Source organism: Argentina anserina, chromosome 1, assembly GCF_933775445.1.
Source record: "Argentina anserina chromosome 1, drPotAnse1.1, whole genome shotgun sequence".
NCBI lineage: Eukaryota > Viridiplantae > Streptophyta > Magnoliopsida > Rosales > Rosaceae > Argentina > Argentina anserina.
Genome location: NC_065872.1, coordinates 16284123 through 16337668, shown reverse-complemented (window position 1 = coordinate 16337668; position 53546 = coordinate 16284123). Strand labels below are relative to the sequence as shown.

At 40.3% G+C, this 53546-nt stretch overlaps 2 protein-coding genes across 8 annotated transcripts; both read right to left on the bottom strand.

Annotated features, from left to right (window-relative positions):
- Positions 1–7795: 7795 nt before the first annotated feature.
- LOC126799224 (argininosuccinate synthase, chloroplastic-like) lies at positions 7796–20871 on the bottom strand. The gene is made up of 7 exons (XM_050526420.1): positions 20766–20871; positions 20331–20383; positions 9476–9648; positions 9261–9335; positions 8991–9176; positions 8445–8533; positions 7796–8348 (listed from the first exon to the last, which is right to left on the bottom strand). The coding sequence occupies exons 1-7, from the start codon at positions 20867–20869 to the stop codon at positions 7796–7798; spliced, it is 1233 nt and encodes a 410-aa protein (XP_050382377.1). The 5' UTR covers positions 20870–20871.
- Positions 20872–22627: 1756 nt separating this feature from the next.
- On the bottom strand, positions 22628–28299 carry LOC126799317 (uncharacterized). 7 transcript variants are annotated; one of them, XM_050526606.1, is made up of 5 exons: positions 28215–28299; positions 27731–27802; positions 26579–27563; positions 25101–25175; positions 22628–22796 (listed from the first exon to the last, which is right to left on the bottom strand). In XM_050526606.1, exons 3-5 carry the CDS (start codon positions 27464–27466, stop codon positions 22680–22682), a joined length of 1080 nt encoding a protein of 359 aa, XP_050382563.1. In that variant the 5' UTR covers positions 27467–27563; positions 27731–27802; positions 28215–28299; the 3' UTR covers positions 22628–22679. The 7 variants fall into 7 exon arrangements, with proteins under 7 accessions (XP_050382563.1, XP_050382710.1, XP_050382788.1 ...); XM_050526753.1 differs by having other exon boundaries at positions 27654–27802; positions 28215–28280; XM_050526831.1 differs by having other exon boundaries at positions 27736–27802; positions 28215–28274.
- Positions 28300–53546: the final 25247 nt, after the last annotated feature.

Below are 53546 nucleotides of genomic sequence, written 5' to 3'. Positions count from 1 at the left end.
ATGTAATAACCTGAATTTTTAGAAACTAAATGTCGAATATTTTCAAAGTGTTAAACTTGTGAAATTAACTCAAGACGACAATTGGAGGTTTGCGACATTTCGAAACGAAAACGGAAACGTTCTCGGATCGTTTAATTAGAAAACGTAACGTTACCGCAACGTATAGATCGACTTTTATTCCGTCGCTTGGTTGCGAAAACTTCCTTCACGAAAGTCGTAGAGCTCATCGATACGAATTCGTGGACATGTCATGCGTTCGAATCGGACGTCGGACGCGAAAGTTATTAACGTCAGAAGTTCGTTTCCGATTTTGGAAATAGTATAAAAGGAAGGAGAGGAGATTAAAAATCAGAAAATCAGATTTTTCTAAAAATTAGCTCGGGTACTGTTCACCCGACCCAAAAACCTTCTCCGGCCGATTTCTCCACCATCCGACGTCGCCTCGTGTCGTGCCACCTATCAAACTGACGGGCTCGACGAGCTCCATCTTTTGGGCTACGCCTTGCACTCCGGCGACAACCACACGCGGTGTAGCAACCGCCGGAAGTTACTGCTGTGGCGGCGCCGCCTCCTCCGGCCACCATGGCTCGAGATTCTTGGGGGGTTTTGCTTGTCTCAGTCCCAGCAACATTCCCACAAAAGGAATCGAGCCAAATCAAAGTGTAAGTACCCGAATCAAAATTTCAATTTCTAGGGTTTGTGAATAGTGCCGATTTCATGTTCTTCGTTGTTTGGACTGTTTAGACTCGGATTTAGACCTTGGTGTCAACTAGGAAGTTGTTGGAAATGTTGTTTAGGTTGTGGTGGTGAAATTTGGTGATGATTGGTGGCGGTCGGTGAACAGTAATGCCGAATGAATAGTAACTGTGAATAGTAACTCCGCATGAATAGTGATCTGTAACAGTAAATGTGAACAGTGTCACGGTAAAACAGTAACTTTGAACAGTGTTTTGGTAAAACAGTAACTGTGAACAGTGGTTTAGTAAAAACAGTGATTAGTAATCATGAACAGTGTTCCGTGAACAATGTTTTATGAACAACATTTAGCTGTGCTGAACTCGTCACCTGATATTTTAAGTATCATTTTCTAAGCATTTATCGTGCTATTAGGTGACTGACGAAACGAGTGAGGAAATTACCTTCAGGGTCGTGGAAGTTGCACGCAGGAAAGAATGTGAGTAAAATCTCACTTATTTACGAATCTACCCTTGCGGTGATTCCAAGATTTTTGCAAGAGTTTTTAATATTGAATTACGACACGTATACAATATAGTGGATTACGTATATATCGTATAAATGGTAATAAGTACATATATATATAGTTTGCTATATTATATACTGTTATGAATTCATTGGAATTGGTCATTTCGAATGACGAGAATTAAATGTTGAGCATGTGATGTGATTTTTGTACAATATGAGGTGTGATTATTGTACGTGGTTTTAACATGAGTTTGTTAAAATGTTTTGTCTTCGGACGAGTTTTGTCTTCGGACGAGTTTTTGTCTTCGGACGTGTTTATGAAATATGACATGTATACGATATAATGGATTATATATATATATATATTGTATAAATGGTAAATATGTACATATATATATAGTTTGCTATATAATATACTGTTATGATTTTATCGTGATTTATGTCATTTCGATGACGAGATTTAAATATCGAGCATGTGATTTTGATTTGTACAATATGATGTGAGATTATTGTACGTGATTTTAACATTGAGTTTGTTAAAATGTTGATTTGTCTTCGGACATGATTTTTGGTACAATATGATGTGAGATTATTGTACGTGATTTTAACATTGAGATTGTTAAAATGTTGATTTGTCTTCGGACATGATTTTTGGTACAATATGATGTGAGATTATTGTACGTGATTTTTAACATTAAGATTGTTAAAATGTTGATTTGTCTTCGGACGTGATTGGTACAATATGATGTGAGATTATTGTACGTGTTTGGCAAGTCGGAACCTAGCCTTTGGCCGGGTGAAAGTTACGATACAGTTAGAGCTCTAGTCTGTTTGCCTTAGTACTGCATGTGAGGTAACGGGTGGTTATCTGCTCATGGGTACTCAGATTGTTTTGGATGTTGGGTAGCGGGTGGCTATCCAATATCGGCGGTGTATTACGAGAGGGGTAACAGATGTGTACCAGCGTTCTTGGTACCCGTAATATAAATGCATTTGGGTAACCAGAAGGGTTACTTAATTTCTCATGAGCGTTTTATTTTATATTTCTTTGGGACGACCAGATGGGCCGTCCATTGACTCATGAGTGCATTTATATTTGTTGATTTCTGGATTTCCGTATATATTGATATGCGAGTTATGTTTTTATTTTACTCATACGAGCTGTAAAGCTTACCGGGTTTGTGTTTACAATCCCGGTGCACCAATTCGATGGTGTAGTGGATAACTCCGCAGGTGTGGATTAGCGGGAATTGACGGACCGCTCAGAGGACTTGAAGTTATTTATCTTTGCACTTGGGGCAATGACGAGTTAATGAGGATTTTGTGTGACTATCTTGTGAGGTTGTTGTGAGGATTATACATTTCCATTTGATATAACGTTGAATTATAATTTGGTTTGTAATAATCGGTTTGACTGAGTTGTATTTTGAACTCAGAGATGATCCGCTGTGGCATTTTAAATGATTTCGATTTCATTGAGATTATTTTGTGTTTAACGACTTTAAAATTTTGAGTTTTTAAGCTCGAAATTTTAGGGTCGTTACAGGGTAGGAGCTGGAAGCCGTGCGGTGCCTTTGGGACCGGCAGTGAGGGCCACGGTGGCCAGAGCTGAGGGGATCAACGGAGGAAATTTTGAAAGGGAGAATCGGGGTCGAGAGGGAGAGAGAGACTGCGGGGGTGGGGGGGGGGGGGTGGGGAGAGTGTTTCCGTTTTTGGAAACTAGGGTTTCCCAAAAACCCATTTTTATACATTTTTCAAATTCGGAAACCAACTTCCGCCGACAATAACTTTCACACACGACATCCGATTAAGGTGCGTGACGTGTCCACGAACTCGTATCGACGAGCTCTACAACTTTTGTGAATGAATTTTTCGGAGAGAGTGACGAAATAAAAGTCGACTCTCGAGTCAAAGAAAACGTAACATTTTTCAATTTAAATTTCCGAAGTCGGTTTCGTTTGGTTTGACATCGACGAGAAAAACGAAAAATGCGATTTTATTCAATTTTCAAGTTAAATGGCTTAAAGAATCTATATAAAGCAAGCCCGAAAATTCGGGTATTACAACTTGGTACCTCGTACTGGAAACAAGCATTGCCCCCGATGGGTTAACCGATACGGCACACGCAGGAACTTTGTCTAGCAACGGCCAGTCCTAGACGGTGAGGTCACCAAGTTGCCCTAACTCGAGGCCTCTCCCAAATTTTCCACGGTTCCAACTTAGTACGTGCCCCCAACTCGGGTCACAAGCTCACGTTACTGAGCTCGGCAAACTAAGTCTCAACGTTTAGCTATATTAAGAATGTGAGATTAAAAATTATTTTTAGATGTGGGATTTTTTTTTTCAAAGGAGAAACTTATAATTAGGATATATAGACGAAGTCTTTGTCTTATGTAATTAGGATGAGCAGTTTATATTAGAAAAAGAAGAATATTAGGTAGGATGAACAATCGATGAGTTTTGCATAGAAGGGAAGTAGATAACGTTTGAGCTGAAACTTCCATATCTCATGAACTTCAGATTCATTAATTATGAGGCTGAGAAAGTATTTTTCGCCACAGAGCTTGTAACTGGCTATACTTGGGAGATTGAAGAATTAAGTTATTTTCATTTGAAATAAAAAAAAATCATGTTTCGAAAGTTGATGGGCACTTGTATGCTTATGGCACACTAGGATGTTGAGTGGAGATTGATTATATCATATCTCATTAGGCTCATGTCTAGCTACCTGTGTTCAAATGTTGAAACAAAGCGTTTCTAGGTAGTGAATTGAGGTCTCATAAGCTTATCTCTTAGAATATTCTACTATTTGATTATGCCACTGTAATGGGAAATTTGGAACTTTGTTGCCACTACTGTTTTATACAATTCCCTCTGAGGAAGTCGGAAGCACTTTAATAGACTTCCCTGCACCATTCCCTGTAATAACCCTTAGGAATCGTCGCAATTGTGTATTTGTTCCGTACTGAATGTGCAGCTTCAAAAGCTTCATGCATGGCTACGTACGTTGATATACAGCCCATGCAAATCAACTGTCATCGATCACAATGATCACACCCATCTTTTATGCCCTTATCCTTGTTTTTGGCTATGACGCTCGATCTCCTGATCGGCCTGCCTTCACGTCCGCTACTCGTGCCAATTTTACCTTGGGCTGCTCGTATAGGTAACTTGTATATGCCCGTGATCCGTTTGAATACGCGGTCGCAGATTTCTCATGGTAGGACTTGACTTCACTGAACCCCCAAGCTGCTTTATATTACTTGTACAAGCATCATATTCAGCTCCCTTGGCAATATCAGACTCGGATCCCATAGATTCTTGCGATTTCTTGGCACTATTCTTCCAAGAATCCATAGTTCTTGGTTCTTAATTCTGACGATTTCTCTTGGAGTTGTTAAACAAAGATTCCATCACGTACCATCGGGGAAAGATTGCTACTCGTACTCCTATGAGTTTGAGGAGGACCAACAAGAACCTCGGCATAGTTCTTGCGGGTGTGTTCTGAAGAGCACTGTCCCTTTCTTGATCTTCCTAATTCGAGCAAGGCATCCAAGGCCTTCTCGATCAACCTCGTAACCACACTGAGCTAAAGAAGTTCTTTAATAACACCCAATGTCACGACCCCGAAATTTTGAGTATGAAACTCGAAAATCAAAGCCATGAAAACTTAAAAATAATCTCAAGAATTCGAAATCATCTTATCGTCACAGCGTATCACTACTGAGTTCATAATACAACTCAGTCAAATTGATTATTACAAAACCAATTTAAAAATTCAAGCATTATTTCAAATGGAAATGTAAAATCCTCACAATCCTCACCACAAGATAAAATGAAACAACTTCGAAGTCTTCAAAGTTGTCCGCCGATTCTGGTAATCCACACCTGCAGAACTATCCCCTACACCATCGAATAGGTGCACCGGGATTGTAAACACAAACCCGATAAGCTTTGCAGCTCGTATGAGTAAAACAATATTATAGCTCGTAAATAAATACAAAAGTGAAATCACGAAATTATTTAATTAGAAATGTACTCATGAATCATTGGACATTCCCTCTGGTTGTCCAATAATATCTGAAAATATAAGTGCTCATGAGAAATCGGGCAACCCATATGTTTACCCAAATACATTTGTAATACGGGTATTCATGAGTGCTGGTACTCATTTGTTACCCCTCATGCTAGTACGCCGCCTGACATTGGGCAACCACTTGCTACCAAATATCCAAAAATATGGGTACTCATAAGCCGGTAACCCCTCTGTTACCTCTCATGCCAGTACACAGGTAGACAGACTAGAGCTCTAACTGTATCGTAACTGTCGCCCGGCCAAGGCTAGGTTCCGACATGCCAACACGTCCGAAGACCACAAAAACGTTTTAACATAACTCAAGTTAAAACCACGTACAAAACAATCATCACATGTTATTGTACAAATCCAAGTGGCATGCTCAAATAAATAAATATCAACGCTATAAATGAACTCATTCGCAAACGGAAATTATGACAGTATATATTATAGCAAACTATATATATGTACCTATTTTACCAATTATACACATACATAATCCACTATATCATATACATATCATACTTCATTCTTTTTAATTAAGTATAATTATGAATCTCCGCAAGGGTAGATTCGTCACTGTGAGATTTTACTCACCTTATAATCCTAAGCGTAATTCCCACAATTCCACAAGCGAATCGTTTACTTGTTGTGTCGGTTACCTAGAATAGATAAGAAGTGAATTTAGAAGCGTTGCATAAAACCTTAAATGCCGAAACAGTAATAATATTTTACTGTTCAGCAATTTCTGGTTTTTACGAAATTACTGTTCATGTAATTACTATTCACGTATCACTATTCAAATACGTATTGTCTATGTAGTACTTTTCATATACATACTGTTTACATATTCATGTACTCTGATGTACTATTCATAGTAAATACTATCAGTAAATACAAATCACTTATTTACCGTTAAGAAATTACTTTTACAATTTACCGTACGTAAATTACTTTTACATTTACTTTTTACAATTACCATACAGAAATCACTTTTTACAAAAATACTGTTTGAAAATCACTGTTCACGCGCTGTCACACGTGGCGGCGCGTGGGTTCACACGCCACCTCCGGCGGCCGCGCGTGGCACTCACGTGCCTGCCTACAGTGGTAGCGCGTGGAGCCCAAGCGCCGCTCAAACCGGCGCGCGTGGCTTGCCCACCGCCGCCCAAAACCTTGTCTTCCTTCCTTCTCTACCCTTCTACGGCCTCTGGCCACCTCCCTGGCCCCTCCAAGCCTCCTCACGCGCCACCCTAGGCGGCGGTACCTCCCTCATCTCCTCCTCCTTCGATATTCTCCCAAATCGAATCAAAACAACCCCAATCAACCACAATAATCCTATTATGCTAATCCTCACCTTGATTTGAACGTGAAACCGTTGGATTATCGCCGGAGAGCTCGAGATGCCGACGGTGTCGAATTTGAGCAGAGGCGAGGCGACACGCGATTTTGATCACCAATCTCATCGCAGGTGGAACCGGGGGTGAGGAGAGGTGGAGACGAGCTATCCTCCGAGCGCTTGCATCGCTGGAGGTGAGAATTGGACGGCGTCGAGTTGCAGATCGACGAAGGAGCTTCGGGGTGGCGAACGGAGGCGAGGGAGGACACGTCCTACTCAAGGTTTGCTGCGGTCGGGCTTGCGGAGGTCGTGGGAGTGGCGGTGAGAGCCATGGAGGCCGGAGGTGGTGGATTGCCAGAGGCGATTTGAGAGAGTGTGAGTCGGGGAGAGAGAGAGAGAGAAAAAAAGAAGAAGAGGGAGGCGGGTGAGGGGTTTCCAAAAATGGAAACTCTAATCCCAAATTTCCCTTTTTATACCCTATTCTAAAATCGGAAACTAACTTCTGTCATTAATAACTTTCACGTACGTCGTCCGATTAGAACGCATGACTTGTCCACGAACTCGTATCGACGAGCTCTACAACTTTCGTGAAGGAAGTTTTCGGAAATGAGCGACAGAGTAAAAGTCGATTCTCGCGTCGCGGTAACGTAACGTTTTTCCGATTTAAATTTCCGAATGCGGTTCCGTTTTGATTTGACATAGTCATGAAGCGAAAAATACACGATTTATGACTTAACAAGTTTTAAAAATATCCCGGAATCCCTACAAATTGACACTTTCAGATCTGATCTTTCCTGTTGCAGTATTACAAAGGGGATGTTAAAACGCCCATTAATTGTAGCTTTAATACTTGCTCACTAATCTAGAGAACGCCTATTATATTGTTCAATAAAAAAAATCTAGATGAGGTCTAGGTCAATCAAGCAGCTTTAACAGTGCTTAATTAGCTTGCCTGAGTTACCACCAACCATCGGTTTGGAGCGTTTACATGATCAGAAATAATTGTCATAACACAATATTGAAAGCCAAGTTAAAAGATAGAACGTAACATTGATTAGAAAAAATTGTCAGCACACACTAGTTTCTTCGATCCCAAAAAGCCAAGAAAAATATAGTAACATGGAAGCTAGAACATAGAAAATAGGACACAATCCTTGGTTATTCTAACAATAACAAATCTAGATACCCTCCTTAAGCATTGCCCGCACCCTCATGGGAAGACCATACAGCTTAATAAACCCAGCTGCATCAGCTTGATCATACACATCTCCACTCTCAAATGAGGCTATGTCTTTCCTGTACAGACTGTATGGACTCTTACGGCTAGTCACAGTGACTGAACCTTTGAATAATTTCAGAGTGACTGATCCTGTTGTTGTCTCAGAAATCTTCTCCATGAATGCATCCATAGACTCACGAAGTGGGTCGAACCACCTGCCTGCATAGACCATCTCAGCATATTTGAGGGCTACAGAGTCTTTAAATTGTATTGTTTCTCGATCCAAAGTCAAGGACTCCAGCTCCCTTGCAGCAGCAAATAGGATGGTGCCTCCAGGAGTTTCATATACTCCACGGCTCTTCATACCAACAAGACGGTTTTCAACCATGTCAATACGACCGATTCCATGCTTTCCACCAATCTCATTAAGCTTTTTAAGCAACGATGCTGGTGAAAGCTCTTGCCCATTGACTGAAACTGGAATTCCTTTCACGATTCCAATATCTATGTACCTATATGAAAATGGGAGCATGATTAAGAACAATGTACTTAGAAGATATATATATTAAGAGCTTAAAGTCCTTGAACAAAGTTGAACTGCAACGTACTCAGGTACATTCGGTGCATCTTCAGGATCGACAGTCATCATGAACATATCCTTATTTGGCTCATTTTCCGGATCTTCCAAAATATCACCCTATGATAAAAAAAATATATGTGAATTGTCAAACTGAAACAGCAAGTAATATGACCCAAAAGATCAACCCTATCAAACCAAGAACTGTTGCCATGGACTCAAACTTGTAACTTAGTTTACTTGTGCAGGCATCATAAAATCTAAACTCATCAAGCAAACATCTAAGAACTGTATTAACCAAATCTCATGTCCTCAATTTTCATGGAACTTCCAATGTCTGTACAAGCTAGACTGCTACCTTTTTCTAATCATCAGTTCAAAAGCAAGGGGAATTAGAACTTTAGATTGGTCATGTGGAAGACAAGCATACAGCTATCAACTTGGAGTTTCGAACTAGTACTGACACCAAAAATTCCAGTCACAAAACCAAAACATAACATCTTCCTCCAATCCAAGTCTAGCACCAAAATACCACGTAAGAATACGACAACAAAACTAATCAGAGATGTAAAATTACCTCATGACTAAGGTGCCATAAGTTTCCATCTCGGCTGTATATGGATTGCTTTGTCACTGGGACAGGCACATTGTGCTTCTTAGCATATTCAATAGCATCTTCTCGACCCGTAATGTCCCACTCCCTCCAAGGAACCACAACGTTCAGTTTGGGGTCAAGAGCAAAAAATGTCAGCTCAAAGCGAACCTAAACAGACAGTAAAGGTCGTGTAAGAACAGAAACACGAGAGATGGTATAACATTAAATGCTTAAATACTGCAATACATATACCTGATCATTTCCTTTCACTGTGCATCCATGAGCCACAGCATCAGCTCCAACAGCTTTGGCAACATCCACCATGGCCTGTTTTCATAACATAAAGTTCTGAAAATTAGCAACAAGAAATCCAAAAGGCTTCTTTTTATTTGATTCAATGGTGCAATTAGCAATCAACAAAGCAAAGAATATATAATGTAACCATCATAAATAGCACAGATTATCACCTTAGCAATAACAGGACGAGCCATTGATGTTCCCAGCAAGTATTTCCTCTCATAGATTGCACCAGCCCGCAAGCAAGGGAAAATATAGTCTTTTACAAACTCCTCCTGTAAATCCTTCACTACTAACTGACATGCCCCACTGGCCTTGGCCTTCTGTTCCAGACCATCCAATTCTTTTATTGTAATAACCCCAATTTTTACGAACAATATTAGTTTGATTCGAATTCCATAAAATGTCGAATTTTAATTAGAATGAATGCGTTTGGTTGCGATGTTATTAAACGAGAACGTTTAATAAGAAAACGTTACGATTTCCGAACGAATTTATCGACTTTTATTTCGTCGCTCGGTTGTGAAAACTTTCTTCACGGAAGTTGTAGAGCTCGTCGATACGAGTTTGTGGATATGTGACGCGTTCGAATCGGACGTCGGAGGTAAAAGTTATTAACGTCGGAAGTTAGTTTCCGATTTGGAAACTAGTATAAATAGGTAATTATAGGATTAGGGTTTCCTTAATCAGAAACCCTCATCTCACTTCTCTCTCTCAACCCGCCGCTCTCCCTTCTCTCTCACTCTCTCGACTTTTTCTTCCTCTCCCTCACCGATCGTTCTCTTCCTCTCCCTCTCACTGATCACTCTTCCATCCCCCTCGATCCGAACTCTATCTCTCTCTCTCTCCCTCGCACCCTCCCTCTCCTCACCAACGGCAACTGTGCTCTCCGCCAGCCTCAAGCACGCCGTGCCTCTGTCCGCCGCCAAGGAGCCACGACGAAGAGGGAGCACGAAGCTCTTCACCGATCCAAGAGTCCCCGACGGTTTTGGACTCCGAGCTAGGTAAGGAGACGTTAGATTCATGGTTGTGTTGTTTTGTGGTGTTTTTGGATGGATTGGGAGATTAGGGATTCGAATTGGAGAGATTGGGGAAGGAAATCGGGTGAAGGAGGGTGGGAGATACCGCCGCCTAGGGGCGGCGCGTGAGGAGGCTAGGATTGGCCTAGGTGTAATCGGAGACCGTAGGAAGGTAGAGGAGGAGGAGGGGGAGAGTTTGGGCACGGCGGTGGCGCAACACGCGCCGTGGTGGCGTCGGCGAGTGAGCCCCACGCGCCGCCTGCCGGCGGGTGGCGCGTGTGCCCCACGCGCCGCCACCTGCGGCGGTGTAAATAGTTTCGACAAGAAGGGTATTTTGGTAATTTACTGTGTAATGGTAAATGTAAAAGTAAATTTTATTTACTACGGTAAATGTAATTAATTTTTACCTTCGGTAAATGTAATTATAAATTACTTTCAGTAAATGTAAAAAGTAATTTGTAAAAGGGTAATTTAGTAAATTTTATTTACTGAGTTGTATTTATATTTAAATCGTACGTATACGTACAGAAATACGTATTAATATTTATACGTACAGAAATACGTATTAATATTTATACGTACAGAAATACGTATTAATATTTATACGTAACAGAAATACGTATTAATATTTATACGTACAGAAATACGTATTAATATTTATACGTACAGAAATACGTATTAATATTTATACGTACAGAAATACGTATATAATATTATTACGTACAGAAATACGTATATAGTATTTATACGTACAGAAGTACGTATTAATTGAGGATTGCACAGTAACCGTGAATAGTGAACCGTGAACAGTAATTTCGTAAAACCGAAAATTGCTGAACAGTAACCGTTTATTACTGTTTTGGCATTTAAAGGTTTACGAAACGATTCTAAATTCTTTTCTTATTCTTTTTAAGGTGATCGCTAAATCGAGGAAAGGGTTTATTATCGGAAATTGAGGAATTACGCCCAAGTCAATAAGGTGAGTAAAATCTCACTGAATTACGAATCTACCCTCGTGGTGATTCAACATTTTTACAAGTGTATTTATCATATGAATTACAACATGTATATAATTTTGTGGACTACATATATACAGTATAATGGTAATAAGTACATATATATATATAGTTCATTAAATTACGTACTGTTATTAATTCATTAAAAATAGTCATTTCGGTGACAGAAAAATTGTGCATGTGTGTGATTTAAATGGTACGATATGATGTGAGATTATCGTACGTAATTTTCAGGTGTTTATGAAATATGACATGTATAGGATATAGTGGACTATGTATATATTGTATAAATGGTAAATAAGTACGAATATATATAGTTTGCTATATAATATACTGTTATGATTTTTATTGTGGATATATCATGAAAGTTTTAAAACGTACAATATGATGTGTGATTATTGTACGTGATTTTATCACGGAAAATGTGAAATATTGTGATTTGTCTTCGGACGTGATGTGTGGTACAATATGATGTGAGATTATTGTACATGTGAGGCAAGTCGGAACCTAGCCTTTGGCCGGGCGAAAGTTACGATACAGTTAGAGCTCTAGTCTGTCTGCCATAGTACTGCATGGAGGTAACGGGTGGTTATCTGCTCATGGGTACTCAGCTTGTTTTGGATGTTGGGTGGCGGGTGGTTACCCAACATCAGCGGTATACTAAGTGTGGGGTAACGGATGTGTACCAGCGCTCATTAGTTACCATTTTGTGAAAGTATTAGAGTAACCAGATGGGTTGCTCGTTTTCTCATGATTTTCATTATACTGTGTTGATGTGGAGTTGTGTCTTTTATGAGACGAGAGTTATTTTAATATTTTACTCATACGAGCTGTAAAGCTTACCGGGTTTGTGTTGCAATCCCGGTGCACCAATTTCAATGGTGTAGGGGATACTTCCGCAGGTGCTGAGTAGTGGTGATTGAGTGACGACTCCGAAGACTCGAAGTCGATCGCATCCAGTCGTGGTGAGGTTCCAGCGTGGATTCTGTGTGTGATTTGGTGTGATTTTATTTGTGAGGTTGTTGTGAGGATTATACAATTCCATTTGTTATATGTTGAATTATCATTTGGTTTTGTAATAATCGGCTTGACTGAGTCATATTTTAAACTCAGATGTGATCCGCTGTTACGCTTTAATGATTTCGATTTATTTGAGATTATTTGGTGTTTAACGACTTTAGAATTTTGAGTTTTTAAGCTCGAAATTTTGGGGTCGTTACAGTTGGTATCAGAGCCTAAGTGCGTATTTGGCGATTATCAATATCATCCGGGAGCGATGATCCGACTGCAGGCGGGCCCCCATCACATGCTCCTCGGTATTGATATGTCGTCGGGTACACGAGAGTGTTTTAGGAGCCATACCTAATGGTTTGGTCCTCCGAGAAGTATCGTGATGATACTTCGATGATTCATCATATCCTGAAATTTCATGTTAATACCTATCGAATCTGTTTTAGTTGAATTCGAGATCTCACAAGTATTGACTAAGTGTTTCGTTGTTTGAAGGTGATGAACGCTGACAAGGGCCGAGGACGGGCGAGAGGCCGAGGTCGAGGTAGGACCACAGGCCGAGTCCGCAACGTGGAGAACCTTTATGAGGAGGCTGCTCCACAGGTAGAGCAGGTAGGCCGAGGTCGAGGTAGGGCCACAGGTCGAGTCCGCAACGTGGAGAACCTCTATGAGGAGGCTGCTCCGCAGGAGGAGCAGGATGAGCCAGCTCCTGCGGTTAGAGATGACGGTCGAGTGTTGAAGCTGATCAAGGATATTAGTGCACTGGCAGCTCCGACATTTCATGGGGGACTAGATCACATGGTAGCTGACCATTGGATCGAGGGTATGGAGGCTTATTTTGAGTTGATGGAGTGCACAGAGATTGAGAAGAGAAAGATAGCTACATTCTTTCTCAAGGGTGATGCTCTAGATTGGTGGAAGAGCATGAGACAGACTGTGGATGTGTCTACATTCACATGGGGAGATTTCACCACCATATTCCAAGAGAAGTATTTTCCAGCCTCAGTACAGGAGGACTTAGAGTTGGAGTTTCTGGCATTGGTGCAGGGAGACATGACCATTAGAGAGTATGATGCTCGATTCTCGCAACTGTATCGGTATGTCAGGCCTATGGGTGCGACTGCTTTAGCTCAAAAGTATCTACGTGGGCTGAAACAAGAGTACAAGACCATGATATCAGTCCTTTGCCTGACTTCACGGGAGCAGATATTTGAGAGTGCTATGAGTTTGGAGCAAGCAGAGAAGACTCGAGCAGGTGATGTGGGGAACAGAGATACGAAGGGGAAAGGCAAGGCAGTCTATACAGGCAGCGAGCACTCAGGACCGAAGGATAGGTCATGGAAGAGGCCAAGACCCCACTATCAGGCCCCGATAAGGGCACCACCCCTAGCTATCAGGGCAGCACCAGTCAGACCATTAGCAGCAGTGAGGTGTTATGGCTGCAATGAGATGGGACATTACGCCTCAGCATGTCCGAAACCGAGGAGAGGAGGGTGCCACCGTTGCGGGCAAGTGGGGCACATAGCTCGAGATTGTACCCGACCACTTCCGGGTAGACAGGAACGGCCGCAGAGACAGCTACCAGCAGGCCAAGCTAGAGTGTTCGCAGTGGGTCAGCGAGACACAGGAGTGGAAGGTACATTATCACTCTTTGACTACCTTGCTAGAGTGTTGTTTGATACGGGAGCATCGCATTCATTCATTGCTAGTTCGGTAGTGGAGATGCTAGGATTAATTCCTACACCTCTCGGGGACGCCTTATGTGTCACTTCACCCCTTGGAGTGTCACTTGAGTTAGAGACAATCTGCAAAGCTTGTCCTATATTGATTGGGAGTAGAGAGTTCTCTGCTTCGTTGATTGTGATTCCGGACCACACTTATGATGTGATCTTGGGGATTGATTGGTTGAGACCACAGCATGCTGTGATTGATTGTTTCGACATGGTAGTGTCCTTTCATAGACCTGGAGAGCCAGTGTTTCGTTATCGTTGCCTCAAGTCCGACAACGCCATGAGATCAGGAGTTTTGGCACATGTGGAGTCAGTGGATCAGGAAGTGACTATCACAGACATTGTGGTAGTATCGGAGTTTGGTGAAGTGTTCCAAGAGATACCGGGGCTACCTCCTCGAAGAGTGGTAGATTTCTGCATTGATGTAGTACCCGGTACAGCACCTGTGTCAAAGGCGCCATATAGAATGGGGCAGAATGAACTTAAGGAGCTGAAGGTGCAGATCGATGAGCTATTAGACCAAGGGTTCATTAGACCTAGTGTTTCACCTTGGGGAGCACCTGTTTTGTTCGTGAAGAAGAAAGATGGTTCTCTGCGGTTATGTGTGGACTACAGAGAACTGAACAAGGTGACCATCAAGAATAGGTATCCATTACCTAGGATTGATGACTTGTTCGATCAGCTCAAGGGTGCCACAGTGTTCTCTAAGATTGATTTGAGATCCGGTTATCATCAACTCAGAGTGAAGGAAGAAGATATATCGAAGACAGCCTTCAGGACCCGGTATGGACATTATGAGTTTATCGTCATGCCATTTGGTCTAACGAATGCACCAGCTGTCTTTATGAGTTTGATGAACCAAGTATTTAGCCCGTACTTGGATGAGTTTGTTGTGGTGTTTGTGGATGACATTCTGATATACTCCAAGACACAAGAAGAACATGTGGTGCATCTGAGAACAGTGTTGCAGACCTTGAAAGAGGCGAGACTGTATGCCAAGCTAGAGAAGTGTGAGTTCTGGAAAGAAGAGGTCAAATTCCTTGGTCATGTTGTCTCAAAAGATGGAGTACTAGTGGACCCAGCAAAGGTAGAGGCAGTGAAGAATTGGAGTCGTCCAAAGAACCCTACAGAGATACGTAGTTTCCTCGGGTTGGCAGGTTACTACAGGAGGTTTATCGAGGGGTTTTCTAGTATCGCATCTTCATTGACCAAGTTGACTAAGAAAGATACTCCGTTTGTGTGGACGGATGCATGTGAGGAAGCATTCAACAAACTAAAGACTAGACTGACCACAGCTCCAGTGTTGACGATTCCCTCTAATGGTGGTGGCTATGTCATTTACAGTGATGCTTCACTCCAGGGTTTGGGTTGTGTGTTGATGCAGCATGGAGGAGTCGTTGCATATGGCTCGAGACAGTTGAAGATTCATGAGAAGAATTATCCGACACACGACCTAGAGCTTGCGGCAGTTGTATTTGCCCTGAAGATTTGGAGACATTACTTGTATGGTGAGAAATTTCAACTCTTTTCGGATCATAAGAGTTTGAAGTACTTGTTCTCACAGAAGGAGCTGAATATGAGGCAGAGGAGGTGGATGGAACTCCTCAAGGACTATGACTTCACATTAGAGTACCACCCGGGGAAGGCAAATGTGGTGGCGGATGCCTTGAGCAGAAAACCGAGAGGCGTGGTAGCTTCGCTTATGGTCCAGGAATGGTTCATGCTAGAAGCTGCATCCGAGTTTGATTTGGTACCATCGGGAGGAGAACCAAGGGTCTTTCTTGGTAGTGTCACAGTGCAACCCACATTGATCACGAGGATCATACAGGGTCAGGCGCAGGATAGACACTCACGAGCTAAGTTGGCGGATCTTGTAGTTGATACGCTTGATGAGTGTCCTTCAGAGTGGAGAGTTGGACCCGATGGAGGGTTGAGGTTTGGGGCAAGGTTGTGTGTCCCAGATTGTGATGATCTTCGGGAGGAGGTTCTTCGTACGGCACATCGTTCACGCTATACCGTCCATCCAGGGAACACCAAGATGTACAAGGACCTATGCAGACAATTCTGGTGGAACGGTATGAAGAAAGATGTAGCAGAGTTTGTATCGAAGTGCCTTACATGTCAGCAAGTGAAAGCAGAACATCAACGACCAGCTGGCATGTTGAAACCACTGACTATTCCTCTTTGGAAGTGGGAGCAGATATCCATGGATTTTGTGACCGGGTTGCCTAGATCGAAGAAGGGTCACGATGCCATATGGGTGATTGTCGATCGGTTGACGAAGTCGGCTCATTTTCTCCCAGTGTCGATGAAGTACTCAGTGGACGTGCTTGGGAAACTATATGTGGATGAGGTAGTGAGACTCCATGGTGCTCCAGTTTCTATTGTTTCCGATAGAGATGCACGTTTCACTTCGAAGTTCTGGGGTGGTTTGCAGAAGGCGATGGGCACTACCTTGGATATGAGTACAGCTTTTCACCCTCAGACGGATGGACAGACGGAGAGGGTGAATCAGGTGATGGAAGACATGTTGAGAGCATGTGTGTTGGATTTCAAGGGTAGCTGGGAAGATCATTTGAGTTTGATTGAGTTTGCCTACAACAACAGCTACCATTCTAACATTGGCATGGCACCGTATGAGGCACTTTATGGTAGACCCTGTCGATCTCCGGTCTGTTGGGCCGAAGTTGGTGATGAGGCACTGATGGGCCCAGAGGTGGTTCAGGAAACCACTGAGAAGATCTCGATCATTCGGGATAGAATCCGGACCGCTCAGAGTAGACAGAAGAGCTATGCAGACCTGAAGAGGAGACATGTGGAGTTTGAGATTGGTGACCATGTGTTCTTAAAAGTTTCACCTATGAGAGGTGTAGTGAGATTCGGCAAGAAAGGAAAGTTGGCACCGAGGTACGTTGGGCCCTTTGAGATACTTGAGAAGGTGGGCGAACTAGCTTATCGACTAGCCTTGCCTACTAGCATGTCAGGTGTACACAACGTCTTCCACATTTCCATGCTGAGGAAGTATGTACCAGATGAGTCACATGTGATTGATCATAGCACCATTGAGGTGAAGGAAAATGCTACATTTGTTGTCGAACCGGTTCGTATTTTGGATAGATCTACAAAGAAGCTTCGGAGGAAAGACGTGGAGCTAGTCAAGGTATTGTGGAGTCACCATGATGAGGGTGATGCATCTTGGGAGCTAGAGTCAGATATGATGACCAGATACCCACAGTTGTTTGTTGAGTGAGCTTGAATTTCGGGACGAAATTCCTTTAAGGGGGGTAGATTGTAATAACCCCAATTTTTACGAACAATATTAGTTTGATTCAAATTCCATAAAATGTCGAATTTTAATTAGAATGAATGCGTTTGGTTGCGATGTTATTAAACGAGAACGTTTAATAAGAAAACGTTACGATTTCCGAACGAATTTATCGACTTTTATTTCGTCGCTCGGTTGTGAAAACTTTCTTCACGGAAGTTGTAGAGCTCGTCGATACGAGTTTGTGGATATGTGACGCGTTCGAATCGGACGTCGGAGGTAAAAGTTATTAACGTCGGAAGTTAGTTTCCGATTTGGAAACTAGTATAAATAGGTAATTATAGGATTAGGGTTTCCTTAATCAGAAACCCTCATCTCACTTCTCTCTCTCAACCCGCCGCTCTCCCTTCTCTCTCACTCTCTCGACTTTTTCTTCCTCTCCCTCACCGATCGTTCTCTTCCTCTCCCTCTCACTGATCACTCTTCCATCCCCCTCGATCCGAACTCTATCTCTCTCTCTCTCCCTCGCACCCTCCCTCTCCTCACCAACGGCAACTGTGCTCTCCGCCAGCCTCAAGCACGCCGTGCCTCTGTCCGCCGCCAAGGAGCCACGACGAAGAGGGAGCACGAAGCTCTTCACCGATCCAAGAGTCCCCGACGGTTTTGGACTCCGAGCTAGGTAAGGAGACGTTAGATTCATGGTTGTGTTGTTTTGTGGTGTTTTTGGATGGATTGGGAGATTAGGGATTCGAATTGGAGAGATTGGGGAAGGAAATCGGGTGAAGGAGGGTGGGAGATACCGCCGCCTAGGGGCGGCCCGTGAGGAGGCTAGGATTGGCCTAGGTGTAATCGGAGACCGTAGGAAGGTAGAGGAGGAGGAGGGGGAGAGTTTGGGCACGGCGGTGGCGCAACACGCGCCGTGGTGGCGTCGGCGAGTGAGCCCCACGCGCCGCCACCTGCGGCGGTGTAAATAGTTTCGACAAGAAGGGTATTTTGGTAATTTACTGTGTAATGGTAAATGTAAAAGTAAATTTTATTTACTACGGTAAATGTAATTAATTTTTACCTTCGGTAAATGTAATTATAAATTACTTTCAGTAAATGTAAAAAGTAATTTGTAAAAGGGTAATTTAGTAAATTTTATTTACTGAGTTGTATTTACATTTAAATCGTACGTATACGTACAGAAATACGTATTAATATTTATACGTACAGAAATACGTATTAATATTTATACGTACAGAAATACGTATTAATATTTATACGTAACAGAAATACGTATTAATATTTATACGTACAGAAATACGTATTAATATTTATACGTACAGAAATACGTATATAATATTATTACGTACAGAAATACGTATATAGTATTTATACGTACAGAAGTACGTATTAATTGAGGATTGCACAGTAACCGTGAATAGTGAACCGTGAACAGTAATTTCGTAAAACCGAAAATTGCTGAACAGTAACCGTTTATTACTGTTTTGGCATTTAAAGGTTTACGAAACGATTCTAAATTCTTTTCTTATTCTTTTTAAGGTGATCGCTAAATCGAGGAAAGGGTTTATTATCGGAAATTGAGGAATTACGCCCAAGTCAATAAGGTGAGTAAAATCTCACTGAATTACGAATCTACCCTCGTGGTGATTCAACATTTTTACAAGTGTATTTATCATATGAATTACAACATGTATATAATTTTGTGGACTACATATATACAGTATAATGGTAATAAGTACATATATATATATAGTTCATTAAATTACGTACTGTTATTAATTCATTAAAAATAGTCATTTCGGTGACAGAAAAATTGTGCATGTGTGTGATTTAAATGGTACGATATGATGTGAGATTATCGTACGTAATTTTCAGGTGTTTATGAAATATGACATGTATAGGATATAGTGGACTATGTATATATTGTATAAATGGTAAATAAGTACGAATATATATAGTTTGCTATATAATATACTGTTATGATTTTTATTGTGGATATATCATGAAAGTTTTAAAACGTACAATATGATGTGTGATTATTGTACGTGATTTTATCACGGAAAATGTGAAATATTGTGATTTGTCTTCGGACGTGATGTGTGGTACAATATGATGTGAGATTATTGTACATGTGAGGCAAGTCGGAACCTAGCCTTTGGCCGGGCGAAAGTTACGATACAGTTAGAGCTCTAGTCTGTCTGCCATAGTACTGCATGGAGGTAACGGGTGGTTATCTGCTCATGGGTACTCAGCTTGTTTTGGATGTTGGGTGGCGGGTGGTTACCCAACATCAGCGGTATACTAAGTGAGGGGTAACGGATGTGTACCAGCGCTCATTAGTTACCATTTTGTGAAAGTATTAGAGTAACCAGATGGGTTGCTCGTTTTCTCATGATTTTCATTATACTGTGTTGATGTGGAGTTGTGTCTTTTATGAGACGAGAGTTATTTTAATATTTTACTCATACGAGCTGTAAAGCTTACCGGGTTTGTGTTGCAATCCCGGTGCACCAATTTCAATGGTGTAGGGGATACTTCCGCAGGTGCTGAGTAGTGGTGATTGAGTGACGACTCCGAAGACTCGAAGTCGATCGCATCCAGTCGTGGTGAGGTTCCAGCGTGGATTCTGTGTGTGATTTGGTGTGATTTTATTTGTGAGGTTGTTGTGAGGATTATACAATTCCATTTGTTATATGTTGAATTATCATTTGGTTTTGTAATAATCGGCTTGACTGAGTCATATTTTAAACTCAGATGTGATCCGCTGTTACGCTTTAATGATTTCGATTTATTTGAGATTATTTGGTGTTTAACGACTTTAGAATTTTGAGTTTTTAAGCTCGAAATTTTGGGGTCGTTACATTTATACCCTAGAATTTTTAGAAAAAGGGAGTACATCAAAGTCAGAACCACGATTAACGCCTTAAATTTGTTGCTCGAAATAGTATGAGATAAATTTGAAAATAGTTGTTGACAACTTACTTGACCCACATCAGCAGTGAAGCAAACAACTTCACAACCGTAGTTCTCCCTGCAAATAATAAGTAATTGAACAGATCAATAATTGCATACAAAAGAATTGACTCGTATAATGTATATGAATTAGAAACCATGTGAAACAACATATGCAATATGAAACAACATATTCATTCACATAAACTTGGTGTAAATTACAATAAACCTAGTATTGTTGGTAATTTGGTATTACTACTCTATTGCCGTGCTAATGCGCTGGTGGCATGCCTATTATATACATGAGCTAGATCGTTGTCAATCCCCACTCGTATGCTTCATTTAGGATCATATAACATGCAAGAACTTATCAAATATATTGCATAGTGAAACAGAAATGAAATTGATTGTTGAAGATCGATTTTGAACACACAACAAGCTTAGAGAAACAGAGATCATACCTGAGCCATGGGACGATGACTGATGTGTCTAAACCACCACTATAGGCCAAAACAACCTTGTTCAATTTGCCACGCAATCCGTTTCCGTTTGTAGATCCAGCCATAGTGATAGAGTTTCAGTACGTGTCTTATACAGAGTAGAGAGAGAATAGATATATATGTATGTATATATATATATATATATATATATATATATATATATATATGAGAGAGCTAGGGTTTTATATAGGGGTTTTTTGTCTTGCGAACAAAGAAATATACTAGAGAATAAGGAAAGAGAATCCCTTTAGATTTATGTCTAGAATCTAGATTATTGCTAAGATAATCCCTCTAGATTGTATCTTGTTAGGAAAGAGAATCCCTAATCTACAACATATATTCTCTGTTATTTTTCTTCCAAATATTGTTCCGTTAGGCAGATCTTACGGCGAGAAGAATATCTAATCATCTCTTCTATATATTGGCACGAGAATATAACATAATTTTCTTTCTCAAGTTCTGATGATAGTTTCTTGACGATAACGTTTTTAAATCTCTGTAGTTACTTGTGTAATCCCAGTGTCTAACAGGTGTTCTTAAACAGACAGAAAAAGTTTTGAGTATTCCAGGACTCCTGGTGTTGAAACGTGTAGTCGAGTGTTGGTAAATTTTAGTTTTTAATAGTTGTTAGTGGCAACAGTTTTGGTAAACTCAAAACTAGCTTGTGTTGTAGGCAGATCTATTCATGAAAGATTATTTTGACCAACAACTCTAATCAGTCTAATGTCCATTTGTCACTGGAATGACCCGTACTTCTTGAACTGGCTTGAAACTACTTGCAGAAATATGTGAGATTTACTTCAATCCTATCTCATAGCTCAACCTACTCTTATCTTTTTGCTGCAGCTCATATATGCCGTCGGAAATTCAAATCCATCCACCTCAACTGCCACGAAATCTTTCCTTCAAACAGAAACATCCTATCCATCCCCAGATCAATTTTGAATTTGGGGGTTCAGGAACATAACTCTACAGCCGTCCATCCTGTGATTCGTCACAATGGCAGAAAATTTGGGATGATCTGAAATCCTTGCTGCTGGCCCCAAGCTCTTTAAGATGGTCTACATCTACTTTAATTCACAAGCATTTCCCAACATCACTGCTCAAAAGCTGTAGGATGGTTGCACCATAAAAGATATAAAGAATCAAAGTGCTTGCCTCCATAACTAGATCATGCACTGAAAACCTTCCGCACAGACGCTATTGGAAATACGGGCACTCTGCTTCTCTGAGTCAGGGGTCTGGTCTTTGCTCCAGCATTTTATCCTCATCAGTTCAGTTTTGATTGTTCTATGGATTTTTTACTCTTCAAAGCTAAAAACATAAATACGTCAAACATCCAGAAAACACAAGAAATCTCCACTCAACTCTTTATCAGCAGTAGTTTTAGTTGAAGATTAAACGAAACAACAAATACCATAGCTGTAAATTGTGGAGGACAAGGAACTGTCCTAACTTAGAAACCACTAGAAGGGAAATCTTTATGAAAATTCATGTAATTATGATCTCAAAACCACATACCGCTGCTCTTTCCCATCAACGTACAGTTTTCGCACAAATAAAATGTATTCAAACAAATCATATATATTCCTTTATCTTCCAACTAGGATAAGTGTCAACAACCATTCGTATATTCGAAAGAATCATGAGCAGATGCAGCCATTCGTATGTTTAGGTCATTGCTGATCTCACCCTTCAAGAAGGGCCAACTTATATTTGTATCACTTTGTAGAGTAAACAATTGCCTGTCCATACCTCATCTACACATTTGCTTATTAAGAACATTAGCAAACTCAGAACAAGATAAAGAAGGTGCTTAAGAGTTTCCGAGATGGAAAAAGGATGAAATGACAAGCTTACATAGCTACAAGAGAATTATGTTTTGTGCGCGCCATGTGTCCGTGAAGCCCAAATTCCAAAAACAAGAAACCAAAAGACAAATAATATTGCCCAATACCGTGCCGGTCCATACTTGATTCTTGTGAGCACAAACTGCGTTATATAAAAGATGAGGTTATTACTTAAAAAAAACAATGAGGTTATAAATGTGATTTACAATTTATATCTTGACAACTTCCCAGGTCTTACACGTACAAATGAATCTGAGTTAAAAAACAAAACAAAAAAGGAAATGACTACATTCTAACCTAGTCAACCTGCATAACTAAATTTACCCTGAAACTTAAATCGGAAAGAGGGCAAGATTATTCTTTTCATTTCATTTCTTAAGATAAACTGTTATTAACTAATATGAGCAAGTCCATAGTCGGGACAAGGACTAATGTTACACACCGACAGGTTTTTGTTTATTACTAATCAAAGTACCACTGACAGATTCCGGTAGAGGAAGATGAAAACAACTTGAAAATATTAGTGCATAATGCATATTCCCACCATTAACAGTGTGAAATAACTTCAGCAAGTACCACTTTCTAATTATTGTGCACAACACACTGATCATCAGTGAGAGCCAAAAAGAACCCACTCATGTTTAATATCAGTGTAATGCTAAGTATTGGTAGCTATAAAAAGGGTGCTATTGGGGAGGATTGTTGTAGTATAGCAAACATAGAAACACAAAAGTAATACAATTATGGCACGTTTACTTACTCGGAATGGAATTAATATGGAATAGGAATCAGAAGGAATGTAAGACGGAATGGAATAATATGGAGGAATAGGAAAGAAACTAGTTACGATTGTTGTTGTTTACTTGTAATAAGGAATCGGAATTAAATTTAAGTTAATTACCAAAATACCCTTTTACAAATAGGAAAAAACTCTCTTTAGTGTTTTCTTTACAACACTTGATCAAAATATGTATTTAAGTAGGTCATTTTGTACCTATGACTAATTAAGTAGAGGTTTATTAAGGTACTATGTATTGTCTACATGTCAAACCAAACACAACTAATATAAGTAGAGGGGTAAGGATATTTTTGGAAGAAAATGTTCATTCTCTCTCATTCCCACCTCCCCCCTTGGTATTACAATTCCATGACTTTTCCGGAATTGGAATGAATTTTGGAGGTGGGTCCCACCACGAATTCCATTCCTCTTGGCAAGTAAACGCCAGAATGGAATTGATTCCAGCGGAATACAACTCCATTCCAAGTAAGTAAACATGCCATTAAGGCAAACAGCAGCAAAACAAAAGCGCAACTTCCCAAATTAATGAGAAACTGATATTGAACTCTATCTTTACATGTATTCTCCTCATCCCAAGCTCCCTCAAAGACCTTTCTATTTACCTACTCCGAAAAGCCTTAAAGTTCTTTGTTCCGTTACTAAATTAAAAATATCCCAATTCATAAGATCATACGCCTTTTCAAAGTCAATTTTAAAAGATAAACTCACTTTCCTTTTTTTTCTTCTTTCATTCCCTCCACATCCTCATTTGCTATTTAAATCGAACAATTTATGTACAAGGTGGAGCGAAAAAAAAAGGAACCAAACTTGAATAATGTACTAGATGTCTTAAAATCAATTGAACACCACAAACATGTTTTACTAAACTGAAATTTCTGGCTTGAGTTTATTTTTAAGGCAAATAAATTACAATGACTACAAAAACTTTGTTTATCTTGGCACACCTTCCAAGTCTTGATAGGATTGGCAATCATTGTTCCCAAGGGCATAATAAGGGGAGGAATACACAGATTGGAAACTCAAGATCTGTTACTGAAATGGACTTTGAGAAGCAATAATCTTTGAACCAGTCTTTGAAGGGAGACAGACCCATTCTATAGGTGAAGGTATGCCAGTGGGGATGTCTAATTTGAATAAAGTGAAGACTGGCAGTAGATGTCATGATGAATTTGGTGCTTTTGCAGCATCAACCCTTACAGAGAACCTCTTAGAAGCTGAAAATCAATAGGTTGTGAATCATAGGTGTGCATTTCATCTTTTTAATTCTTCCGAACTTCCTAGCAGAATGGCCATAGGTACATAGAGCTTTAAGTATTTAGAAAGGTCGTGAAAAAAAAAAGACTAAAAAGAAGCATGTCATATCTGGAAATCAGCTCTCACGAGTCACAGATCCTTCCCAAAGGATCTAGGGTGTCTCTTCAAATTTTTAGGGAAATCTCAACCAAGAAGTAAACCAAGAATTCACTATAGCATTCATCATAGTTGCATATATTCCATGAGATATGCATAGTGAGACTCAAGATATAACACTTGGAATCATAGAATTAATTGAGCATATACGAATCAACGAAAATAAATTAAAATTATGCAAATATAAGTATAGAAGGGATGTAATAGACAAAAAAACAAAAGGTATAAGCTACTTACAAATCGGAAAAATACCACAACCGTTAAAGCACAAATTCCACCCAGGAGAATATGAAGACCACTTCTGGCAGTTTTCTGCAAATTGAACAAGAGTTCGCCATCAAAAAGTAATTCATGCATTGTGATAAAATGATAAAAACATAGTGCAATAGAGGATATTATTGAAAAATGACCTAATTGGAAAGACAAGGAAGTTGAAAGGGCGCATGCTTTAATCCAAAACAAAGACATGAATTTTTAGTTTAATGGTCCTTAGGTACTGATTGATTATTGATAATCTGAATAGAAAGGTTAGGCTTTTAAATATATCTTTATAATACCTCTTTTGGTACAGGTGCAAGTAAGATATTGCAAATTGGAAGGTTTACAGGAGAAGACCTGTCTGTCTTTCTCCTCCATAGTGCGTGATGTGCAAATATGGAGCAGAGAGTGTGGACTGCTTACTGTTGTGCAGTTTAATAGCTCTATCCCTTCGGGTGAGGATGCTGAGGGGGTCTGCATTGGTCATCCAAAATGAGTGTGTGGCTACATTTTGGGGTGAAGAAGGGTATGGTTGTGGGTAGATCTAGGGTAATAGCGAAATTCGTAGAAATATGGGCAGAAAGGAAAGAAGGTTATCTGAAATTTGGTCATATTTCTACAATAACCCTCTCTCTCTCTCTCTCTCTCTCTCTCTCTCTCTCTCTCTCTCTCTCTTTTCCACAAGTTTTGGTCAGAAAAGGTTAGCCAGATTTTTTAGGGTCTGGACCTAAGGAGTCTAAGACTTTAGTCATACAGAACATGTACACGAAACATGCCCAGTATGATTGTACAAGGAAAGTACCATAATATTACTGTAAAGCAATAATTTTGGACCACTATGGTATGCTCTTACAAATTGTGAGTTGATCGACATTCTATGAGCAAAGAAGACCAAAGAAAATGATAAGAATTAACACACTTGTTAGTTCAAAATTCCATGTAGAAAGTGGCAGCTTAAAGAACACGATGATAGATAAGTCACGAAGTATAGTATTTGGCAGCATTTTCCAAAACCCAAAATGTCACTCTAGTACTCTACTACTAACTTGAATCACTACAGTCAAAGATTTCAATAGTAAGATTAAATATCTTACTGATATACTACCGAAGAGCTGAACTAATTCTGCAACACCAAACTATTCCTTGAGCTACAAGTTATTTTTCTTCAAGTCCAGGTATATATTCTAATTGTATAAAGTTTTCATTCCTAAAATGACTGGTGCTCAACCACAAACAAGCTTGAACAAATGAAAAGACAGCACTTTCATATCCAATATTATCTCTTCACTGCTCTGCTGTCAAGTTGACTTATGCTTATGTTTTTGAGAAAAAAAGTTCGGGTTGACTAGCAGGTACAGATGTATGAAGGAAGTTCCACACAAAGGGTAAGGAATTGAAATGAAACTATTACCTAAGACATCTTATAATAAACTTACATAAGAAGAAAATTGACAAACCTTCCCAACATGAGGAGCTAAAAGCCACGCCACAGTAACGGTAAGTAGCCCTGTGGCAAGCAGGATAGCAGTAGCTTCCACAGCCCATTTGGTTGCACGACTTTCAACAGGGACAATGGCAGTATCGTGAGGTTCTTCTGATTCAACTTGTGAAACAGCAACAGAATTGCCATTTGCATTATTGTGTGGACTAAACCACAGGGAAATCTCACTCAGCCGTTGCCTTCGGATAGCTGCTACAGCATCCGGATCTACACCTGTACTTGTATTGGCATTTAGCGGATTGGTTTGCCCACTAGCAGTTCTTTCTCTCAATGACTCGTACTCTTTCAATGAAAGAAGAACCTTTTTTAAATCTGTACCTCTGATATTCTTAGAAACACGTCCGCAAATTTCACAAACAGTGGATCCATGGTTGATAAACCATTTGAGTGCACATGAATAGTGCACTAGAGCAAGGTCGTTTTTGCAAGAGCAGCCAAGCTCCAGTAAAGTGTCCTGATGCTGACAAGCACCCATTTCTATATCAGCACTACAAATGAAAACTTCCCCGTCAGGGCCTATAAACTCCAAAAACCTAGATTCTTGTCCAACATTTTTCTTGACAGAACTATCACTTTCAGCATCTTTCAGGGCTACCTTGCTGTCATGATTTACTTCCATGTGGCTCATGCATGCTTCTTGTAAAGGGGGAGTGATACCTAAAAACTCTAATGCTGCATCTCCCCTTTTGTCAGATTCAGCACAATGACACACGCGACAAGTAGGCAATCCAGCCTCCTTGTCTAGACTGTGGCGAGGGTGAGTCCCTAGATTATCACTCTGTCTAGGCAAGCCATCTCCCTCACTGACTCCACTTTCAGCTAGTGAAAAGCTTTCCTTGCCCATCGAACCAGTCACGGCTTTACTGCAAGTTACTCCACCACTTCATTCCGTATATACTTCCCTACTCCAGGCTAACGAGGCCAACTCTCCATTGTGTACTCTAAGACATAAGATAATCATTACCATTCCAGTAAAAAGTCGACAGGGATCGAAAGTTCTGTCCCAACTCCCAACCCTCAAAGCAGCGTACCCCTTTAAGCATAATCAAAAGGTCTTGCTGCAAGAGAGGATCTTGGTAAAGACACTGAAGGGTGTAAAGTATACAACCTTACTATATGGTTCGTGTAGAACGACTATAAACCCTGTTACTGTTAAATCCGGCTGACAATCAAACAACAGCTGCACGAGAGATATGCCAGAGTCATGTGCAGAACATACCAAACTAACACAAGACAAGACATTGCTCTCTATCTATATTGGTTTATATAGTATAAATTTAGTAACCAACAACATAATATCACAGCGAATCGTCTACAATTCGACATCAGTAACAATATAATTGCTAAAATGAAACACAGCAATTGATCCTCTGGCAATGAGTATCAAAGGAGAAATAAGAAAGCATATAAACAAGTTCAACACAAGTATCATCAGTTTCTAATGAGGAGCGAGATATACCCACCAGAATTGCAGACCCAGAAACCCGAAATAGAAATTGAAACTCAAATTGGTAGGATCTTAACTCTTAAGACACAATCAAGGGAAATGGGTAAAGAAACAAAGAGAAGAGAAAGGAAGAAAGGGCACATACATTGGGTGGGGTGTAAGGAGAGATTCAAGTCTCGGAGGTGGAACTCTGGGACTTCCTACTTTTGTTCTATCTTCCTGTATACTTCGAGTCGAAGTCACTCGTGGCACTACTTTGCCGAAGTGATATTCCAAGTGCTTCGGAAGGAATTTTTTTTTTGGTTACGAGAAGCTACTCTTTTTGTAACTAAGGAAATCCCCAACTCCACTACAATAACGAGAAACTCTGTCAACAGTTTCACGAAAAAATAGATTTACAAGAAATACTCATGCCAGGAAAATGATAAACTAAAGTGATAAGGCTTTACTATAAGCAGTAAGGGTTAAGGACGCTAGGGTTTCTAGCCATCGACAATTCGTTTCTCTGCTTTCTTGTTCAAGTTTAGTCTTCTTATGTGGTGGAGTGTCATAGTGTTAGCAAAGTGGCGGCGTGGTTTGTGTTAGGTTCTGTAAATGATGGAGGCCATGGTCGACGATCTGGCGTCTAAATTGGTGATTTCAGAGAAGGTAGATCTTGAGGTAGTTCGGCTGGAAAATGTCGAGAAGTTCACAGTGAAGGAATTTTGGTCGGTCGGGAAACTATAGACTCAGAAGGATTACAACCAAGACGCACTTATTGTAATACTCCGAAATTTAATATTTATTATTTAGTACTCTAAGGTTATATTAACTTAGAATTAATTTAATTTTTCTTCTAATATTTCCTTTTAGAAATTAATGATACTAAGGTACATACTTTTAAAGATAGATAATTTCTTTTTGTAAGTATTAGACCACAATTTGAATACGTTAGCTCACATTCTTGCGTATACTGGATACTTTGTAATCGAGTTTAAGACTAATACTAATAGTATTATTTTTTATGCATTATATTAGTATTAGATAGTGCAAATATATTGAAAACCTTATGAAATAAATATACTAAATTCCTTTTACTTTTTAGAATAACACATATAAATGTGTTTGTTATATCTACATATATATATAATCCTTATGCCAATATGTTTTGAACCTAGTTGATTTATTTTTATGTTTTACCCAATCACACTACTTTTTTTCTTTGCAACAACCACACTAACTAGTTAGGTCGTCACTCAATATTAATTATTGAGAATGATAGGTGAGAATTGAATTTTTGTGTTCCTTCTTGGTTTATTTATAGTTGTGAGTTGCCTCAAGTTTTCTTCACACTTCAAAATCAGAAATCATGCAAGTCTAGAGTTCCCTTAGTTGATAGAAAACTCAACCATCCAATGTTTCTCAAGCTAAAATTATAGCATTCACTCTTTCTCTTTTAAACAAGTTTATTCTTTAGTAAAGTAATTCAACTTTGGATCCACATCAAAACCTTCTTTTCACCCCTGAAACTTCAAGGTAAGTACATCTTACATCCTTATAATCTTTTGCCTTTTAAGATTTATCAAAGTGCATAGCTAAGGATAAAATAGAAAAGACCATGTTTTGGTAAGAGTTATATTTCCGTATTTTATATCATCTTATTTTGTCCAAGATAACAATAGCATTACATTCCTCATGAAAAATGCTTCAATTTAGGCTTTTGAATCACTCAAAAATATTTAGAAATGAAGAAGTTATGGCTAATCAAAGTTAGAGTTAATAAACTCACTGAAATTTTTTTTGTAGCACTCACAACTTTAAAAACTCTTATCTCACTCATTTCTTAACCATCTTCCACAAACTTTATATCAAATTAAATTATAAGACCTCTAATTTTAATCTGGAAAGTTTCAGAAGAAATGATAAATTTTTTGTTACAAGTAGAATATGTAAACATCAAAGATGATAACTTGATGATCGATTTCTGCACTGCTACTGTGTTTGAACTTTTTTGGCCTCAATGAATTTGAACTTGATTGTATGACTTATCTTATTGGATCCCTTACGAAAAATCTTTGAATATTGATTAAGTTATCGATACGGAAAGTCGACGGACTTTGACACTATTATTTGAATGACAATTGCTACTTTGAACAATGACTTTCTTCATTATGGGAGACATGACTACTAATCCTTTGAATACTAACTAATATTATCTAATTACTTTTAATTTAAAGTACATTTACTTTATTTGCACATTTACTTTCAAGTTTATTAACTTGTTTATTTCATGCTTACATTGAGTTATTGATAAGTATTTATATCTTGGTGTGAGATTATATATATATATATATATATTTTTATAAGTATTTAAATATTGTCTTAATTAATAAACTTTGTGATATTCTATTGACGTTATTGAGTTGGAGGTGTGAAGCCGGGTGATTAGTACTACCACGTCTGTGCTTAAGTAAATTGCTGGTAAAATTATTTTGTGCTTTGTGAGTTAGCATTGGGCTCTAATCCTAACTGATAGTGCACTATTATACTCATAGGAGAATTGACCTTGAGTATACATACTTTGGTGTTGGCCTCGGTATGCTGAGGCTTATCCGTGTTTTGGGTAAACGTGAACCCTAACATGTGACTTTGTGATTAATTACCAGTTTTCTTGAAAATTCACACAATTGATTGAATATATTGATGTTGATATGTATATCTATATGCATAAGAGAGAATTCGTGTGACCAAATACACCTGGTTCTTGGTACATTTTACTTAGTTGTTCATATTTGAATTTCTCATTAGCCAAATTATTATAAAAATGTATTATGTACTTACTCGGTATGTGTTACTCATGATGCTACACAATCTTATTTTCAGGTAATGAGTAGATGCTTGGGGAATAAGATGAATCTACTAAATAAAATGATGGTTTTTCTTCAAATTTAGCGAGACTCATGTATCTTCGCTAAATTTCAGTATTTCTAAGTCCGTTGTAATATAAAATAACTCTGATTTTGCTTCCTAATAAAAGTATTATGCAGACATATATTTCTATCAGTTTTATTAAGAAAATTTTATTGGTTTTAAAGTCACACATTTGCGACGATGGATTTGGATGGAGTTGTATCCAAAACATAAAGAAACGAAATTGTTGTTAGAATATGAGGACCTTCCTTATTTATGCTTTTAATGTGGTTGTCTTTCGCATGTTGGGAATGGTTGTGATTTTCGAAACCAAGGAGCAATCACAAAGCCCATGTATGGTCGATGGAAAAGTTTGTCAAATGGGATGTTTAGCATCGCCCTGGAAAATCCTTTGCAAGGAGTTCTTTTGGATTAAACATCACAAAACCGGGTTGGAAAATCTCAACACAGGATCCCTCCCTCTCAAGTACGACGAGATCAAGAAGTGAATTTGAAGAAAGATTGGAAAATTTCATGGTGGTTGATTCCGACGAAGAGGCGGAGGATCAATTGACCTTGCCAGCACCGAAAAGGCAATGCATTAATCTGGGAAGAGCAATGACCCCTTCCTTGTTGGGAGGGATGAAAGAAGGGAACATCTCATTTGCGGATTTGAGGGCTATTTCGAGATCCCCTTCCTTTAGTAGTGTGTTTGAAAAGTCGATTGAGGAAAGAAATAAATATTCTACAGCTATCTCTTCTAAAAAGGAGGGATCCTTGTCTAAATTGTTTTTAAGCGGGCGAACTTCTCAAACTATTAAGAATCTAGACTGCTTGATGGATTTGGATCTGAATTTGGACGTCATTTCTATTGGGCCTGGAGCGGGCCGGGTAGAGAGTGATCTGGATCTAGTTAAAAAAATTAAAGAGGAAAGCTATTCAGGGAGAAACCAACGATCTTGTTAAATATCCAGCAGGTGTGTGGTAAGACCTATTCTTCACGTAGATGGAGGAAGAAGGTTGAGAGTCATGTTTCTGAGTCCCGATTGGTGCACAAGAAGCTGAAGGTTAATGGAGGGGATAAAACTAGCAACTCGAAGAATGGTTTCCCTATGGGGCGTGGTAGAAGAAGAAGAGGGCTTGCTGGCAGGGCAGAGAAGGTTGAGGCGAGTAGGAAGGAAACCAATTCAATGTCTGAAAAGATACAATCTGTGATGGGTCTTGGAGATCAGACCCATCACGAGCAATGATAGTCCAAAGTTGGAATGTGCGGGGATTGGGGAACCCACACAATTCCCAGGCTCTTTAGCGTCTGATTCGAACGCGTTCTCCCGACATCATGTTTCTGATTGAGACGAAGAAAAGAAAGGAAGTCATGGAAGATATATGTGTATAGATGGGTTTCAAAAATTGCTTTGGAGTAGATAGCGTAGGGAAGGAGGGAAAAAGTGGCGGGTTAGTTATGGCTTGGAAATCAGAGGTGAAGGCAGATTTGATTGGTTGGTCGAAGGCGCATATGGATATCTATGTTTACACAGAGAAGGGTCCCTTACGGCTAATCGGCTTCTATGGGAATCCAGACACCACTCAACGAGCTACCTCTTGGGAGCTCCTACAGAGATTTAATTAAACGATTCAAGGTTTATGTATATTTATAGGAGATTTTTATGAACTTCTTCATTAGTGAGAAAATTGGTGGTAGATTAAGACCAGCGACTCAAGTTCGTAATTTTGTCGAAGTAGTGGAAGATTGTGGTTTACTAGAGATCCCCTTTTCGAGACCTATGGTTACTTGGTCTAAAGGTAATACGATTGTCACGCCCCGGGACAATTCCGGGACCGGTATGCAACAGTATTCACCGTATCCCCGAATTAATAAGCAACTGACACGTCAAACACGACGTGTCGACTACCTATCAATCGAAACTACAAGACTATGAAGAAATAAAAAATAAAAAATAAACTGATAGTACAGCACGATAAGTAAACGAAATATAAACGAAAATAAAAAAAACGCGGAAGGTAGCAATGTAAGACTCAAACGTCAAACAAAGAACAAGTCTAAGTCTTAAGGGCCAACTCGGTCCAACAAGAAGGTAAATAACTAGGTCGGAAGACAATTGCGTCAACCGGATCCAACTCGGAGATCGGGAAGCTGGACACTGTGAAGATCCTTGGGTCTGGACAACAAACAACAAGCCTCGAATGCAATCAAACTACTAGCCTCCAGACCAACGCCACTAGATACCTGCAAAACAGGGGGTGAGCACTCATCCTCGCTAACCCGTTTTAGGGCTGATACCCTACCGAGGTAGGGTTTGAAAACGAAGAAAAATAAGATAAGAGTGAAATGTTTAAATGTAGAAACATATAAATGAGCGGCCAAGTAGGAAGTGAGAAAATGGAGTGAAGGAATAACCAAAACGACGTTTGGTTATTTATAGGCAGGAAGATATCCATACGCGCAAAATGGAGCTAACACCACGGTCGGATGATATAATAAAGAAAACCACAGGATTATCGATACCCATTTAGGTGATCGGGGCCTCGGCTCACCTTCAGGTGAACTATGTGTCTAGTACTACCCATTCATGAGTCACGGTACTGGAAATCAGGACAACGGTACCACTCACGATAAAGTATATGGTGTCAGATATCAAGACAAGGGAATCACCATTAATACAGTATGGTGTCATCAGGGCAATGGGATCACCAATACTAAATAAGACACGTGTCAGATATCAGGACGACAGAATCACTAATAATACAGTATGCTGCCAGACATCAGGACAACAGAATCACCAATACTAAATAAGAAACAGTGTCGGATATGAGGACGACATAATCACCGATAATACAGTATGGTGTCAAACATCAGGACAATAGGATCACCAATACTAAATAAGACATCGTGCTAGATATCAGGATGACGAAATCACCGATAACGAAGCATGGTGCCGGATATCAAAAGAACGAAATCACCATATATTAAGTCTAATTGGTGTCAGACATTTGGGCAATGGAATCACCGTTATATTATATAGATAAATATTGTATGTGGATAATTTCTAATCTCTATTGGCATGTGCCACAATTCACCCAAGCGGGTGAACCGAGTACTATCTACTAGTTAATTATGAGTAATGGTACAGGAAATCAAGACAACGTGTACCACTCATAAATATTAAATTAATAAATATATTATCTAGTTTCGAGTGGGGGATCGAGACGTAGACTAAATTCACTATTTATAAATTATCTCGATAAATTTACTATCTAACTCGAGTGAAGTGCTCGAGACGTCGACTAAAGAAACGCATGAATAACGATAAATACGATAATGAGGAAATAAATTAAATAAAGTTGAGCATTACACAATTAAAATTGTCACTAACTAGGAAAGATAACGGCTCACCGTAGCGGGTGGCTCATCCCTTACCTGATATAGTAGTGCCGAAGTCCACGCCCCAAATCTCGCTCCTCGTGCTCCGCGTAGAATCGCGTCCCTCGAGTTCGTCTTGTAGCTCAACAAGTAATGAAAATAGAATGTAAAGGTCACAATTTTTTTAGTCGATTTAGTAAATTATTGGCAATTTGACTAGATTGACCCTCCGAATCAAGGTCTCGGGTTGATCGGTTGATTTTTCTAAAGGTGAGTGTGAATTTATTTTATAGATATTTGTATCTTCGATTTAAGACGTGAAATTACCGCTAAATGAAAAGATTGAATTTATTTTTCTGGCATTTAAAACTCTCACGCTTAAGAGTTCCTCGATTTCTGATCTAAGCTTAACGTTTAACCGAAAAGCTAAAAGTACGCTTAGCAAAAAATACTAAAATCCCTTAATCCGATTTTAAATCGGAAATCTCAAAGTTAAAAAGGTTGAAATGAGATTTAAGTAGAAAGTAAATTAATTACTATTTAAGTAAAATAATAACTTTTCAACTTATTTATTGCTAGGGGCAAGACAGTAAATGTCAACAAGGGAATTTAGGTTATTTCACATTGGTAGTAAAACAAAAATGGTAACTCGGTAACAGTAAAAACCAGGGTTTTTTACGCATGCATCGCATATCACGATTTCGGCCAAAACCTCAACTCCGATCAACCCAAAATCAGATGCAATTATACCAAACAAATTGAAACGACGTTACGAACACAACATCACCAAAATCAAAGGAATCAGAGTTTGATTGATACCTCAATGAAGCAACGGAAGAGATCTCATCGGCTCCGACGCTACTCTGCCTCCGTCTTAGCTGTTGCAACTCAATCGAGGTTTCCTCCAAGCTTCTGGCATCAATCTGATGCCTCGCAGTCCCCCCTTGAGCTTGGCTTGGTCATATATTTGAAGAGACACATTGGCCAGAGCGTCGAGTTCCACGACGGTCGTGACAACAAATGGGAAAGAGGGATTAGGCTTTGATCTCAGAAAATGCAAGGGAAATTATATTTCAAATTGAAGAAAGAAGGAAAATTTACAAAGAGAAGATTTGGAGTGATGGAGTTCAAGGATTCATCAGAACACTCCAAGAACACATTGTCGGCCTCAGTTCCTAACCTGAAGAAAATGGGCTCGAATCCCACATGCAATCATTGGGTTTTGTATAGGAGAAGGAGTGGGTCACGGGGGTGGTGGTCTCGCGGTCGGGAGAAGGCGCTGCTGGGTTACTCTGTTTTGTGTGGGAGAGAGAGAGAGAGAGAGAGAGAGAGAGAGAGAGAAGAGAGAAGAGAAATAAGAAGAGAACATAGAGAACTATGTGTGGGTGAACCTAGGGTGGGCTCTCCTTCCAAAGCAAAAAATCAATGGCCCAGATTGATTCGCTCAAATGGACGGTTGAAATTTGAAAACAGGAAATATGAATTTCTAAAAATACTATTTTAAAAGTAATTTTGTAAATGCGTGGAAATTAACCGAGCGTCAGAAAATATCCACGAATACTTCTGTTGGGCAAAAATGTGTAGAGAATATACCCAACATAATTTCGTTATATTTCATTATTTGGAAATAAAACTTTTTATTATGTTGTGTTCGATCCATTCAAGCAATTATGTCTTTTAATTACAACTCCTTATTTAAAGAAGTAAACCCTTTGATTCCGAATATGACGAAAATAACAAATGGAGAATGTGTGTGTTTGTTTGTTTTTGTGGTTGCACCCAAAAAATAAACGGGTTGCCTACGTACCCTGGGAGAGGGATCAAGCCACTCGTAGTTCTAGAATTCCAATGCGTGAATGACACATTGAAAGGCTATGATTTTGGAATGATATTTGTATTTGGGACCAATTTGGTGCAAGTGAACCAGGGATTGGATTTTGTGTTTGGGCTATGGGTTTAAAGCCCATGGATTTGATTTGGATTTGATTTGTGATTTGGGAGTGGATATGATTTTCTGGTGTTTGATGAATGTGACTACAGTCAGTGATTCATTTGGGACTAGCCGAATTTAACTGGTGGTGTCAGAGATTCTGTTTGGGCGAATTTGACTGGTGGTCAGGGATTCTATTTAGACATGTGGTTGCACCTAGTGGGCCGCTAGATTGCCTACGTACCCTTTGCGGGATCAAACCGACCGTAGTTCATTAGGAATTTTTGGTTTTGTACCAATTTTTTTATCCGACTGGGGTAAATATCATGAACCCATCGAATAATGATTCTTCCTGTGAAGACCCCGATATCATAGTGTCTTGCTGGATTAATTTGGGCACCCAAGTTTGTAGCGGGCCCAGCTTTTAGAATGGACCTCCAATGCTATCTTCTTCTTCACCACAATTTTCGAAAGCTTCTGAGAATAAGAGACGTGATCTCTTGATTTGATAAGCTCGAACCCGAATAGGATTAGGCTTTGCAGATGGAAACTCAGTGCATGACTCTGATTACAAAAAGGAGTCCTCAAGCTCTTTGCCCATATAAATGGAGGTGTGTTCCCAATTATTTCCAAATCATTCGATTTCTAGGTACTGAAGCTTCAACTAAGTCCATTTGATTCCAATTTGATACTTGCTTGTCTGACAAATTCTCTGTTATTTCATCTATCAGATTTGGTCGACTCAAGACTTTAACCATTTTGCTGAGAATTAGACTGTGCTACTTTGGAGAGATGGGCTTTTGGCGAACAACACAACTTTTACTGTGGACTTGTTGCCTCATGGCCATTGCTTGATTCACTCTTCTGCCTTTCATGTGTAGAAGCATTAATTTGAGTCGGTCTTCCCAGTAGGTATACGTTATCCTCATCTTATCTTGACAGCCAAACTCACTGCTTGAAACTTTCTAACTCCCAATCAAACTTTAGTTTTCAGATTCACACCATTTAGTATATTTGTTTTGTCTGAACATCCCACCGTTTGACAAACACACACACCAAATTGGTCCTCTCACTTATCTTGATATGCAGCCTAACATTGATTATATTTGTGCTTCCACCACCAAGTTTAATTGTCAATTGCTCATTTGCCTGAACATGCCACTGCTTGCACTCAATTTGATTCTCAACTAGATCATGGCTTTTTTTGAATTGGTCTTGCGATAGCTTTGTTTTCATCACTCCAACTTCTTCTAAGTGTAGTCTCTGATTAGCACATTTGCATTTAGAATTTGGAGTAGCTTCCTTCACTCAGGTCTTCGACATTACATAAACCTTGTTTCCCTTGACTTTACTTTTATGAACACCAGGCTAAACCACTATTTGTGAATGTTTTTGTTGTAGGTGAAATAAATTAGACAATCTGATATCTTGCTCAAAACACAAATAGACGGTGGTGAGTTTGTTTATGCCGAACTCTGCCGATACACCAATTTGAACACACACATCTTTATCACATATGCATCATTTTTGTCATGATATTGAGGAAAGTATGGTGGTTTCTTCCTCTCTCTCTTTTTTTTTGTGGGAAAAGGGTAGAATGTTAATGATATGTTGGTGGTATATTTGGGCTTGAGGGGATTTGGTGAGGATGTTTCTGGTGCTTGGTGCTTGAGGAGATTTTGTACTCGAGGGGATTTGCTTGAGGGGATTTGGTGAGGATATGCTTGAGGGGATTTGGCTTAAGAGGATGCACAACCATATTTTGATTTAATCTGCACTCATGGAGAAGTTGGCAAATATAAATAGAGATGAAGTTGTGAGACCATGGAGAGACGAGATACCTGAAATTGGAACTTCTGGTATTCTTCTAGGTAAGAATAAAACTCTTCAATCTACTATTTCACTCCTTCAATGCAGAAAAAAAATGAATATGCTTTCTTCTCTTTTTTGCTCCACCGTGTGCTCACCTCCCCTATTTTTTTCTCCTCCTTTTGTTGTGCAGCTTGTGCTCTTTAAATAGAGAGGCTGAGCAGATATCCACTGATCCAAATTTTGAATTTTCCATGAAGATAGCTATTGAAGATCCCCATCTTTTGGAAATGATTAACTAACATATCTTCAATTTGAATTTGGAAATCTCTCCTAACTTTGTTGGTTATGCATTCTGTTGGAAGAGTCAATTACACAGTCTTCTTCTGAATTTTGACTCCACCCAAAAACGTTTTGGATATGTATTCGTCAACTATTCAATATGTATTTACCTAATCATGTTTTATCATTCAACAACTTCCGCGCTCATGCATCGTATATGTAGCTGCCTTACATGTGCGGGGCTTGACCATTAACCTATTTTTTGTTTGTTAGGACATGAATCAACGTGGAGAACTTTATTCTGAACGTGTCTCTGGTAGAGATGGAAGAAAAATCATGAGTGCTCTAGAATATCAGAGGTCTCTTCCACTTAAATCAATCAAACTCACTATGTCACTTGAGAGTCGACCGACATGGGCTATTCAGGAAGACTTGCGTTCTGGTTTCCTCAAATTTGATCCTCGTTCAGAAGACCAAGTAATCAAACCATGTCCTAATTATGGCAGCTATTTTAAAGCTTGTACTCTGGAGAAAGTCAACAACAATGAAGATGGAGATGACAAGATGATAGTCGGAACTGATTTTTACCCCATAATGCACCAGATGTTACAAAAGAAACGAGACTGGGAGAATAATTTTTCATTTCGGGGACGCTCTCTTTTTACCTTCGGTGTATTGGAATGGACTGAAGGAGATTTCAATTTGAGCCTTTTTGGGTTAGTGAAGAATCATGTGGTGATATAGTGACTCAATCCTGGAAAGATAGTGTGGGTGGGGATCGATTGTAGAGAGATTGAATGTGATGGTCCAAGTGTTACAGAATTGGAATAACAAAAATGTTGGTAATGTTCTGAAGAAGATGCAGAATCTAAGAGAGGAACTTGATCACCTCCCTTTTGATTCTCTTGATGATGGGGGTGCAGGCGAAGATGAAGGATGTGAGAGAGGAGCTAGGCAAATACTCTGTGATAATGAGGAAATTTGGAGACAGTGATCTCGTATTGAATGGCTTAATGACGGTGATAGCAATACCATTTTTTTTCATAATTATGTAAAATCCAGGGCAGGCACGGATGCAGAGGTGGGCTGGGGTTTGCTGCGGCCCATCCCATTTTTTCAAAGGAAACCTAAATTATACTACATGTTAGAACATAAGAAAAAAAAGAAAATAAAAAATAGACTGAAAGTCGAGACTCCTTCTCTCATCCACCGTTCCACGACTATACTCTCTCTCCTCTCAGTCCTCTACAGTTTTTTATCTCTCTAAAACTCTAATCACTCTATTGGGAAAATCTTCATATTTAATCCTATTGATTAAGTATTCTCAGGTATATATCGATTGATTCATATCTATTTCTTATATTAGTTTTTTGGGTTTATTTGGCATATTTTTTCTAGGTTTCTTTATCAACACAAAATACATATGATAATTCATTTCACTTGAATCTCAGTCTTCTATCTTGTTCCAATAGGTGTAAGCTATCATTTCCATGTTGAAATTATCATTGCTATGCTACGAAGTCCTTCAAAAAGGTTTTGGGCTTCGCCCAAACTTAACACACCATATTCTTAAATCCTGGATCCGTCTCTGGGCCAGGGAATGGCAGAATAAGGTCACATGAATTTTTAACAGTGATGGCAGATGGCAGGATGAGGAGTATGGAATTCAATCAGCTTTTATTAACTATTTCCATTCCCTTTTCATGAGGAAATTATTCTCAATTCCATTCCTAATTCAACGAGTGCATATATGAATCAACTGTTGATGGCTCCGTTTTCTAGACCTGAAATTGAGCAGACTCTGAAGCAAATGGTTTGGATGGCATGTCGGCTGTGTTTTTAAAAAGGTATTGGAATGTGGTTGGAGATGATGTCTCAGAGTTATGTCTTCGAGTTCTAAATGATGGTAAGGAGTTTGGCCAATTAAATACAACTCTCATTGCTTTAATCCCTAAAGTGGAATATCCGACCAATGTTACTAACTTTAGACCAATTAGCTTGTGTAGTGTTGTGTACAAGTCGATTTTGAAGATCATTGTCAATAGATTCAAAGGAATTCTCCCCCAAATCATTTCCCCTTTACAGAGTGCCTTTGTTAAAGGCCGGCAAATACATGATAATGTCATAACTGCTTTTGAAATGATTCACTCGATAAGGTAGTTTTAAAGCTGGATATTAGCAAAGCCTACGATAGAGTGGAATGGACGTTTCTTGAGAATATGATGCTGAAGTTGGGTTTTGCGGCGAGTTGGGTCAATTTAATTATGTGACGTGTGAAGTCAATGAGTTTCTCAATTCTTTGGGAAGACAAGCCTTGTGGCCGATTTATTCCAACATGAGGCATCCGCCAAGGAGATTCGTTATCTCCGTTTTTGTTCTTGATAGTTTATGAAGGTCTTTCTTGTCTTCTCAAAAAAGCTGATCATGGGAGGCAAATACATGGTGTTTTTGTGTAGTTGGGAGCTCCTAGTATTTCTCATTTACTGTTTACGGATGATAGCATGATCTTTTCCAATGCATCTTTAGAGTATATTGAAGTCCTGAAGTAATGTCTTTTGTTATTGTAGACACATAAAATTTAATGAAGTAAATCATCTTCATTAAATAATTAAATCAACTAAGGACCCGACAAAATTGCACACGTGGCCCAAAAGTCAACAAAGTTAGTACGGATCCGAATAAAACTCGTGTCAGCACATAAACGGATGATCGTAATCGAAACTACGTGATTCCGAATTGCATCAGAAAATTGAATGTCATTGACGACTTGAAAATGGTAATCGGACATTTGATTAAATTAATAAATTTTTAATGGTCATAATTAAGTTAATTATTTTCTGTTTAATTTAGTTATGAGAATAACTAATTTTAAATTAATCAGAAAATACATATTGATTTAATTCTACAATTAAAGAATTTATTATTTTAGTGTCATTAAAATATTCTACAAAATAGAAACCTTGACACTATAAATACATCCTTTCAACATGAAGAGGAGAGGATTTTTTAGACTTGGAGAAGAAGGAGAGAAATCACTTAAGCAAGAATCACTCTCGACAAATCCTGAAGTCTCTCAAGTCCACGAAAATCATCAAATCCACGAAGAATCGTCAAGCTACCAAATCGCTTATTCTTCATCAAATCCAAATTCAACCTCAAGTCCACGAAGAATCATCAAGCGGTCAAATCGCTCGTTCTTCATCAAATCCAAATCCAACCTCAAGTCCACGAAGAATCATTAAACGGCCAAATCGCTCGTTCTTCATCAAATCCAAATCCAATCCAAACTCAAGTCCACGAAGAATCATCAAGCGGCCAAATCGCTCGTTCTTCATCAAATCAAATCCAAATCAAACTCAAATCCTCAAGATCAAGTGCATGTCACCCTTGAGCCAAATCACATACGGAGATAGAATCAGAGGAGTTCACCAAAGATTGTAACACCGCGCTTGATATTTAATAAATTACATTTATTTGTATACGTGTCTGCATTCTCTTATTGATTTTCAGATTATCGTTCTACAAATTGGCACGCCCAGTGGGACATTTTTGGCCTCTCATCTCCTTCTCCGAAGAAATCAAATCCGTTTGTGCGATAGCTTCCAAGAACAACCAAGTCGTTCCAACGAAGAAATCCAAGTCCACAACCGCGAGGTTAAGCAGAGAGGCCGAGCTGATCAAGAAGTCCAAGCAAACATCCTCCAAATCAAAGAGTGAACCGATTGCCCTTGTCACCCGGAGCGTGGCTAGAGCTCAACCCACGACGTTCATGGCAATTGCTAGTAAGCCTCGTCAATCAGTCATCACCTTGGAGAGCTCGGGAGCAATAGAGCATGCCTTTCAAAGCGGGAAGAAGAAAGTGTCAAAGGAGAAGGAGCCCAGTGAGCAATCTCTTCTACACGTTCATGGTGATGGCCCTATCCTAGAAGACGTTTTCTCTGATGACGAATCAAGCACGGCATCATACCATGGAAGTCCCAAAGAAGATGGCGATAACTTTCATCTATGACACATGAATCCTCTTCTGACAATGCGCAGGTCTTGGTGACAGGGGCATCCACAGTCGAGGAGCAACTCTCCAATCTGTTGGAGATGGTTGAAAAGCTCACCCGAACGGTTGAAGAAAAGGATGTGCAAATCGCTGAGCTCTATAGCAAGTTGGAAGATCAAAATGATGAGAACTCCACCAAGGGGTCGCCTGGGAGGAGAAAAGTAAATGAAAAGGGAGAAACGTCCAAGAACGATGGCGACACGCTTGGTTCCTTATCACTCCAGCAATTGCAAGACATCATCACTAACTCAATCCGGGCTCAATATGGAGGTCCTTCTCGTGACTCCATCACCTACTCCAAACCTTACACGAAGAGGATCGACAGCTTAAGGATGCCGCGGGGGTATCAGCCACCAAATTTCCAATAATTTGAAGGTAAAGGAAACCCAAAGCAACATGTTGCCCACTTCGTGGAGACTTGCAGTAACGGCGGGACAGAAGGCGATCACCTTGTCAAGCAGTTCGTTCGCTCGTTGAAGGGAAATGCCTTCGAGTGGTATACAGACTTAGAGCCGGAGTATGTTGACAGTTGGGACCAAATGGAGCGCGAGTTCCTTAATCGATTCTATAGTACAAGGCGTACGGTGAGCATGATTGAGCTAACTAACACGAAGCAACGGAAGGATGAACCCGCGATCGGCTACATAAATAGATGGCGCTCACTTAGCCTTGATTGCAAGGATCGACTGTCAGAGGTGTCAGCCGTTGAAATGTGCATCCAAGGCATGCACTTTGATTTGTTATACATCTTGCAAGGAATCAAGCCTCGTTCTTTCGAAGAGTTGGCTACTCGAGCCCACGACATGGAGCTAAACTTGGCAAGTCATAAGGGAAAGAATGAAACCCTGGTCGACCAACGAAAAGACAAAGCCTTCGGAAGCAGATTTGACAAGGTTGTGAAGAAGCCTTCCAAAGAATCAATGGTCATCAATACTGCACCAGTTAAGATTTCTACGCGGGATAAGAAAGAGTTCAATAAGGTGGAACCTCCTCGAACCTACGATAGGAGTAAACGCACGTTAAAGGAGATAGAGCGAAAGACGTACCCGTTCCCAGACTCTGATGTGGCGGGCATGTTAGAGAATCTGCTCGAAAACAAGATAATAGAGCTTCCGGAGTGCAAACGTCCAGAAGAAATGCATCGAGTCAACGATCCGAAGTATTGCAAATATCATCGCCTCGTTAGTCACCCTATAGAGAAGTGTTTCGTTCTCAAGGATTTGATAATGAACCTCGCCAAGCAAGGGAAGATTGAGCTGGACGTTGATGACATTGCTGAAGTCAATTGCACTACCGTAACATTCGGGTCGTTCGAGCCGGTTCCACTCCCTTTTCACCCGATGAAAGCACCGTTCTGTTTCACAAATGAGGCGTACGAACATAAGAAGACCAAAGAAGTTAAAGAATGTCATGCTTCCACACCTATCTTTCAAGTTGCCTCTAATGCCGATGATAAAGGATGGATATTGGTCACCCGAAGAAGAACTCGCAAATGTATGATGTTAAATTCACCGATTGCCGAACCAAGCCATAAGAAATCATCTCCATGACGGGTGGAGAACGGACGAGGACGTTTTGAGACGAAAGTTGTTCCATATTTGTGGAAGCCTCTTCGCCGGAACTTGTCAAAAGAACACTTGCCGACAAAATAACCGAATGTCACTTCAATGGCCACAAGTTGTGAAGTTAGCTCCAAAGAAAATGAGAAGCCTGAAGCAAGAGAAACAGGTGCAAGTCAAGTGTTAAAGAAGAATGAGGTGTTGAAACAATTGGAGAGTCTACCTTTCCAACTTAACCTCCCTGACCTGATGCAATTGCCAAAATCAACGAGATGCGCACTTGTGGAGTTGCTTGTCGACGTAGGAAAACACTCTACAAGCATGAAGGAATGTGGTGCGTGTGATGCATATTGTGATACCATTCACTTCACAGATGATGACCTCCAATTGGGCTCTAAGCCACATAATCGGCCTCTTTTTGTGACAGGGTACATGCGAGAACGGAAGTTGAATCGCATGCTCATAAACGGAGGGTCAGCAGTAAATATCATGCCCAAGTCAACCATGTCTCAACTCGGCATCAACGTTGATGAGTTATCAAGAAGTCGTCTCATGATCCAAGGTTTCAACCAAGGAGGACAAAGAGCGATAGGGATGATCAGACTAGACATGGACAACGGAGAGCTAAAATCAAACACCTTGTTCCATGTCATCGATGCCAAGACCTCATACAACTTGTTGTTGGGACGACCATGGGTACATGAAAATGGCATCGTACCATCCACTTTGCACCAATGCTTCAAGTTCTATCGCGGAGGTGTGAAAACCGTGGTAGGAGATACCAAACCTTTCACAGAAGCCGAATCGTACTTTGCGGATTCTAAATTCTACACAGATGAGGAGTCAATGAAAGAAGTCATTCTGGTCGGAGTACCCTCCACGGGGAAAGCCACTAAAGTTAGAGAGAATGATGCCAAATCAAAAGACATTGAGCTTCATGGTGAAGTGTCGCAAAAAGCCTCATCTGAAGTGGCAACATCGTCTGCAGAAAGAAAAGTCAGCCATGCCTCTCCGGTCCTTCGCTATGTTCCGAAGTCTAGACGAAGGGAGGGGGAGTCTCCATTTGTGGGGACAAAGTCACAAGATTGCCCACGAAAATTAGAAGAGGATGGTGTGAAATTGTTGAAGGAGGAGTCAACATTGCCATTAATAAAGATGAACAACCGAAATCCCACAAAGCAGCCACTAAAGAGGTTTGTCAAACCGATTCAAGGTAAGACAGAACATGGATCGCTACCCAAGAAAAGAACAAGTGAATGGTTCGATCCTAACGCATACAAGCTGTTAGAAAAGGCCGGATACAACTTTGGTTCATCAAGAAAAAAGGACGACCAGGCTGCAGCAAGGATGGCGCATGAGCTCGATGAGTCACAAAAGAAGTTAAGAGAGCAAGGGGAAATAGTTGATTCTTCTAAAGCTGGTCTCAGTTTCACTTCAAGCAAGCCAATCAGAATTTCAGGAAGGAGGAGGGCGGAGCGAGCCAATGTGCAACATATCAGTGTCGACGTAGTTGAAGAGAAGAGTCAAGAGGTTCAGTCAACCCCTCGCATTTCGTCGTTCGATCGCATTCGTCCAGGTTCCCGAAGAGCAACATCTGAACGCATTGAAGGATCAATCACAAGGGTGTCGGTTCTTGACCGTGTGAACATGAAGCAAGTAGAGGTTCAGTCTTCAATCGCATCGGTAGTACAACCACTCGGCCTTCCGTATTCAAAAGGATGTCAAGTTCAGACAAAGATAAGAAAAAGTGAAACCCCATTCCGCGAAAGCCTGCATTGGAAAGGATCCAAGCACCTGAGGAACGAAAGATATGCAAGAGGAAGACAACTTGTAGTCGAGCGGAGAGCAAAGAAATCCGAAGTCTTATCCCGTCACGAATGAAGAGGCATTGTGTGTTGGAAGTGGATTCCACAGATTAATTCAAAGTGAAGCAACATACCATCATATTCACTGGTCAAAAAGGAGATAACAACACCAGCAACCTCGATAATGACGGTGAGGATGACATTGTCGAAACCTCTTATCATGTCACGGTAGAAGAAACAGATGCCGTAGAGGAAGACGATCATGAAGATTTTGAAATTGAAGTAGACGAAGCTCCTCCAGAACTTGAAGACGGGGGGCAATCCACTATGGATAAACTTAAGGAGATTAACTTGGGAAAAGAGGAAGACCCAAGACCTATTTTTGTGAGTGCGTCTTTAAGTTCTGAAGAAGAAAAAGAACATCTTGATCTGTTGCTTGAGTACAAATATGTATTTGCTTGGACGTATAAAGAAATGCCCGGCCTAGATCCAAAGGTAGCAGATCATCGACTTGCTGTCAAACCAGAGGCTCGGCCGACCAAGCAAACATAAAGACGCTTTCGAACAGAACATATTCCTCAAATTGAAGCAGAAGTTGATAAGTTGATTGTCGCGGGCTTCATTAGAGAGGTTCAGTATCCCAAGTGGATCGCAAACATTGTTCCTGTCAAGAAAAAGAACGGACAAATACGTGTTTGTGTAGATTTTCGTGACCTAAATGAGGCATGTCCAAAAGATGATTTCCCTCTACCAATCATAGAGCTCATGGTGGATGCGACAACCGGGCATGAGGTTTTGTCATTCATGGACGGATCATCAGGTTACAATCAGATAAGGATGGCCTTAGAGGATGAGGAACTCACTGCATTTCGAACTCCCAAAGGAATTTATTGCTATAAGGTCATGCCATTCGGGTTAAAAAATGCCGGTGCAACGTACCAACGCGCTATGCAGAAAATTTTCGGTGACATGCTGCACAAGTATGTAGAATGCTATGTTGATGATTTGGTTGTCAAAACAAAGAAAAGAAGTGATCACCTGCAAGATCTACGAAGAGTGTTCGACAGGTTACGCAAGTACCAGTTAAAAATGAATCCTTTGAAATGTGCATTCGGCGTCAGTTCTTGAAAATTTCTTGGATTCATCGTGAAGCACCGAGGAATCTAGGTAGACCAATCCAAAATTAAAGCCATCCAAGAAATGCCAGAGCCAAGAAATTTGCGCGAGTTGAAAAGCCTCCAAGGACGACTTGCCTTCAACAGACGGTTCATATCGAACCTGGCGGGCCGCTGCCAACCATTCAGTCGACTCATGAAGAAAGATGTTCCATTTGTATGGGATGAAGCTTGTCGCAATGCCTTTGAGAGCATAAAGAAATACTTGGCGAATCCTCCGGTGTTGGGTGCACCTATCGCCGGGAAGCCTCTTATCTTTTACATCGCGGCTCAAGAGAGATCACTTGGGGTCCTTCTTGCCCAAGAAAATGAAGTCAAAAAGGTGAAAGCCTTGTACTACTTAAGTCAGACTCTCACTGGACCTGAGCTTAATTATCCGCCGATAGAGAAGATGTGTCTTGCACTCGTGTTCGCCATTCAAAAGTTGAGGCATTACATGCAAGCTTACATAATACACTTGGTGACGCGAGCTGATCCAGTTAAGTTTATATTATCTAAACCAGTTCTAACCGGGCGCATGGCTAAGTGGGCATTATTATTGAACCAATACGACATCGTATATGTGCCCGCTAAAGCAGTGAAAGGACAGGCGCTGGCTGACTTCCTGGCAGACCACCCTATTCCAGCGGATTGGGAAATCTCAGATGAATTCCCAGATGAGGAAGTTTTCCTTGCAGAGGTCCTCCCTACTTGGAAGATGTTTTTCGATGGCTCATCTAGGGCAGACAGAGCAGGGGCTGGAGTTATCTTTGTCTCTCCACAAAAGCAGATATTGCCTTATTCTTTCACTCTTGGGGAATTGTGCTCCAACAATGTCGCAGAGTACCAAGCCTTGATCATGGGATTGCAAACAACGTTAGAAATTGAAATCCAAAGTCTCGAAGTGTATGGAGACTCGAAGTTGGTGATTGATCAACTGCTCACTAATTACGAGGTCAAGAATGAAGATTTGGTACCTTATTTCCAACTCGCCACACAACTCTTGAAGGGCTTTGATAATGTTACACTCATACATGTGCCACGGAAAGAAAATCAAATGGCAGACGCATTGGCAAACTTGGCGGCGACCTTGGCATTGTCTGGAGACGAAATTTTGGACATCCCAATTTGCCAAAGGTGGGTCGTGACAACAAAACCTTCACTCCAGTGCGCCAGTTCTCATGTAGTGTCAGTTCACACCATTAATATTGAAGACTGGAGGCATTCTTTTATCGACTATCTTGAGCACAACAAGATTCCCGAAGATTCGAAGCAAAGGTAGAGCATCAAGCGACGAGCACCGCGCTTCCTCTACTACAAAGAAACTTTATATCGGAGGTCGTTTGACGGAGTACTCCTTCGATGCTTGGGAAAAGATGAAGCGGTCAAAGCCATGGAAGAGGTTCATTATGGAGTGTGTGGAGCACATCAGTCAGAACCAAAGTTACATTTCCAAGTAAGACGACTAGGGTATTATTGGCCTGTCATGGTCAAGGATTGTATGGAGTATGCACAAAAATGCCAACCTTGTCAGTTTCATGCCAACTTCATTCATCAGCCACCTGAGCCGTTGCATCCGACAATTGCTTCGCACCCGTTCGATGTCTGGGGAATGGATGCAATCGGGCCCATTACTCCGAAATCATCGGCTGGTCATATGTACATTCTGGCAGCCACAGATTCCTTCTCAAAGTGAGCAGAAGCTATACCGCTGAAAGAAATAAAGAAAGAAAATGTTGTGGACTTTATTACTGGAAGCATTATACAACGCTATGGTATACCGCGATGCATCACTACAGACAACGCCAAGTACTTCTCGAATACCGCAACAGAAAATTTGAGTAAGAAATTTCACTTCAGGCTTCACTTCTCTTCGATGTATAATGCTCCGGCAAATGAATTGGCAGAAGCATTCAATAAAACGCTATGTAACATTTTGAAGAAAACTGTCAGCAAGAAGCAGAGGGATTGACATGAGAAATTGGGCGAAGCTCTCTGGACTTACAGAACGACGTATCGGACAACCACAAATGCTACACCTTATTCTCTCGTCTATGGTGTCGAAGCCGTGTTACCAATAGAGAAAGAAATCCCGTCATTGAGAATCGCTTTGCAAGAAGGTCTCACAAATGAAGAAAATGTCAAGTTTCGCCTGCAAGAGTTAGAAGCTTTGGACGAGAAGAGGCTTGACACACAACAACACCTGGAATGCTACCAAGCGCGGATGTCACACGCCTTCAACAAAGGTGTTCGACCACGGTCATTTCAAGTTGATGATTTAGTCCTTGCTGTTCAAAGACCCATCATTATGACACACAAGTCTGGCTCCAAATTCAAGTCAAAGTGGGATGGCCCTTACGTCGTCAGAGAAGTTTACACCAATGGAGCTTACAAAATTGTGGCGCAAGACGGTTTGAAAATCGGTCCCATCAACGACAAGTTCTTGAAGAAGTATTATGCCTGAAAACAAAAAAAATGCTTCAAGTCCGCACGAGCCTAAACTGCACAAGACAAAAAAAAACAACAACAACAAAGTACGCTCCACGCCTGCATGAGCTTAAACTACACAAGGCACCAAAAAAAAACCCTTGAACTACGTGATGACTTGATTTTTTCTTTAGAATGATACGTAGGCAGCTTAAGAATAACAATCTTAAGTTCAGTCACATAAAAAAAAGGGGTTTTATCTGCCAATCATAAAACAAATTCTTATTTCACCGACAATAAGTTGAATTGCAAAATCGATTGATTACAAGATGATTGAAAAAAAAAAGAGACCAAGTCCTGATCATTCAAGTCAGTTATCATATCCAGGTCAAACCCTTGAAGCTCCTACGATGTTCTTCAAAATTGGCTCGCAACTTCTTTGCCTCTTCAATCTCTGCTGCGGTCAGTTCTGGAATCTCTCAGATTTGACACTTCTTCTGTTTTAGTTCAGCAAGTCTTGCATCGTGAAGAAAAAGGTCTGCATCTAGCAAGTCCAACGTCTGCTCCAGCTTCTGTTGTTCTTTCTTTAAGTTCTCAAGGGACTCAAGTGTAGACTGACGCTGATCAAAACTATTTTGTCGAATTTCTTGGGCTGTCGTGATTTCAGACACTGTCTCCACCAATTTTTGGGCGCTTGTGCCCATGGCACATTTGTGAGCACATGCAAGCCTTACCGAGTCATATAGGGTAGCGCTTGTCATCAACTGCTCCAATTTGTTTTTTATTGCTGATGGGTCGACTCCATATTTTCCAAGTTCATTCGTCAACATATCAAGCTCATTCCTCCCCGCAATAATCATTTTCAGAGAATACGTCGCTATCACACCTTCTATCTTTGCACAAACTTCTGCAGCTGCTCGCATGCGGATATCGCAGAGCCATTGACTTGTGTCCACTACCTCAATATCGCACACAGAAACTTCAGGAAATATTGCTTTTTCTGAAGGCTTTGTACTTCCCGTCGCCATGGACAAACCTGTGTATATGAGAATGAAAATGAACATAAATTATTGAAGAAATATGGGAAAATAATATATAAACAAATTTGTGTGTACCTCTCTGGTCAACTGGCTGTGGTTCACTCTCCTTTCGACGTATGTCCTTTTCTGGGAAAATGTTAGCTGCACACTCCTCAAAAGGAAATTGAACGTCGTCACCTAAGCAGACTTCATCAAAATAACCGATATCTTCAAGCTGGGAGGAACAAAATTGGATCAAATTAGCAATAAGTGAACTGTTGAATATGATACATAGCTAAAAGGGACGAGCACAAAAGCAAATACAACAAAGTGAATACCTCAACATGCACAGGCACGAGTTTTGAAGGACCAGGAACATCCCCAAGAAAGTCGCCGCCAAGAGCAAAGTCGGCATTAGGATTGAAGTAAATAGGTCTGAGATCATCGTCACCCCTCTTTAGACGTTTGAAGTGCACGTCACTATGGGTACTACTGCTGCTTCTACTATACCTTCTGGATGTAGCAACCTTCTCCTTCGCCTTGGGACGGAAATCTGCTGAATCTCCGATTCCTTCCAAAACTGGAGGAGGTGGAATCTGATAGTTATCAACCGGGGGCAAAGCTTCGGCGGAAACCAAAATCTGGAGAGGAGTTGTCGCACGGTCGTCTCTTTTATCTTTTGGAGGCTCTTGTTGTAGCAAATTTACAATGGTTATTTTCATAGGCCTCTTCAATGCAGAGTGATAAACTTTGGACCACCATTCGATGTATTCCTGAGTAACCATAAACTTGGTGATGTCACTTTTCATAGGCAAAATTACCTCATCTTTTGTGCCAAGCTTCGTCAAGCTATCCCAAAACGAGTATGTCCGAGTCAAAGGTATGGGTCGACTATCTCTTTGGAAATCTCCGGGAACACCCTGAACATATCCGAATTGTCGACTGAATCGCTGAGGGTTATAGGGTTCGACTACTCGCCAACTATCTTGCCGTAGGGACACAAATCCGGAGCGAAGGCTAATGAGATAGGCGGAATCTGAAGGAAAGGCTCCGTGAGTGTCAATGATCAGTTTGCGCGCACTTGAAACTCTGGCAAATCGTCCCATTCGAACATTATCACAAGCGGTAAACAAGGCACGGGCCCGTTCATCATCAAAATTTCTTGCCGAAAATTCCCCTGAAATATGAACCATTAAAGGCCTGAAGTTTTCTAGATCTCGAGAGAAGAAATGGGTGCTGAAATATTCGCCCAACCACCCATACAGGTACTGAAAAGGGAGCACAAGGACAACTTCCCGGATCACTTGAGACGGATATGGTATTTAAACCCTGATATATATTCGCCAATACGGGAACTGCCAGACAGTATTGTTGACCTCGCGCCATTCTGTGAGCGATCTAAAAAACTCCCGGACGAATAAAACCTGGATCACTTTTCGGGAATACGAATAAACAAAGCCAGCACACATAAAAGGCAGAGAGGTAAACAGATTTCATGCTTGCTTTTTCTACGCCTAAGTCCTCGAATGGTAAAAGATCTTTCGGAGTTCACCGGCGAATCCCCGGAATGACGCCCGATGGATCGTAAGTATTAGTGGGCGCGTCCCTCTTATTTCGTGTATTCTTGTTAGGAGGCCACTTGTATCTCATCTCGCCTTTGTACCAATACCGTATCCTTAAAAAGCCACCATGGTGAATGTGAAGCGTAAAGCCTAATCCGCTTTTGTTGACTGCCGTCAAGTCTACGAAATAAGAGCAGTCAAGCGATTAGGTCGTTTACGTTCTTCAAATCCGCCAGAAATCAACGCGTTTCGAAAGAAGTCGAATAGTTTGATTGACCGCAGCGCTCGAATTAATTGTCAAAATCCTACAAAAAAAAAAGAGGTCAAATTCAAAAAAAAAAAATCGGATACAAAAAAAAAACTTTGACAAAAAAAGGGGTCAAAGTCCCAAAAAATATTCTGGTGAAAGTCAAAAAAAAAGTCAAAGTCCCAAAAAAAATCTGATCAAAGTCAAAATCGGTAAAAAAAATAGACCAAAAAAAAGGAACCGATTGCAGTTATGCACAACCACATTCAATCAATTAATGATTGAATCACGTAATAATTCCCACGGCTCTTCCTAAACCCTACCTCCTGCCTTCCTTAGTTTTTTTTTTTTTTTCAGAGCAGTAGCCTCCACTTTTTTTTTCTTTTCCCCTCTAATCGTCTCTAATGGGCAAGTCAAGCAAGAAATCAGCCACCACAGTGGAAGCAGCTCCTGCTGCTGTTGTTCCAGTCTTCAAGTCCGGCAAGAAAGGGAAGGGAGAAGCCGAGAATGAAATTGGCAAGACAGTGAGATCTTCGAAGGCCTGTCGCTCCTCCTAAAAGCAGGTATATCCGCCAAGAAGGAAGATTCCAACAGCTCTGAAGATGAATCAGACGATGAGCCAAAGAATGCTAAACCTGCTGCTAAAAGTCCTCAACCATCCAAGGATGATACTGAAAGTGACTCTGATGAAGATGATGATGAGCCACAAACTAACAAACCGAAGGCAGTGGGTACCAAAAGTAGCACAAAATTTGAATTGGAGGGTGTTCTAGTTTTTGGCGTTCTTCAGGGGAAGTAACGGATATTAGTGAGAAAGAACAGTTTGAATTGGAGCTAGAAGAGCTCGGGTCAATTAAATAGATGCAGTTAAAAGGGTCTAAAATAGCTGGCAGAATTAGTGGCCTGATAAGAAAATCTGACGCGCAAAGATTGATAAAAAAAAGATAATGGGGGTAATGGAGGCAATATTGGTAATGGAGTATCATGGTTTCTGCAACTTGCCGTACTAATGAAACATGGAGAAATGATGAAAAGGCATGAAGCAGACACAAAAGCGGCGAAATGTTCACAAGAGATCAAATTAATTCTAGATTCCTGCACGCGCAGAAGGTGGTGAGGGTGCTCCATAAAGTCTAAAAAAAGAAATTGAAAAGAAACATGATAATTAAGGAGATGCGGCATGCCTCATTTTTCAAGCATGAGGGGACAAGGTTGTAGGCAGAAGGCATATATGCATTTGTCAAGGAGACTTTGGAGTTAGTGGAGAGGAATATATGCATTTGTAAATATATTTAATGGAGATTCTCCCTGCAACATGTTTTTTGAGGCAAAACGTGAGAAAGCAACTTTAGGTTTAGGAA

Bases quoted from the DNA above. Each gene is read 5' to 3' on its own strand.
- LOC126799317 (XM_050526606.1), bottom strand. From the start codon at position 27,466: ATGGGCAAGGAAAGCTTTTCACTAGCTGAAAGTGGAGTCAGTGAGGGA. The intron at 25,176-26,578 runs GTTTGTCAATTT...TTCAATTTGCAG, and splicing joins TAGCTCCTCATGTTGGGAAG to AAAACTGCCAGAAGTGGTCT. The intron at 22,797-25,100 runs GTAAGTAGCTTA...TATATAACGCAG, and splicing joins TTGTGGTATTTTTCCGATTT to TTTGTGCTCACAAGAATCAA.
- LOC126799224 (XM_050526420.1), bottom strand. From the start codon at position 20,869: ATGGCTGGATCTACAAACGGAAACGGATTGCGTGGCAAATTGAACAAG. The intron at 20,384-20,765 runs GTATGATCTCTG...TATTATTTGCAG, and splicing joins GTCATCGTCCCATGGCTCAG to GGAGAACTACGGTTGTGAAG. The intron at 9,336-9,475 runs GTGATAATCTGT...TTATGAAAACAG, and splicing joins CTCGTCCTGTTATTGCTAAG to GCCATGGTGGATGTTGCCAA.